This window comes from Sinohyriopsis cumingii, unplaced genomic scaffold, assembly GCF_028554795.1.
Source record: "Sinohyriopsis cumingii isolate HCF-2022 unplaced genomic scaffold, ASM2855479v2 utg000229l, whole genome shotgun sequence".
Classification (NCBI taxonomy): Eukaryota; Metazoa; Mollusca; class Bivalvia; order Unionida; family Unionidae; genus Sinohyriopsis; species Sinohyriopsis cumingii.
The window spans coordinates 4,114,084-4,186,172 of NW_028315879.1; the positions used below are offsets into that span (position 1 = coordinate 4,114,084).

A 72,089-nucleotide genomic window follows, 5' to 3' on the forward strand; every position below is an offset into this window, starting at 1 on the left:
GATACGCCGCCTTAGAACATTAAAACCAAGCGGTTTAAACCAAAAGACTAGATTTTTAAATAATTCTCTATATTTGCTTATTAGTCACCCAGTAACCTATCAATACTACTATAACAATGATGTATCCGAGATATAATTTGCGAGTACATATATTTACATACAATAACAGACGTCGCTATGGCTCATCTATTTCTAGGTCAATATAAAACATCTTCCAGCATCCGAAACAAATCAAAGTAATGTAAAGTTTTGCAAAGACGACGGTTTATCTGTTTTATTTGTTTGTCTTGTCTACGTTTTGTATTTGCCTTTGAAAAAGACTCATTAAGAGTCGAAAGCCCTCAAACAAGTTAGATATTAGTTTTGCACAGTTCATAGTCGGTGTATGCATGTATGTATGTATGCATGTATGTATGTATGTATGTATGTATGTATGTATGTATGTATGTATGTATGTATGTATGTATGTGTGTGTGTGTGTGTGTGTGTGAAAAGATAAATGTAACATGCATCAAGCAAAAGATTTTCATTGGTGCCAAGGTCATAGGGAGTTTTCTTATTCCAGGCCGATAGTATGGAATATGATCTTTTATAAAAATATAAATATGTTTTGGAAAGTTGGCTTAAATATCGCACACATTGATCTCTGAGTATCACTTGATCTGTTTCTTAGTCATCATCGATATTTCTGATATCATCATACAATCTAAAAATTCAAGGAAATTGATTTGAAATAATTATGTAATGTTAAGTTGAAGAGCCAAAGAAAGAAACCAAGAAAATTCAAAATGATTAAATAAGGGGTATTAAAAACGGATAAGCTTGGGAATACCTCTTTTACAGACACGAGGTTCTATTTGTGAATGGTATATGAAATTCAGTCATTTTTGGAAAACTTTCGAAAAATTTCGAACATAAAACAAAATCTTGCAAAGTATCGATGAAAAACTTAGAAACCAACTTGACGACTTTCGTACCTAACAACCTACCTACCTACTTTCCTAACTACCTACTTGAATAGCTAGCTAAATATTGACCTAACTAAGCAAGTATGTAAGCAAATTAATGACCATGTGCCTAGGTAACTAACTAAATGAACTGGTTATGTCTAAATAAAAGTTTAAAACTTAAGTACAAAGTTGCACGTGAATTTACGCATAAACACTGCTGCAGCCACTGAGTTTATTTGAAATAAATAATTGCAGTATGTGTATTGCAGTTTGTAAATGCCTTTTTTATATTTCAATCTAACAGCCATTCTACCTCGCACTTTTTGCGATGATTTAGATCTACATTTCATTTGTAAGGGACACTGTTTTATGCCGTTACATATGCAGGTGTATTTATATTTTTGAAGATATCTAGGTTTACGTGCCACAGATTGGATTTGGATTCTTGGGAAAACACAACAAATGTATAACGTTATGAAACACGTACATGAAATATGCTATTCAGACCGCTCCAGTTGCCTAGTGGTTAGAGCGTCCGCCTCGCATGCTAGAGGTTGCGGGTTCAAATCCCGGCCGTTCAATACCAAAGACGTATAAAAATGTTACTAACAGTTGCCTTGTTTGGCAGTATTAAGAGGTTAGTGTTAGGACTGGTATCAGGATAATGTGACTAGGTGGGACATCATGCTACAGTCTGCGGCATGATACCCGAGTGCTAGGCATCACACTGCAAACATTGAGTCAATATGACTGAAATATTGTCAAAGCTACATTAAAAATCCAAATCACACAATGCACATAATCTATTGAAAAAATGACAAACTGCTGTTATTTGTTCAAATCCAAATCAAGTAAAATATTCTAGATGACTTAGAAATGCTGCATGTGAACGTTATTATGTGCACTTCGACGTATACTGGTACAGGTTTTGCATTATAAACAATTTCGTACAAAAGAGCTTCTAATTTGCCATTGTCACACTTTGACAATCGATTCTCACTGTTCTTCACTACGCAAATAGCGCCATAAGAAGTTATATTTTTCAAGTTCAATTTCTGGATCAAGTCAAGCAAAACAAGCGCGTTTCACGACAAAAAGGCGTTAGAAAAGAGCACTTTTAACTCCAATACGTAAATAACGCATAACTTATTTTTCTTTCAACTTCCAAGTATACAAAACTATATCTGTTAAAATTAAGATTGAGATATATCACGCAAGGAATTTAGCTTTATCGAAACAAACAGATATCGAGATTAATATTCTTTTCTCTAATGTGCAGTTAGCAAATTGGCATTAAGAATCTCTGTAGATCATTTTCAAATTTAATGAGTATATTTACCATGTAAACTAAGTATAAAACCATATGATAAACAACTATATATATATATATATATATATATATATATATATATATATATATATATATATATATATATATATATATATATATATATCAGTCCGTGGGAAGCCAGTAATTTATTTTATTTGAAAAAGAATGGATATGTTTTGTTAGGAAACCTAAAGTTGTAATAACAATGACTAATTTCACTTTCCCCATTTTTTTTTTTTTTTTTGCATTTTCTTGGTTTCTTTATTTGGCTCGTCGCATTACATAATCATTTCAAACTAATTCTCTTGACCTTTTAGATTGTATGTTGATATCAGAAATATCGATGGTGAACCACGTCTTACGAAACACACCAAGTAATACTCAGGGGTCAATGCATGCGATATTTAAGCCAACTTTCCAAAACATGTTTATATTCGTTAAAATGGATCGTATACTATACTATCGGGTAAAAGAAAACTCTTTGTGACCTTTGCCCCAGTAAAAGGTTCCACCTGTAGGGAATAAACTTGTGTATATTTTATAAGAGAATTTCAAACCTAGAAAGGGGTCGGATTATTCATTGCTCCTCTGGACAAAAAGCCCCAGGCCGTCTATCAGAATTGACAAACCCCAGACCGTGTGCCTGAAGTAACAACGGCACTGACCGTTTGTCTGTATTAACAAAAGACCACAGGCCCTAAGTCTAAATTGACAAAAAGCTCCAGGCCGTGTGTGTGAATTGACAATAGCACTGTTCGTGTGTCTCAGTTGATACTGAAGCCCCAGGCCATGTGTCTGAATTGATATAAAGTCTCTGGCCGTGTGTCTGAACTGACATAAAATCTCTGGCCATGTGTCTAATTTGACATAAAGTCTATGGCCGTAATTTGGTTTGCAAATCATAAGACTGTAATATTCATACGAATTATAATAAAAATTCATACGCGCGAGCGCGCGCGCACGTGTGTGTGTATGTCTGTGATTCGTCCGTCTTCCTGGTAAGAAACATTTTGCCTCCTCGTACGATAAAAAGTAACATAATTACACAGGTAAACCATATTTCATTACTATTTTAGCAACTACACAAAATATGCACACAGTTTAGTCAAGTTTAAGTCCTCTCGATTAAAATGTGATAGCCGGTAATCTGTTTTCTATCAGCTTTTTTGCATGTATGTATGTATGTATGTATTTATGTTATGTTATGTTATGTTATGTCATGTATGTATGTATGTTATGTATGTATGTATGTATGTATGTATGTATGTATGGATGGATGGATGGATGGATGGATGTATGTATCAGACATTACAAAATGCATTTGTACAAGTAAGGTTTCCTCAGGTAATTTAGTAAATATGAGACTAATTATGTAAATAAATATTTTCAACAAGCAATCAGAAATGCAAAGTTTGACAATACTTTCTAATATGGCTTGGTATTTTTATCAACAATTTATTATCTTCCTTTGTCATTTTCAGTAAGTTGAACCTGGACAATGTTGATGATGGAAAAAAAGATACTTTCATCCAAAGCAAATCAACGTACTGATGACTGCTGTTGTTATCTACAAGATAAAAGCCTTGATTAATAAACACTTAGACTAAAAAGAACCAGCAAAACAATTGTCGTTGCATAATATATCAGCTCATAATGTTGATGTTACCTATGCCGATGATATGGAAGTGGCGCACCTCTCTTTTATGATGATGATGATGATGAAAATGACGATGATAATGATGGCAGTTTGGTCGCCATGGTGGTAGTAACTATGGTTGTGACGGTGTTTGTCAATGTAAAAAATATATGCTTGCATTGTTTATATTGGTAAAGAGACCCACAAGCAACAACAACAACAGCAATAATAATAAAAATTAATAATAATAATAATAATAATAATAATAATAATAATAATAACAATAATAGTAATAATAACAATAACCTATACTGATTCAATATCAGATATGCCGTTATCTCATAAGCAGTAATTGAAATTAAGTATATTGTTGATTTATTGATTTTTACAGGCACCGGTCATTTATAGTCTTCCCGCCACGTATGACCTTTCTGAAGATACGTCTGCCGAGACCTTGCTTCACACCATCAATGTGACTGATCCACAGGGGAACACCGTAACGTGTTCTTTGACAACAACAAGCGTTCCGTTTCTAGTAAAATATATATCAGGCACAACAAGTAAGGAAAGGAGAGAGAGAGAGAGAGAGGTGTAGGAACTATGGGAAATTGGGAGAAAGCTACTGTAATATAATTAATTTATCCAAATTCTGGGGGTCGGATAGCGCATACCAAGCAATGTTGCCGTACATTCAAATGCAATATCGATAGCTTCCTTCTAGGTTTCAAAGGATATTTGACACCGATATTGAGAATTCCAGACTTTGGTAAGTTATATATAAATCAGTCGACTCTAAAATAAATTAAATGTAAAAACACGATGTTCGTCAATTGTAAACTCTGGATGGCTATTGGCGTCATAGTCTGCTATATAACTGAATAGTTCTTTTATTGTTAAATCAATCAGCTCAGTCAATATTTGTTGATGCAATTTTCGAATTATTCTATTGATTGTGTCAATAAACTACTGCATAATTTTTAGATAAATAATATCTGTGTTTCAAAAAATCGCAAGCGGGAAAGAAAATATCCACCTACCAGGGTCATCAACTCAATAACCAAATGAATATTAGGATCATCACTGGATGTACGAACAGCCTGCCATGGAGAACGTTGCCTTATGCAGGTCATATGTCCATTAAAGGCTTATGAATGTCTTCGCTATGGTCGCATCATTTTAAGTAGTCATGGATGGCAATATAGCATCTTAAATGGCAACATAGCATCAAAGAGAACTTGACCGAGCACCTCCATATCGAAATATGGCATAATAGCGTTAAAGAGAAAATCAATTTTAGTCCATAGGTTCAACCCTTGTATGGCCATAGGACGTCATGATGAATTTAATATTAGTACCTAGCTTTAACATTAGGGAATCGGTATGGAAATAAGATGCAATATGAAAACTGTCCTTTGATTTAGCCATTTTTCCTTGACGCCATTTATTTATTTAATTTTTATTTTGGGTATAAAACTGACAATATGGCATTAAGGGGATATGCAATGTTAAAAACGTCAATGGGATTAACATTGATGTGACTATTTGTGGTGAAAGAGGATTGAAAATATATATGATTGATCAACACTGTTTATGTCTGATCACCAGCCACATTAACTGGTTAACACACAGTACTACGAACTAACACACACTTCTACTGACCAACACCAGTCAACACCCGCAGCTACTAACCAGCACTAAATGTGGAAGGAGAAGCTAAAAGGTAGCGTAAGAAATAAGAAACACCTACAGCAGACAAAATACAACTTCACAAACCAAAAATAAACTGTTGGAATGTAAGGAGACAAGATGATAATAAAGTTTGTCTGCAAGCATAATATCATACATATATACCATTAGAAATGAACAGGCCGGAAGATTGGAGGTAGAGGGGGTTTAAGCTTAGTAGACACAACAGTAGGCAAAATCAAAACAACAAGAACACAAAATATAAAACACAAAATTTGTTTTGGCAATGATTGGGTAGTACCTATGTTCTGAGAGATCAGCGTGATCATAGGAAGGACTGTTTCGGTTTGTTCCGGATCGTAAATCTTACTGATAGGCAGTGGCAACTCTGGTTGTAGTTTTCTGTGGTCCATCTCCTGTTGGGGACATAGGTCATATAATTGGAAGCATCATCATCCAACTTCCAATTGTATCCTTGAAGGATCAGCGACTGTTCTGGCTACATATATTGCTGTTACGAATATTCCAGTTCCATACCCAAGTGTTATTGCCCTCTTTCCCCTCAGCATTTGTTGGACTCTTAATTGGATTTGGCTGGCATTATCTAGGGGATAACCTCCCTCAATTTTATGACTCGGTGTAAGTGGATAGATAGAACATCAACAGAGAGCTGAGAAGGGATATTGGGAAGAAATAGTGCAACACGAGCCCCCTTAGACAAGAAAAATAACAAAATTTAATCAATAATTAATAGCGGCAACTCCAATTCAACCTAATGTATGTCAACAGAATTAAATATCAGTGTCTAATTTGGATTTATTTCATCATAATAACAAGTGGTGAAAAGAGCGCAATATCCACGACTGATTGCATTACCTTCCTCTCTTGACCCCGACACACGTCTACCTATTTTCTCTAGTCTTCCTATTCTGAACGCTTCATCTCTTTCTGGACTTCCTAGTCTTTTATTCTGAAAACAACATCTCTTTCCAGACTTCCGTCTTCGGATTGTCCCGTCTCTCCCAGAAAGCCGTTTATTAAACGACAAAATTACCCCTAATTCTCTATACGGATCACTTTCTATGCGTACATAAAATTTCCTCACTTACGTTACTCAGAAGCATAACTGTCTATCCAAACACTGCATAAATTCTGACCTAATTCGATAGATCATCACTCTGGCTTCACAGCGACCGACCTAAAATTAACACGTGTGTATCTAACATTACTGTATCTCTTTACCTACGCTACCACATGCTCGATTACTATTGCATAAAATTCACAAATTTCTAGCTCAAAGCAATCCGTAACCCACAAGATTATTTAAACATTAAAAAATCGGATATAAACATACGATTATCGTTAACTCACGATAATCAGTATCGTCCTAACAGACAAAGGAAATTATTTCACGTAACCCTATGAATCCTACACATATAAAAATTTGTATCGCATGCAGTCCGTCAATTCTATCAATGAACTAGTAACTGTAAAATTAAAGAGATAAACTGCATAACAACTCTAGCATCAACATATTTCCATGGAATTGAATAAATGATACATAATTTGGATCCTAGTCATATCAGACACATTTGCATAAAACAATAAAAAAATAGAAACTTGCGTGAAAAATTAAAATTGCGTATTACTGCTGTTCTCTTTCAGAAATTGTGCACCCAAGCACTAAACCCGGTCATTTCTTACAAGACAGCCACCTGGTCCCCGTTTCTTGTTTAACGAGGAAAGCACTATTCTTTTAGGCTTCCAAAGCGGCCAAACGTCTCCACTCTCAGGAATTTTCGGAGAAAAGAATTTCGACCAAGGTCGTCACTTTAAACTCTCATTACTTCCAAAGTGTACGCCTTAATTTACCAATCGTACGCAACGGTTCCTAAATTTTACCCAATATAATAATTTCTTTCGTCAGATTTTGGACAGCCTTGAATCTCTGAACTACGTTGCATATCAACTTCCCTTTGAAAATGACTACTTGACATGGGTTTCTATCAAGCGGTTATGGTTGGTAGCTCAAATGTTTACTTTCTCGGGACAACGTTGCAAAGCCCCCAGTCAAATCCCAATGAGTCGCAGATGCTTTTCTTTCAAGTTTAACACTGACATGGGGGGGGGGGGGGTGGGTAGAAGAAAGGTCGAAATGACCCGTCACGAAGAATTTTCTGGCTTAACTGTGATAAAATTTTAATGCTCAATGCACCCAACTTTAAGGTTCAATACTTTTTTCAAAATTTTACGCTTTACAAGATAATTGTGCTGTGAAACACCATAATGCATTATTGATAAACAACTTCATTCAGTCGTCACTAAATAATGTCAAATACTGTTTATTCTTCATATTTCGATAGTTGTTGTCTCAGATGGGTCACCCGTCAACAAAGGATGTTTGGTATCAAGTCTTCGATCAGCCACTAATTTATGCTGTAATAAAACGTTGTGTTTCACAATTTCAGATACGTCCCGCGTTTGTATAGAAAAAAAAATATTTTCTTCAGATCGTAATAAATAAGTCAATATTTTACAAAAACAAACAGTTAATTTTGATGTCTTGGTTTCGGTCCAGCAAGTCTTAGGCATAGCCAGTGACTTCTTTACAAGAGTCAAATCCAATACATTTTCTTGTCACGTACGTCCTTCATGTGGTAAATCTGTGTAAATCCCTACCCACAGAAAATAATTGGTAAGTATGATAGGTAGTTAAAAGGTGACGAGTCTCTCCTACACACTGTGGTAAATATGGGTTAAATATGAATCTTATAACTTTCAGAAAACGAGTTTCTCGTGCACATACATGTTTTAGATGTCACGTCTTTGCATGAAGCGCCCATACATTTAACAGAGAATCAGCCGGGAAAGGAAATCCAAGAAATTCAATCACCGGCCTAAGACACAGTGTCCAATATTCAAAGGAGACGTGTTGTCTTGCGTAATAAGTTAATCGAGAATGGTCTTTTAAACATTTTAAGACTTAATTACTTTTGTTCACTTCCTCCAAAATAATGTTATACGATACCGATTGCAGAAGTCGTATCATGACATGTTTAATAACCTGTCAACAGTTAATCATTACCTGGCCATTTTAATATTGTTTCAAACCAAACTGCCTTGTTATTGCATTCAGATACAAACGATTAAAACGTGCATGCCATCGAAAATGACATTGTATTTTACATAACACGTAGCTCTGTACAAAGTATTTTTAAAAGAATTCTCGTAACTCAGAAGGTAAACTAAGATCACTATTCTCCTCTAATGTATTAATGGGGATACAAATTTGGACCAACAGAGTTAAAACAAAGATAAACCAGAGACCATCTGGTATGTTTGAAGCACACCACAACTGAAACAATGCACTTGGTACCTTCGTCTCTTGTATTTAAATCCTGCCCTCGCTAGACATTGGTACCTTCCAGATATGTTATCTATTTCACCTTGAACGTGTTGAATCGACTGTCAGGATCACAATACCATAACCATTGCAAGCGACGGTAAAGGTGTATTCTTGTTTTATTCGTGGTCCTCGATGTACATGTGGTGCTAACAGTAACATGAGTGAATAGATTACATCCATAGAGTGGCTTACGGACGGCACTCCTTTCTATAGTTGAGCTAGATTGTACAGAATCACTCTGGACGCAGGATACAGCACTCTTGGTTATGTAAATATACTTGATTTCTAAACAGTGACCATTCTCCAGTACAAAGGTTTGATCAAATGTCAACATGATAGCATCCAGATCGATCCATGCACATACATTTATGTCGAAGTAAAGGACACGAATTTCTAAAGGTTCTAAGACCGAGTACGGTCGTTACCGTGCATTGGCTGTCATTTAAAGACCGATGATGACATTACCAAACTCGTTCGCTGAAACAAACTTCATGACGTGTTTGTCATTCATCAAATATTCCTGTACGATTTCAGTTTGTTCTCTTAGTATATTGTATCGTCGAAAAGATGAAAGTATTGAATTGAGCAACATTAGACTTTGAGCGAATTGTCCCTTTAAATGATCGATCATGGCTTTAGCAAACCCTCGTCTTTCTTTGTCGGGTTCCACGTATTCCGAGCAGATACATTCAAGAGCTTGATGCGGTTGCTTGTTTTTTTTTTTTTCTCGACCCTGACATCGCAGGAAGAACTATTTTCCTTAGACTAATCTATAACCTTTGGCAATGGCTGAATCTCCTTCAAGGGTCAACACTTACGTGTTCACCAAACAAATGTCAGACTTGTCCACGATAACGTCGTATATTGGACCGACGAGATTGTTACATTTCCTCTTGCAAATCAGCACTATCTGATGAGTGGGCTTGGTGCCCAGATGCATAAACTTACCGTTGTTCTTTTTGCATACCAATGAGGTTCTGTTAATAGATATTAGGCAAATGTGACAGATCAACGTGCTGATTTTCTTTGATATTGAAAGAGCGAGGAATATAGCCTTTAGCCATTTCGTTATTCCAAATGTTTTCAGCATTCTGCTCACAGCCATAACCATGGTAAAATGTGGAAATTAGATTCCTTGATCTAAAAAATATTTTTAATGAAATTGTCCGCCATATTCTGAACTCATGTAAGCAATGTATGTAATGTACTAATGACAACTCTCGTTGCGGTTCTAGTAATCTTCATTCCAGTCGTCGTCAGTCAGTTTTAGAACCCAATAAGGGAAATCAGAAAGGGTTTGCTACCCACTAAATAACTTTTTCACGTCTACCCAGTGATACAATAAAGTTTTCGAATTATATTAATGGCAAACGTAATGAGCAATGCACAAGTCGGGAACGTGAATCCCCGTATTTTGAAAATAGTTTTACTGTTTCTTTTTCCTTCTGTTGATTCAATAATTCGACTTGTCTCACGAAGACAAAATCGTTATTCCTGATCACTATATCAGTGGAAGCATTTGTCACAGTAGTAACTGTATCTGATTAATCGCTTGATACTGCGAATAGAATGGAAATTATTTGGGCAATTATAGGCTTGGACGTATATTTCGTACGAAGAAATTAGTCCAGACAACACGAGATATCCACCAACAACTTGAGTGCAAATTTTCAATGTATTGGGAGGGGATAGCACTTATTGAAATTTTGGTTTCACATGAAGTAAGCCTTTCCCCTCATAGATCTATAATATTGTACGATTGTCTAGTATTAGTCCATGATAGTTTTACAGTTTTCGCTTCATTGGCTAAAAACATACGTTCTTGGTCGTTTTCTTTCGTAATGATGCTTCTTTAGATACTCGGGAGTTGATCCACAGCTCATCAGGTATGCTAAGTTCGATGCAAAAAGAGGGTTTCAAACTGGAAAGAGTGATACAAAGTTGTAAAAGACCTTGAGCTTCAGTTCGGCACTGTAGTTTCAATCATCTAGCAGGGAGACTCTAATAAATCCACAATAAATGCAGCCGCTTCCTCTTTCCAGACATGGGACATGAATTCTTTAAATCTGACCATGTAAAAACGCAAGCAATAGCTCTGAAGTTTCGGCAAGTCACAGTGTTGGTGGGTTGACGGTGGAATAATCCTCAGGGGCTGCCGAACGATTGTCTTTTTTGGATGTTTCTGACTCTCTCAGTCTTGGGGAGGAAGAGAATGATACTTATAAAAATATGGAGCATTCCTTTCCCATTTCCTCTTCAACATTGCCAAGGTGAACTTGTGCCAAAACTTCTTGCAATGTCTGAAGTGGAACATCACGTCGTCATTGCTCTGGCGTTTTGAATTGTCCCGGGAAAAGTGTGATCTTTTCATGAGGGTGAAATTATATATATATATATATATATATATATATATATATATATATATATATATATATATATATATATATATATATATATATATATATATATAATCTACTAGTACTACGATATAACCCTTATCTTTTTTTCCATATTCAACCTGTTAACATGAAAGTGCCACGAAAGATCACTCTTCTGGTTAGATGGTCAGAGATTTACAGAGAGTGATTCGAAAATACACATTCTGCAAGACTAGTGGAGTGACTTAAGATTATCCTTTTGAGATAAAATTAAAATAAATATATGGTATGTATATCACAAACATGGATAATGGGCTACAGAATGTACACAGCAGCTTCAATTACCTTAAAATTTCTCTAAGTTTGGGTCCCATAGCTGCTGATATGGTAGTAGTAGTAGTTGCTACACCTTCTGGTGTCTCATTGGTAGTCGATGTGACAGCAAATTGTGACTCTTTTACATCACTACTGCAACGCTTGCTGGTGAGTAAATTAGGTGGTGTTGATCAATAACAGTGGTTGCCTTGTGTAGGTGTAGGTAAAGTAAAAGTAGGTCTTGGTCAGTAAGACTGTGTGTTGGCTAGTATGTGTGAGTTTGGTCAGCATTGGTACTTGTCAGTTACATCCGTGTTCAATCATCCCAATATAGTCCCATCGTGTTAGTCTGATGACGTTTCCCCCAACACGCCATACTGCAATTTGTGTAACCGAAACGAAGAAAAGCAAATAAAAATATGCATTACAGCATCTAAAGGATTTGTTTCAAACTATGTATATCTCGCATTAAATTTTCTCTTTGATCCAAAGCCGTCCTACTCAGCACCTCACCTCAATGTTTTTTAAATTTCTGTTAAATTCCCCTTTACGCCGTAATCATTTTTGACGCTATATCACCATTTATAGTTAATAGTGCAATTAAATCTTATATATATATATATATATATATATATATATATATATATATATATATATATATATATATATATATATATATATATATATATATATATATTGTGATGTGACTGATCCGGTGATCTAGCGGTTAGAGCGTCCGCCTCTGATGCGGGAGGTTGCGGGTTCGATTCCCAGTCGAGTCATACCAAAAACGTACAAAAAATGGTACTAATAGCTTGGCGCTCAGCATTAAGTGGTTAGTGTTATGACTGGTCGGCCTGGTGTCAGGATAATGTGACTACATTTTTGCGGCATAATGCCCAAGTGCTAGACATCACTTTAAAATGTCACACTGCAGACATCGTATCGATATGACTGAAAAATTGTTAAAGATACGATAAAAATCCAAATCCATCACACACATATTGTAACGGATCTTTGTTCAGCATCAAATCATAGAATTCAAATATTTCATATGAATGATTATCCAGTATGCTGAAAAAAGGCCTATTTTACAACAAATTTATAATTCTGTAGCGGTCAAGATAATTTTGGAACTTTGCAATGCAAAAAATAACAAAGTTTTGTTTGTATGTGTGTACGTACGTATGCGTGTTAAATTAGCATATACTATCCAAATGATTGGATTAGCGGTATACCAATTTTGGAGGATTTAATGCTAGCTACATACAAGGAGTTTAAACACCCCACTATCAACGATCCAGCTACGAAGACAATTCCCGTTCTCATTAGTAGAATTTCCACGAGCTCAGTTATTTAAGATAATGACATTTGTTTCTGCATAACCCGATCATTCAAATTCACGCAAAAATGCATTTACAATATTCCTTTTTTTGTAGAATATGGAATATACGTACAGAGCCTCCCAAACCTCAGTTATAACACGAGGAGCACTTATGCATTGACAATAACATGCACGGACGGAACCAACCCCACTTCAAAAATTTTTACAGTTTATTTAATCAAGAACTCTCCGCCTGTAATCACCAATCTTGCAAGTAAGTCAGTATTCTCCATAACTGCACTCCATGCCAGACAGACATGTATCGAAAAGGGAGGTAACACACGACATTATTGTATGATCCTTTAATGCAATATGATAGCGCATATATTTCAATAAAGATTTTGCGGACACAGTATTCTAAATTGACATGAGTTCCATATTATTTTATAGCTGCTATCATCGAAACACCTTTTAGAACTGATGTTGCGTAACATTTTTGTAACAATAGTTCGCTCGGTTACTAGAAATGAATGAATCACGATTATCTAACTAGAACAAATATAGATCCTGCAAATCTAAAGTGTGATTCAATTTATACATATCCGTTAACTACCTGGTCATCTTGCTCAAATTCTAAATGATGATAAATTTACAGAAACAAAAATACTTTAGCTTATCAGAAGCGAACGGTATAAACAATCAATCCGACTTATGAAGCAAAATAAAAGAATGGAACTTAAATTTTTGAGGAATATAAAGACAACTCAATCGGGCATGAAAGAAGAGAATCGATAATGCATTTTAAATATTGCGAAACATTTCAAATTAAATTACATTGGTGATCGTCACGATTAATGCGTAAAGAAAGATATTTTAACGTATGCATTTTTGAACGAATTGACACGTGTGTATTAATAACTATAAACCTCGTTCAGCACATTATTTTGATGCACCAGGACTAGTTCACGATGCCTGTTTGAACATAACTCGGGTCTAATAAGGATGTATTTTAATTACTGAATCTGGAACCAGAAACCAGCGGAGGAGTAAGTGTGACTTATTAGATTTACCAAACCAAACCCAGAGTATAATGTGGACATTGAATATTATTTACCTGACGGTCACATTCAAACAAGGAACGATGCAAAATATGATACACTATGATGAAGGCAGTAGGGTTTTATGTTTCAACCAATGCCTGTACGAAACATGGACATGGCTGACAAAGACCTTATACAACGAATCGAAGGACCTAAAGAAATTACGTCTTGGAGTGTCTACTACAGAAATTTTAGAGGTAGATTTAGACGTTCCGAAACATATGAGCGACTATTTTAAAGAATATGCTTCTGTATGAGATAAATTAATTCTTAATATATCACAAAAGTTGTGCAATACATTCAGTGGAACAATTGCCATGTAATTCTAGCTATTATTACCTAATTTATCGTCAATGTCTCTTAGATCTTCACCGTTCTCTCTTGCAAAACACGGACAGATGTAAGTCGTGTTGTAAACGATGGGTGGGAAGATAATGGCAATAAAATCAACAGAGACTTTTTGCATTCTGCTTCAACCAAATCTAGTCCAAACTTTGTCTTTGCGCAGTGTGCAACAATACATATAATGTAGGTTATTTAATGTGCATTTACTAGCTGGGACTCCAGACAATAATAGATTTTAACTGTTTGTGCATCAGAATAGAGACATAACTATACATTGCGTGCACATCAACATTTTCATTACTCTTTATCTCTAAATGCCTTCCTTGTTTAAGATTTGCAGATCTATTCCCTGTTCATTGTAGTCTAGTATCATGTGTAATTCTTAAGTCAAACAACAGTCAGTGTAAAAATTACTTACGCTAATAATGCTGATATGAACGAAGTTTTGTTGTACAAGTCAGAAAAATGTGCATACTTTTGTTAATTGTTGATCCACCATAGGCCCCAATGAACAAAACACGTTAGGTAGGTCTTTAAGAGTAATCATTAATTTTTCCTACTGCCGGATTGAAGTACGATCAAAGATCAGGCGAACGTACATTATTATGTAACATTTAAACTCCTTTTAGATTCGCACTTGGTGAATCAGGTATTACATTTGTTGATGCTGCATTAGCAGCAAAAGTAATAATTATCATTCTTGGTGGCGGAAGAACTTGGTATAACACCTGTGAGAATCACCGACCTGTTGCTGTTGTTTTTTGTTATTACCGTTATTATTATTATTACTATTATGTTTATTCAGGTTCTGTTAGTATTTCAACATCTTCTACTTCCGGAACCACCGTGTTCAACGTTATCTCAACCGATCCGGAAAACGACCAGCTTTCGTACAGCATGACGTGTAGCCCTTCCCCCTGCATTTTCATTATTTATGCTTGTAAGTACATTATGCCTTTTTAAAAACAATTATGTGATGAAACCTGATTTCAAATTCCGAATAAATATATAATTTTTTTTATCGCAATTCTCTACGAATGGAGTATAAACTAAATTAATATGTATGTATGTATGTATGTATGTATGTATGCATGCGTGCGTGCGTGCGTGTGTGTGCGTGCGTGCGTGCGTGCGTGTGTGTGTGTGTGTGTGTGTTGACTGTTGAATGACTGAATGGAAAAAGGTATTGACGGATAGGTTAATGTTAAGTTCCAAAGGATCTAATTTGTCAAGTTACATCCAATGTTTTATTTTATTTCTTTCTTTAGCGGGACTAATCCAACTTAATACAACCCTAACAGGGCACACAACCACCGGCTATGATCTCAGCATCACAGTTAGTGACGGGAAAAACACGGTTGGACCGAAGGTGTTAACAGTCACTATAACAGGTAATTTTGTAATGGAAGTAACCACCAACTCTTATCAGAGTGTTGTATATTCGTACGAGTTCCCTCATCTTGTTAGTAGTGTAGATCTTTTTGATTCAGGTATCAATCGGATAACGTTGAACAGCGAGACAATCCGACAACCAGAACATATATGTAGATTTCTAATGTAAATCCCCAAACGCTGAAAAAGAGCCAAAAGTAATCTTATGTTGCTTCCCAGATTTACAAGGAATTTGTTGTTGTGGTTTGTTGTTATTGTTGTTTTGTTTTTGTTTTTTTTGTTGTGCAAAAACTTATTCTGGTTAGATGTACAAAAATGGATCCTTATTAAAGGAATACGAGTTGAAAATAACGATCGACGACGTTTCAACTAGCAATTAAATACCTGCAATTGTATTGCCTTCGTTGCTATTAATCCTCAAATCTTGTTTAAATCAATGACGTAATAAAAACGACTGGATTGAGATATCTTGATATGGTCAAAGTTTACAATGAAGTCATTGTCTAGAACGCGACAGCAAAGGATGAGGATTGGCGGGGCGGATGACAGAGGCTCTCTTGTCTGTTGCCTGATGGATTTGTAATTTAGTTCTCTAATGCTTTGATAATAAGCACAAACTCTAAATTAAGGAACCAGATTTTATATCAGTACCACATGCACCATAAGAACCAAACTGCACTACTATAATATAGGTAAAGAATGCAAAGACCGTGCAACTATGGAACCAAAATCGTATTGAATTGTTGACTAAAACGGATGGAAGTGATCAGTACCGGTTAGTGTTACAGCATCATGTTACAAGCACAGAGCTTGTATTTTCTATAGTTTCCATTACTTTGTTGCGAAACCGATTTAAATAGCTGTAACAAAAAAAAAAGAATGCGTTTCTTCGAGAAAACGCATGAAATCAATTTTCGTCGCAATGTCGCTTCAAGTTAAATAGAACTGTCATCTGCAGAGCAGTCTGCATCTGAACTAACCAGTTCTCTTCGACTATTATCGCTATGCAACGGAAACACAAACTGCCAGGGTCTGGGGGAATAACATCGTTGGTACCCGGACTAAATTTGCAGGCTAATGTTATTGTGCGGAATCTAGAGATTACGTACTTTCACTAAGATGGATGGTCACAGTTATCTGTGGTCTCGGGAACACCACAAGTGTAACGCAGTTGTCAGCAATAGGGGGAAAAGTGGAAAATAAACGCGAAACTGAAATGAGGCACATCAAGTTTGTAAAGCTAGAAGACGCTGTGAACATTAACAATGCCCGATTACATTTATAATGAATAATAGAACACGACAACTCACATTTAAGATAAGCAAAAAAAACTTTAACTGTAAGCTCAATTTTATTTTTTAATTTGCATATTAAAAGAGCAATATAAATAAAAACAATAGACAAATCTGTCACTGCTCGAAATAGGAACAATTGATTTTGTTCGATTTCTCCATAGTGGCTACGTGAATAATGCAACATACCCAAAAATTATGTATAAAAATAATATCGGTACCTTTTTGAAATCTATTTATCAGCAGATTCAAATCGATAACGGTATTTTAGAAATGAAACTACGACGATTAGAAAAAAATTGTTCATGCGTTACTTTTTCAGGTATAAATAACAATCCGGTCATCAATAATCTTCCCCTGGGTTCACCTTTATCTGTAGCAGAAAACACAGCCCTGGGAAGTACAGTATATACCGTCAGCGTAACGGACCTTGATCCTGACACTCACACTTGGACGATGACGTCATCACCTGGAACAGGAATGTCTTATTTTACTCTTAACAGTGCAAGTACGTGCAGCAGTTGTTCACTTTGTGAACGTTTGTTTTACGTTTGGATCTTCATGTCTCTGTCTCGTATTTGTAAGTTACTTTCCGGACAAGGTTCTCATCACATGTGTGTGTGTGTGTATTTGTGTGTGTGTGTGTGTGTGTGTGTGTGTGTGTAAACTTCATTTAAACTTAATGTAAGTGCTTTCTTTAGTGGCTGATTTGGAATATCGCACGTTTTAGAGTCATTTCAAGATCAATGGACAAAGCGACACTATTCATCCTGGTCGCAATAAACTAGCGATAAGACGAGATCAAATATAGTTGCGAAACGATAACAGGAATCTGCCGCTATCTCGTTTCGTCTCCTTGATGTTGTCAGTTTGATATCTTGTCATTTTGTTTTATTGGGCGAGGCGACAACGCCAGATGCACAAGGCAGACACAAAAGTTTTTCGAAATGCCTTATCAACGACTGAGGTAAAATAATTACTTTAATTTGTACGTTGCCACTCTCATGTACAAAATAAATATATTAGCGACTTTATAGAAACCACTCAATATAAAGTAATCAGTATGATATTTATCAGGAATGTTTGCTGTTTCCTAAAGAAACATACAATCAATTTACGTTATTCATCTTGAACGTATATCCCTTATAACAACATATTAAACTCTTCTGGCTAAAAGGAACATGTTTTATATTGCAAATAACAAAACTTTATTATGATCATTGTTTATTTATTGGGTTATCTACATGGTTTAACCTTTTCGTTCATCTTTCTTTCCTTCAAATTTGTATTTACTGATTTAATTGTTTTTTATAGCCGGGGTTATAACAACGTCTGCAACCAATGCGATTAACTACGAAACGCTTGCCACATCCTCTTTCACGTTTACCATTACGGTTAGCGACGGAACCACCACAGATTCTGAAAGCCTGACGATTGCCATCTCCAATGTAAACGAAGCTCCAACCTTCAACCAACCCAGCTACAGCATATCCTATAACGAATCAGCGGTTAGTAAAGAAAAGAATATTGAATAACATTTCTTGGTTGCCCCTGTTTCATGATCTGACATTTATATTTTGTGTTTGTGTGCTTGCTTGCATGTGTAAATATGTATCGTCTTGTCTCGTATTTTGCTGCACTGTCATTAACTTACTGTTCTGGAAAGACCGCGTTTTTCAATTACGTCATGACCACACGATTCGGTTACATTTCTCAACATTGATTCAGATGAAGAGAACAACTGATGGAAACTTGTTACTGTTGTTTTTGGATTTAACGCCAATTTTTAGCGCTATATGTCAGGTTGTGGGGACAATTTGCTGATGCTTCATGGCTATATATATATATATATATATATATATATATATATATATATATATATATATATATATATATATATATATACATATATATATATATATTTCTTCTAATAGTTAATTCGTACGAAAGAGCACCTAGGATAATGACAATGAGTTATATGTAAGATTATGACTTTAAACTGATTCTGGATACAGAGAAACTGTATGTATGTTGTTAAACTATTACGCAACGACCCGTTTGTATTTAAATTGATACGATCAGGCAAAGACGCCTTTGTTTGTTTTGCACTCAGTCAGTGATGTCATGACCGGCTTGGAGCAAGTTCGAGCTTTTGGGGGATAGGAAACAGGTAAATGCTAAATTACTCAGTGGCAGTTTTCAAAGAGACCAGACCATGTCCAATCGAAACTGAGAGATTCGATTCTAGGGCGGAGTCTAAATAAGTAATTTGTCTGGACGACGTCCATTCTCACGTGATTACACGTTTGAATGTCGCCATCGGTAGATCATAGAGCAGTAAAGAGGCATTAGACTGTACTCCAAGTGACGAAGTTGAGGGTTCGTTAAAAGCCAGGAAGGAATTTTAGGGAAATTTCTAGTTTCGATTTGCGGACAAAGGCTTCTTGAAGAAGCTTTCCTAGTGGGTGTAGAGGTGACATTCGAGGATCCGATAGAGGGAATACACGTGGAGAGCACGTGGAAGGTCTATTGTGACGTAAACAATTTGTCTGGAGACGCAGTGCCGGAGGAAACGAGGAAAGAGTACCGGAAGTGTCGGAAGAACCGATCCGAAAGTGCAAGGAGTGCATGTAGTCAATGGCACCGGAAGTACGAGAAGAGTAACAACAGCCGGACAGATGAGTAACAGAGACAATACTGAAGGGAAACACTCTCACTTAAGAGTTTAATTTCATATGATGATAGTAACGGTTGCTACTGGTGGTGGTGTTGCGAGCTTGTAACTTCTTACAATGTGTCCGCTTTATTTGGCTATCGTCATGTAGAGGGTGATCGCCCTGGGTATTGTTGCTCTGATCGAGTAAATATTAAAATAAAGTGTGAAATTATAGATGGAATAAATATAGATCTGTGCAGATATATAGAACATAATCACACGAGCCCTCGTACATGAGAAAAAAATCAATTACATAAACAACTGGGATAATACGTTACATTAGGAAGATACCCTTAAAATATCCCTCACCGAATTTCAAAAACAAATATATTTCTTTAAATAGCCGATCTCTTTTAAATGATAGAATTAGCTCATCATATAATCGAGTGATCGATCGAAGTCATTGTCTTGTACAACTTCATAATATGCTTATTTCGGTCCACTCCAAGTTCAGTATGGTGGTTCTTCTCGGTCCTTTCGCTATTTTCCTTTTCCATCCTCCCTACACTCTCGCCTCTCAGACTCTGTGTGGGTAGGTGGATACGTAAATAAGTAGATCTTGGACATGTATGTACGTGGATATGTCAGTGGATACTTCAGCTGATACGTTCGTGGATACTTCCGTGGATACATACGTGGAGCTATTTACCCTTTCAAAATAAACAGAAGCAACCTAAATCTTCTGTCAGTTATTTTTCTAGGAGATCATTACTCCGCTCTCATTATGTCAGAGTGGGTCGAAGGTTCTTTCTGGGTTTTTTTCCGGGTTCTCCCTCCACCATTAATACCGGCCGCCATGTATGGCCTATCGTGTGCTGAAAAATGGCGTTAACAACAACAACAACAACAAAAACAACATTATGTCAGGTATTGCTCTACCGGAATTCAAACAAATATCAAAGTCTATCTGGTCACGCTAAATATGGCAGACAATAAAATAACCTAGTTTCACAAGCTTAATGTACTTCCTAATGGCTATTTCATCACTGATTCCCATTAAAAATACACGAGACATAACAGTTCCGTTCTCGTCTCAATTACACAAATGAATGAATTAAATTCATTACATGATTTAACTGCGTTATTTTCAGCGAATACACACATTTAAGTCGTTATCATACATGAAATCATCTAAGATCGGTGCATTCAAACGGATTCTTGTAATTCATATCAACTAAAGTAATGCATGAAATTCTTAAGATTCCTATAACAATCAAGACAATAAATTTAAACAATTCGTGAAACTTATATAAAGATCATTGTACAAATTCAGAAAGATGAACTCAGCACAGTTACACTGATATCAAGAGAATTGATCTAAGGATTTAAACAAATAAATTCGTGTAAATATATACAATTAAAATCAAGCAAATCATTATATTGGTATCAACGAATTACATGAAATCGATGCAAATACCTTGTGCTTTCAAGCTTTCTTTGCTTCTACCGCAAAATTCGTGTCCGTTGACCTTCCAGACATCCGGTCAAACACTAAAATGATGTTTTCAACTTTGACTTGTTTGCTAATTCTCTTTTGTTCACGAGAAAACTGCTAATCTCCTAATTCCGAAAACTTTGAAAATGTATGCTATTTTAAGATTCCTGGCGGAATATGTTATGGTTTATTGGGTTAATATGTAATATGAGAACCTGGTAGACCCAAGGAAGTTAATAAAATTCTCCTGAAAACTGTACATTTCAAAATGCTTTGAGCATATATATTGACAACATCAGGAATGTGATAAAGGATATTCTCCACCGGTGTTTTACACTAGAAAACTCAACCATACATATACAGCAATTTGACAAATTTCTATCTTACAGGCTGGAACTGTTTTGCCAAATCCTTCATTTGGCGTAAGCGACCCAGATTCTGGTGATACTAAAACCTACACTTTGAACTGTGGAAGTTCACCGGGCTTCACCATGAACAGTGCCACAGGTGTAGTCTCTCTTTCTATTGATTATGATGTAGACCCTGGTGTGCTGGCCACGAGCGTAATATGTACTGTCAAGGTCACAGATAGTGGAGGACTTACTGCGACAGCTTCTCTAACAATTACCATCAGTAAGTATCAGTGAGAACTCATGACGGATATAAAGGCGTGGAATATACACTGTAGTTTAATTGAAATGGAAATATAATTACTTACTGCAGCCAGCATAATTGAAACTGGTTTGCAATTATCACAAATTATTTGAATTTGTTCTGCCAAGCGATTATGATGACATGTAATAGGAAGTGTGGATCAAGAAACCTTAAAAGGTCCTCAATATTAAAATCGTTATTTTTTGGGGTAATAAGTAACTAGCGATACATTCAGTCATTTTATTATTTGTTAGCAAACAATTAAATGTATACGAGATTATGTTTCCGCGGGTTAATCACACTAAATTATAGTTAAATACGGCCTCAAAAGCCTGACAATATACCTGCATCTGTGGTAGTTGGTATGATATTTGGAAGAGAAGTTTGTGTGTTTACTGAAAATTCATATCGAACGGTTATGTTTATTTCTGAAAATCGTTTCTGTGGTTAGCAGTTGTCGCATGATGTTCTGATATAATTTTATCCAGAAAGAAAAGAAAAAAACTGTTAAAGAACAGTTTCATATCGACTTTCTGAAGTCATTCGTAATTTTAAAAAATGTCTTATACAGTGACTGCCAAAGAAGATATTGTAGAATAATTTGATCAATCGAGGCACGGCCTGAGAGAGAGAGAGAGAGAGAGAGAGAGAGAGAGCATTGTTGACTGTCATTGACTTTTCAACAGCAAATAAAGTTAAAAGAAAACGAGTTTGAAAACCGGTCAGTTGGACTAGAAGGAGTAGGTAAGATATTATAGCACATAACTTGAATTTGATCAATGATATGGCACTTAATTGCATATCGCATCAAACAGGCGTGAAATCCGAACATGTAGAACGGTGATCACATAGTTCACGGAGTTATATGTCTTACTGAGCCGGACCCGTAGTTAATCATTGTTAACCTGGTTTGGTGATTGACATCGTTAAAGTCATGGGACTGTTTCAGGTCTTTACCATTCCAGTCACCTCACCGGGTTAATATAATGAACAATTATGCTCAGTGAAAACTAAATTTAGACAAAGATTTCCCCGTATTTATTTTGTTGGGGGTGGGGGGTGGGCGAGTTACGGCCTTCAAATAAATAAACATTATTTCTTTTAAAAGTATGAATGATCACTGTTAAGAAATCAACCGACTATCTCTACAGTAGAGAATAACGATTCTGTAGCAAGTTATTTTCAATTTGCATTTATTTTTCCATTTATGAATCTTTGAGATAGATAATGATTCCTAGAAATCAGAATATTTACTGAAAAGTTCACGACAAGTGATTTTTAATCTTGTTATCAAGTGTTTCACGGACTTTAGTACTAAATGAAACAAATGTTAAGCATCGTACAATCGAAAAAGCGAAAATGTGTTCCGAGAAGAAATAACCACTCAACATAATACTTTGCCGAAGTCGAGTTTTGAAACATGTTTTGTAAAGATTGTGTTCATGGTCACAATTAACACGGAATAATTATGTACTTCTAGATAACATAAACGACAACAACCCAACCTTCACTGCCTCATCCTACAGTTTCTTCACGACTTACGACGTTGCCGTCGGCACGACTATTGGTACCGTCACTGCTACAGACGCCGATCTCGGGATTTACGGCACTATCACCTACTCCCTAGATCAAACCTCGTTGGGAAACGACTATTTCCAAATCAGTTCAGCGGGTGTTATTACAACTAAAGCATCGCTCAGCACTTTCGGCGCGGGAGTTACTGCAACAATAAAAGCAAAAGTTACTGATGGCGGTGGAAAAACTAGTTCAGCCACTGTGAATATTGTTACCGGAGAAACGACGACTACTTCGTCAACAACGACTCCAGAGTATAAAAGTATATTTAAAGATAACCGTAACATTGCTTGGGTCGTGTTGAGTGCTATAACCGGTGTCATTATCATCGGTTACTTATTCTGGTTGGGATTTAGTATTTACCGCACAGGGTGGCCAAAACTGAACTGGAGTAAAAGGTGAGAAGCTCTCCTTTATAAATTTAATCCTTCCTTTTTGTTTGGTTTGTATCTATTTTTTTTCATTCTTTTTTCTTACCATTCAGTCAGTCGTGTGGCAGCAGATATTTCGTGCTTCCTTTACGACCTTCCCTTTGAAAAAACAAAATGTGGTATATTTTAGGCTCTCTGTATCCCTCTCAGACTTGGCGACATTCAATGAAAGGTGCATTCTGCGTAAAGCTTCATTAGTCATATGTGGGCAGTTAATTGTCTTTGATCTCAACTAATGCAAGCTCAAAATAAAGGTGTACACTTAACAGTTTGATAATGATTTGGCAATAAGTGAAATCTCTCACTGTCTCTTTATATATATATATATATATATATATATATATATATATATATATATATATATATATATATATATACGTTCGTCTGTTTCTACACCTGTGCATCAATTCATTGTTTTAGCTGCGCAGAGTCAAACCCTTTTAAAAATCTTTGTGGTGACGAGGATGACGTAATATCAGTATATGAAGACGAGGATAATGATGTCAAGAGTGTCAAGAGTGAAAGAACCAATGAGGACAACGCATCAAGATATGACAGACAATACCGCAGTGAACCAGAACCGACCAATAGAAGTATCACGACAGGTACCCGTAGCTATTCTTACATTATCACTGGTAGGCGAACAATCCGAATCCGCATTTGTTTCTTTACTCACCTGTACCTTTAGAGAAAAACATTGCTGAGAGTTATTCTGGTAAGGTTTCTTGTTTCTCTGTTTTTGCGATAAATACTAGGCAGGCGTTTATTCATCAGAATGTTTGGAGATTAGGTTTTAGAAATTCAACCACGCAAACATTTGAGTGTTAAAGAAGGAAGCATGGTAACTCAACGATGTTTTCACCTGCGGTAGAAAGGCTCTCTAACACGGAATTAAAGCTATGACGTTCTTATAGGTTTAAATACACACACACACACACACACACAGAGAGAGAGAGAGAGAGAGAGAGAGAGAGAGAGAGGGTTCTTTGACTATGAAATCTTTTATTTCAAGTTTTAAAAATCCAGACAAAGTGAGAAGTATTCAGAGTCATGTCAAGATTCAAGACATAATCAGAAATGACGCACATTGGAAGCAAGCCTTTACTCCATGTTCACCGCCCCGGTGGCTTAGTGGTTAGAGAGTACGCAGTGGATGGGGGAGGTCGCGGGTTCGAATCCCTGGCGAGTCATACCGAAATTTTATAAATATGGTACTAGCAGCTGCCTCGCTTGGCGCTCAATACTAAGAGGGTAGTAATATGACTAGTTGGCTTAGTGTTAGGATATTGTGTCTGGGTGGGATATGATGCTACACGTCTGCGGCATGATGCCCCATTGCTCTACATCACTATAACTTTTCACACTGCAGATATCGTAGATATGTAACTGAAAAATTATTAAAGCTATGTTACAAATCCGCACACATTCCACAATATAAATCATCTAAAATACCAAACATAGATTAAATCCATTTCAGCTTGAACGTTTCAAAAAAATCTGGCGAATTATATTTTCTTAAATATCAAAATTATAGAGAAATCGAATTTGTTTAACAAATCCGAGGATAAAACTGGCATAACATTTGCCTTATAAAGGTACACGTATCGCATATAACAGGAGCTGTTTTTACTGTGAAGGACATTTAGAATAATTACATCAATACTGGGTCACACAGCTAACTGTAATCATTTACATTTTAGATTCTTGCAATTGTTTGAAATAGAAAATAAAAAAAAATAAAAGTAAAAAAAAACACTGTTGCAATATTGTTTAGAATTTACTTGATAATTATACCAAATGAATAATATAAAATCTAGTCCGCATGTCAGAAAGGGATTTCTTAAATCGATATGTTTCAAAATATATGCTTTAATTATCAGTTTAACTTTAATATACATCAAATTTTTTTAAAATTAAATTTAAACTAAAACGAATAGTGAGTCTGAATATAAAAACGTTAGCGTTCTGTATAAACTTGAATGTATTTAATAACTATTAGTCTGTAACAATTTACCCTACAATATGTTTGGAAGTGGAATGTCTGACTATTCAGTAAGTGGCGAGTAAGTAAAAGTGTTCTTACTTGTCAGAAACCTATGTTCCATTTGAGAAATAAGTTTTAAAAATATAAACTTGCCGGTGACCACAGATTCTATTCTTTCATATGTCCCGTACAAGATTTGTAACATTTCAAAGCTAATCTTTATATTTGCAATGCAGACAGACCGATGACGAAACTCCACTGTAGATTTTAGACCTAGCCATGGATACATACAAGGTTGTACAATATTTTTTTAAAACGAAAAATGCCTTATTATTTTTTTACTATATATTTTTTTTAAATGTGAAAATAAAAGGGGGATATGTAATAATTAAACAATATAAGTGTTTTGTACCAAGTCGGGGGAAAGGCTTCGTTTGTTACGACGTATATATATGTCTGGTGTATATTCATAAGTCTCTATAAATAATTCTATATACTTTGATTTCTTTCATAGGAATCCAGAATGACTGCGTAGATACATAAGAATTAATTACTAGGTCGTCATGCGAGTGTGTCTGCAACACACCAGTGCATATAACACCGACTGAGTAACATCATTTTTGGGTGATGGGTCTTTAACCTGAATGATAATATTGTCTGTATTGAAATATTAATTCTGACTACTGTTATCAAGCATTCTTCTAAAGAATCCAGGGATATCAATTTCCGTTATGTCTGGTGTATATTAATAATTCTCTCTCTCTCTCTCTCTCTCTCTCTCTCTCTCTCTCTCTCTCTCTCTAAATATATATATATATGTGAGTAGTAAGGTGTGGTACATTAGCGTCAATGGGAATTAGCATTACAGAGACCCTTGGGTCAGATTAGCGTCAAGGGAAATTTAACATGGAGAAAAATCGTGGGTCAGATTAGCGTCAAGGGAAATTAACATGGAGAAAAATCGTGGGACGGTTTAGCGTCAAAGGAATTTAAACAGGGTGGGGCTTTATAGCGTCAAGAGAAATTGAACATGGGATTTTTTTTTTTTTTTTTTTTTAAATTTTTTTAAAAAAGGGGTAGGCATTGGAAAGGCTATCTCTTTTCGAGAAATATGGCTGGCCCTGAAAAGGGCCTTTTGGTTTATGTTAATATTAATATTAACATAGATGGCATCTGTCACATCTTCTTCTTCTTCTTAAACTCCTTCTAACTGCCGGTCCATACACAAGTACCCTCTTGAGACATCCTTGTCTTTCTATGTAAACTCTCCTCATCCATTGACTAGTATCTGTCCTATCAACAACAGTCCACTTGGACCTGACATACATGAGCATGTCCGTCCGGAACATCATGGAAGACACAAGCGTAGAAGATTGCACATCGGTCCACATCTTGAAGCGACGAGAACAAGTGAATCAATGCACTGAACTGCGCTTATTTATAGGAAGAGGTAGGATTGAAACGGATTGAGTTCATTCACCAATCCGAACACGCGTTACAAAATTCAGTCAGCTCGCATCCAATCCGAAGAGAGCAGTCTGTGACGTCAGTTGGTCTATATAGATTCGCTAGCGCTTATGTGCAGTCAATCTATGCGACAGTGATTCAACATGACGGAAACTCAGAAAACGATCCATTGGGGTGCACCAGCAGGGGAGACCGCTCAAGGGAACTCGGACTTACTTTCAGAAGAGGTACATTGGGATTTTGTGGATTTTCTTACCTCGCAAGAATTTGTTCCGGAACCTTCGTTACCTTCTTCATTACCGCAAGTGGAGAATTTTAGACAGAGACAGAAAGAAGAATTGGAGAAATTTATGCAACGACAAAAGGAAGCGGAACAAGCTTTTCTCCTACAGCAACAGCAACAGCAACAAGAAGAGGTAAGAAAAAAACAACAGCAACAACAGCAAGAAGAAGTAGCAGCAAAGAAACAAGAGGGTGAAAATCAAACGGCTACGGTACTGTTGGACATTTTAGCGGAGTTAAGAAGTCTGAAACAAATGTATCAGACTTCTTTACTACGACCGAAGAGAATACGACCTTCCCGAGCTAAACACGCCAACCCTGTGACTAAGCCTGTCGTACCACCCTTAGTGATTTCAACCCAATCATCAGAAGTAGGACTTGGCCGTGGCAAAGGCTTAAGGCAGTTAAAGTTGATTGGTTAAACTCACCCCTACACCAAAATAAAAAGGCCCTTTTCAGGGCCACCCACATTTCTCGAAAAGAAATACAATTTCAATTTGCCAATAACTCAAAAAAGAACCCCACCCATTTTACCCTTATAGTACGTGTCTGTGTATGAGTGCGTGAGTGTAGCTTCTTATTTTAAAATCAAAACTCAAAGACACTTACCTTATATCATTCATGTATTCTTTTATCCATTTTTTACAATCCAATTCACAACACAACACTTTAATTAAAAGTTCATTGACTTCTTCTTTCTCCTTATTTAGTCTCTCTGTTTTTTGAATTTCTTCACCGTTTTTTCCTCATTTTCTTCCCTTCTTCTTTTCTTCTCCTGTTTCTTTGCTTCTTTTAAATAGAATTGTCTTCTTTCTTCCTCTGAAGAATCCCTCTCTTCTTTCGAAGAATCCCTCTCTTCTTCCGAAGAATCCCTCTCTTCTTCTGAAGAATCCTTCTTTTCTTCTGACTCCTCTTGTTTCTTTCTTGGGCAATCTGGAGACCAATGTCCTTTTTCTTTACAATAATAACAGGTATCTTGACTTTTGTCTTTTTTAGCCCCTGTTTTTTTTCTTTTTTGACGGTCTGGACACTCTGAAGACCAATGCCCTTTCTTCTGACAGATATAGCAAGTATCCTGACTCTTATCTCGAAAGGAAGGAGAGTAGTCCGTCGGCTGGTCTGAAGAGAATTTTCTAATGACCCCTCGCAAAGCTCTGACGAAACGTTCCATCTGGGTAGTCTCTTCCATCGTTCTCCTCGGTTTGAGAGTGAAATGAATAGTGAAAGGACAAGACACACCCTTTTTATATACGCTGGATTGCCAAGACTATAAATTAGTCTATGGTGTTTAAACTTGAGTCATTTGACGTTTTACACTCAAGATGAAACGATCCCATTCATTCGAGAAGAAAGAAGAAGAAGAAAGTAAGAGGCAGAAACGTGATCTATCGCCTCGTACCAGGGCTGAAATCTTGGCACAAATTCATGCCAGTGATTTTGAAGAGGACATGAGTGAACCAGAATCAGAACCCTCTAAACCAAGTTCACCACCCTTAGTCAACCCTGAAAAGTACTATTCCATTCGAGAGACGGAAAAGCGCTCCTCTAGAAAATTTAGAACCACGGCTTACACCTACACGGTGAAGTTTAAAGATTTCAAGGCCGACGTACCCTTGGAGAAAGCAGAAGGGTTTATCACCGAGATGTGGGATTCTTTGCTCACCGCACTCAAGCGACAATGTCAAGCCAAAGAAGACGATCGCTTGACACTATCCATAGATCACGACGGTTTGAAATCCCCTGTTTGGATCGAGTTTAGCAGACCCGCAGAACTGACCCCTTCCAAAGTCATGGACAAGATACAACAGGTGCAACAATCTAATGACCAGTTTGACATCACCGATGGTAAAGCCACACTGAAAATGGCCCACGTCTCTCCTCCTCAAGGAACTGGATGCAAAAAGATGTTATTGGTGGACGACCTTCGCAACACCAAAAAGAGTCTCGTCCGAATTAACAACCCTCAAGACCAGATGTGTTTAGCCCGTGCCATCGTGGTGGGACGAACCTATGCCAACAAGAACGACACGGTAGAATGGAAAAGAACCTGGAAAACTATTCAACAATCCGACCGAGCCAAACAACGAAATGAAGCAGAACTCCTGTTGCAACAAGCCGGACTGTCCAAAGACACACCCTGTGGCATTCCTGAGATGCAAAAATTGCAAGATGCCCTAGCTCCACGCTACACCTTGAAAGTGCACCCTCAAGAAATGCGTGGAACTCTGTTGTTTCGAGGCCAAGATTTTAAGGACGGAAAATACATTCATGTCTATCATCACGATGACCATTTCGATACCATTACCAGTATCACTGGATTCCTGGGATACAGTTATTATTGTCAGAAATGTGACTATGGTTATAACAATCGAGAGTAACACAAGCATTGTGGAATGAAATGCCCAGGATGTTTGGCCTCTCCACCCTGTCTGAGCGAAGGACCAGTGCCTTGTTCGACTTGTTTGCGCACGTTTGTCAGTCCTACCAGTTACCAACAACATTTGAAAACACAAGGTTCACAGAAGAAATGTGCTTGTCAACTCCTGAGATTGTGCCCTACCTGTGGACAAGGCATACTTACCAATAATGCCAAGGCACACGTATGTCGAGGAAAGAAAAAATGTCTAATTTGTCACCACATCGTGGACTTAGAACACCAATGCTACGTGCAAAAATACCAACCCCCACCAGAGAAAGAGGACGGTCACAAGAAGAAAGGCAATTTCATCTTTTTCGATTTCGAATGCATGCAAGAGACCGGCATTCACATTCCTAATTTCTGCGTGGCTCATCGAGCGTGCGAGAAGTGCATTCAAGAACCTTCAGTCATTGCCCTCACTGCAGCAAGATTCCTGGAGGACGTGAAAAAATCTTTCGGGGACCAAACACGTTAGCCGATTTTGCCCGATGGGTCTTAGACCCCATCGACAAGACGTGGAGCAAAGAGGACATCGAACGTTACGGAGATTGTCATCGTCATGCCACGGTGATGGCTCACAATTTCTCCGGATACGATGGACAGTTTCTTCTCAGATACTATACGGAACAAGGCACCGAACGTCCTAAAGTGACTTTGAACGGAGCCAAAATCATTTTCATGCAAGTGGGACAAGTACAGTTTAAAGATTCGATGAGTTACTTGGCCATGCCTTTGAGTCGAATGCCTAAAACGTTTGGAATGACAGAAATGGCTAAAGGGTACTTTCCACACTTTTTCAATACGGAACCAATCAACATGCCGTTCTACCCCATTTGCCTGAGGCTCACTATTACGACCCCGACAACATGCGTACCGAGCAACGAGAAGCTTTCTACGCTTGGTACCAGGCTCATGCCTCTGACCCCTTCGACTTTCAGGAAGAAATGTTAAAGTATTGTCGTTCCGACGTGGACATTTTACGGCGTTGCTGTGGAAAATTTCGAGAACTGTTCATGGAACACGGAGGGGTCGATCCTTTGAAAGAAGCTTGCACCATTGCCAAAGCGTGTTCCTTAGTGTACCGCCAACGATTCATGCCTGAAAACACCGTGGCTGTCATCAGTTCTCAAACGACCCACTATGTCAAGCGTCAATACTCGGTCAAAGCCCTACGTTGGTTAAATTACTTGTGCGACAAGGAAGACAAATGGATTCAGCATGCCCGCAACTGAGGATGGCGAAAAGACCATCGGAACGTATTCGGTCGATGGCTGGGACTTAGAAAACCCCAAGATCGTGTGCGAGTTTAACGGTTGCTTATTTCACGGATGTCCCGTCTGTTACCCTGACCGTGACACTAAAAATTAGTTTTTGCAACGAACCATGGAAGACTTGTACCAGGACACTTGTCAGCGACGCCTAAAGTTAGAACAGCAAGGATACCAAGTGGTGGAAATGTGGGAACACGAGTACGATCACCGTTTGAAAACCGATCCCGAGTTTAAACGCCTCGTGGAAAGTTACCAGTTCATGGACCCGCTAAACCCGAGGGATAGTTTGTACGGAGGAAGGACCAATGCCACCTGTTTGCTGTACCAAGCCGACGAAGAGAAAGGAGAAGAAATCAAATAGTTGGACGTGTGTTCGCTGTATCCCTACGTGTGCAAATATTGTCGCTTTCCTGTAGGGCACCCGCAATTGTTCACCGAACACATCGACCTGAAAAACATTCGACAATACGAAGGCTTGATCAAGTGTAAAGTTTTGCCTCCCACGAACCTATACCATCCCGTCTTACCTCACCATTGTCAAGGCAAACTGATGTTTCCATTGTGCCGTGCTTGTGCCGAAACGTGCAACCAGGACCAACCTTGCCATCACATCCAGGAAGAACGTGCCTTGACGGGAACCTGGGTCAGCGTGGAATTGTTCAAAGCTCTGGACATGGGATACCAACTGTTAGAAGTGTACGAAATTTGCCACTTTCCCAAGACACAACAGTACCACAAGGGTGACCCTACTCAGAAAGGCATTTTCGCCGACTACGTGGATGCCTTTTTGAAACTGAAACAAGAAGCCAGCGGCTATCCTTCCTGGTGTCACACTCCCGAAGACCAAATACAATTCAAAGAGAAATACTACGAACAAGAAGGCATCTCTTTAGACCACATCGAAGAAAACGAAGGCAGGCGATCGTTTGCCAAAGTGATGTTAAATTGCTTGTGGGGTAAAATGGCACAACGACCGTGTTTACCCAAGACGGAATATTTGACAGAACCTTCCCGCTACTTCCAGATGATTCACGACAAAACCAAATACATGAAACACGTGGACGTCGTTCGAGAGGATTTGATCTTGGTCAATTACGAAGAAGATCTGGACTTTGTACAAGACGACCCTTTTGGAAATGTCATCATTGCGGCTTACGTGACAGCTCATGCTCGCTTAAAATTGTACGAAGCTTTAGAACTGTTAGAAGAACGCGTCCTGTACTTTGACACGGACAGTTGCATTTACATCCATCACCCGATTCAACAGCACCCTGACATCGAAGGAGACCGTTTAAGAGCCTGGACAGACGAGCATCCCGACGACAAGATTCTAAGTTTCGTCAGGGGTGGTCCCAAAAATTACGGCTACGAATACCGGGACAAACAAGGAGAAGTGCACACGACGTGCAAAGTGAAAGGACTGACTCTGAATCATCGTACCAGTCGTGTGGTCAACTTTGGGGTATTGAAAGAAGCCTTGCAATCGGGAGAGGATGGAAACTTTAAAGTGACCACATATCAACCGAACAAGATTGTACGTTTACCCACTCACCACATCGTCAGTCGACCCTTGGAAAAAGTCTATCAAATTGTATACCAGAAGCGAGTGCGACTTCCCAATCACTTCACCTTACCGTACGGTCACGTCGGTATTGGTCTGTATATGAAAAGGAACCCTAGGCAACATCGATAGTTCATTGTTCATTGAAGTAACTTACCATGTCGTTGACGAAGAAGAAACCAGATTGGTTAGGAGTCAAATGTTGGACATCACCGAGACCAGTGTTTTGAGGCTTGGACACAAGAGGTGGTCCCAGTACGCACGAGAGTTATTCAAGGAAAAAAGTTACTTTTCAACCCGTGTTAGTGACGGTGCCAGAAGAACCCGTCACCCAGGACAGGACTGTCGTGGACAGGCCTGAAAGACCCTTTCGGGAGGACACTTGTGTGACCTTACCCCTTACTATAGAACTGGTTAGAACTTTACCCAAAACATGTGGTTGTTGTACAGACACTTGTGTTTATTCCACGTTCATGGTTATCATGTGCCTTTTATTCTTGTACTTAAGCCTTTGGCTTTTATGTATTTTTGTCTTTCGTATTCATGTTTGAAACATTCAATAAACGTGTTCTGAAAAAGTATATAAACTCTTGTCTTGTTTGTTTTTCGTGTCACAAGTGACATTCCTCACACTATGGCTACCTCTGCTGTCTCTGCTCCCTCTTCCTCTACTGTCAAAGTCATCGACGAACACTTAGATCGTGCAAGTTGGGAGGCTTTGTATCTTCGCCATCCCTTTAACATGCTCATTGCTGGACCTAGCGGATCTGGCAAAACCGAATTCGTCAAACGTTTGATCGAACATAAACATCATTTGATCGATCGACCCCCTCAACGAATCGTGTGGTGTTACAAAGAGTGGCAATCGGCGTACAGCCTCTTGCGAGAAAGTCAAGGCGATTCCATCGTGTTTGTGGAAGGCATTCCTAAAGAAGACGACGGCATCGTCTCTGACTCCTGTCAAACCCATTTGGTCATTTTCGACGACATGTTAGGAGAAGACGAAGAAGAAATTAAACTGTGGTTCACGCGCAAAGGGCATCACCGTAATGCCAGTGTCGTTTACATCACCCAAAATTTGTTTCAACAAAGTAAAGCCCATCGCACCATCAGTCTCAATGCGCATTATGTGGTCTTGTTTAAAAGCCCTCGAGATAAATCGCAAGTGCAAGTCTTAGCCAAACAGTTAGGAACGCCTTGGCTGACTCAGGCGTACGACGATGCCACTCAAACGCCACACGCCTATTTACTCGTCGATTTGAAACCTACCACCCCCGAGGATTTGCGATTTCGTACCCACTTGTTTCACCACTGGTGCCAAGACGGAGGGCCTGTCCTGTACACGTCTCCGTCCTCGACTTCATTTCACTCCCCATAAAAAAATCTATAAAAACCTCAGACCCTTTTTCGTCTGTCTCACTCTCAGTACGAACATGACGTCCCTTCAGTCGCATCTTCCCGTCAAATTGATTCGTGCCTTTTATGGCATCAGTCGAGAAAAAGATCCACAAACACGAGCTCGTGTCTTAGAAGCTAGTCTCAAAGAAGTCTTACGATGGTTCACGGTGACGGCACGTCAATTACTCCAAGGAATCATTCAGATTCCTCATCAAACCAAACGCTTTTTCGATCGAAACAAAGTCGCTTTGGTCCAACTGGCCGATCCCCGCATCGACACTCAAACCAAAAAACAAATCATTTTGAAACCTGGAGGGAGCGGTACTCTAGGAGGGGTCATCATTCGCTCACTCTTAAGATGGGATCCTAATGCCCCCAAAGTTATCCCCAAGACAAAAGTCCAACGAAGCCCCAAGAAGAAAAAGACCAGGTCCCCAAGGAGAACTTCTCCAGTGGCAGGACCCTCCTCTGACCAGACACCAACCCGGAAAAAGAAAAGAAGCCCCAAGAAAAAGAAAAGTCCACAGAAAACTAGTCGCAAGAGAGGCACTTCGGCCAGGACGCAACCTTACACACGCAAACCACGACCTGCCACAGTGGTGACTGCGTCTCCGGCAGCTTCACGTTTGTCCACTTCTCCGTTAATGACACCCAGAACTGAAGAGTACCTGGAGATGTTGATCACACCAAGAACTTCTCCGTTGATGACCCCCAAAAGAACTTCCCCAGTGGCAGGACCTTCCAATTTAGTGGCAGTGGCTGCTGCTCACAAAGTACCTTCTCCCAAAATCAAAGTTCAAGAAAGATCGGGCATGTTGCAAAGTTTACTGGATTTGTCCAAGCAAGAATTGGCTCGATTTAGTCCGTTACGTACCCCTGCACGACGTGTCATGCCTGTCCTCAAACTAATACGACGTAAAGACAATCAGTGGCGACGCGTTCTAGTATAAAAAGGCCTGTGACCAAGTCGGGTATCAGTGTTTTTTGGTGCTCCTGAAGACTCAAAGATGTCACCCTCCACAAAACCCCAAGGAAAGAAAAGGAAAGGACTGCCACCACGTTTCGCCAAACATGGGGACATGTTATCTGTCCTGTCCAAAGCTTCTCCACCTCTACGAAAAAAACTCATTCAAACAGCCTCCAAAGAGGTCATCGATACCGTGTGCGAATGTTGTTTGAACGTTTTGAAAGGCACGATCCCTTTGTCCAAACACCAGAAACAATGCTTAGGCAAACATCGTCACGTTCTTCGCCAAATGGTTCAAAAGAAAATTCCCATTCGTCAAAAAAAGATGTTAGTGCAACGTGGAGGTATTTTACCTCTCTTGTTAGGCCCCATACTGAAAGGAGTCTTGGGAACCATGTTGGGAGGACTGGTGGGAGCAAGATAAAAAGGCCTCGGAAGTTCCAAGATCTCAGAATCGACCCCTGACAACCCCATGGAAGGACGAAAACTAGCTTTAGTGCCTTACAAACGATGGATGGAATACCATCGGTGGCAAGAACAACACACCCCGCATTTACCTCCCAATCCCCATTTGAGCGAGATGTCCCAGTTACAACACGAATTGCAGTCCTTGATGGATCGCCAAGATTTGTCCGAAACAGAAAAATCGCAAAAGTACGGTCAACTCTTGCAACGACTGCAACTCTTTCACCAGAAAGCTTTAGACGAAACAGCTCTACCCACTCTGAAAGATTTTAAGACCTTGATGAAAAGTCCAGCACCATCACCAGTACCAGTATCAGTACCAGTACCACCAGTACCCGTGACCAAGACAGAAAAAGGAGAAGAAGAGGAAGGGTTTCAAACTCCACCAGAAAAAGTACGCAAGTTAACAACACCACCTACCTCCAGAATTGGATGGATTAAAAAGATGATGGCCACCCCTTCTTCCTCACAAGAGAAAAAGAAAGTGAAGACAGAAGTGAAGACAGAAGTGAAACAAGAACCGATATCCCCCGCTCAGACATCCTTCTCCTCTTCGACACCTATTGCTGGCCGCACACGCAAAGCATTGCAATCCAAGAAAATGCCCCAAGAGAAAAAGAGTAGCATCCTCCAAGAGTGGGTGTCTTATTAACACACCAACCAACACAAAAAAATGGAAAAAGTCTTAGCCAGCATTTACTACGATCCCTCCCATCCTGCAGGTTACGCAGGAGTTCAAAAATTGTATCGTGCTGCCAAAACGCGACTGAAAAGTCTCCGTTTACCTCAAGTGCAACGATGGTTACAAGAACAAGCTACCTACACTTTACACAAACCCATTCGACGCAAGTTTGCCAGAAGTCGCACCCGAGTGGAAGGCATCGATCATCAATGGCAAGCCAATTTAGCCGATGTCTCTCATTTGGCCAGCTACAATCGTGGCTACAAATATTTGTTTTGTGTCATCGACGTCTTTTCCAAATTTGCCTGGGTCGTGCCCTTGACTTCCAAATCGAGCAGCGAGTTAGTGTGAGCCCTGCAACGGGTGTTGAAACAAAGCGGTCGTCACCCTCTTCGATGGCAAACGGACAAAGGCACCGAATTTCTGAACCAAGCTTTCCAAAAAGAATTAAAGAAACGTGACATTCATTTTTTTACCACAGAGAATCCCGAAACCAAAGCCAGCATCGTGGAACGTTTTCAACGCACTTTGAAAGAACGCATGTGGAAATATTTTACGCATCACCACACTCTGAAGTACATCGACATCTTACCGCACCTGGTGCAAGCGTACAACCAATCTTACCATCGAAGCATCGGACGTGCCCCGCAAGACGTGACTCCCGACAACGAAGTGTTGGTGTTTGAGCGCCTGTTTGGTACGTCCCCGACGAGGGCTGTCCCCAAGAAAAGTGGAGACTTGGCCGTAGGAGATTGGGTGCGCATTGGCAAAACCAAACGCACTTTCGACAAAGGTTACTTACCTAACTGGACGACCGAATTGTTTCGTGTCACTGGACGAGTGCATAGCCGTCATCCTGCCGTCTATAAATTGGAAGACATGAACGGAGAAGTGCTCAAAGGAACGTTTTATTTGCCCGAGTTACAACGTGTCACCAAAAAAGAAGACGACGTGTACGACATCGAAAGCATTCTCGAACGCAGAACCCGTAAAGTGGGCAAACGACGTGTCAAAGAAGTCAAAATACGTTGGAAAGGATATCCACACAGTTTTGATTCTTGGATCGACGCTTTGCAAGTCATCGACTATAAAAAGAAGTGACCATCATGCCCTTTCACACAGCAGACGCAGCTACGTCGACCACTCCTTCTTCACCTAGTTGTTCTGTGCAAGATTTACAAAAACAACCCTTGTGGGTGTGGTGTGGAGAACGTGTGCCTAAAACGCAAATCGTCTTTTTCTGCCAAATCTTCGTGGTGTATTGTGTCATCGGGGCAGCCATCGCCAATTTGAGTTTGCAACAAGGAGACAAACAATTGTGGACCATTTTATTGAGCAGTTGCATCGGTTACCTGCTTCCTAATCCCTCCCTGAAATTCACCTCGAACGGGAACCCCGGGAACCTTGTGTCCAGTGCCAGTGCCAGTAACCACTCCAACCACAACCAGAACCCCATTTTGGGCGGAGGCACGCCTCTGACGTCCACTAACCCCTCGGACAGCCACAGAACTCTGGAATTATGAGTCACCATAACCAATTTTACTTAACCTTACCCAGTGACAGTTCCATGGAGGTGTTTCCCAAGAACACGTTGTGCTGTTACACGGCCAAATTACCTCAAGCCATCCCCTTAGATCACGAAGCCCATTGGGAAGTGGCTTTAGTAGAAATCATTCACCCGACCCAAGTCCTCAATGTCCTTCCCAATCAAAATTTTTTTGATGTGGAAGTTCATGACGAACAATTGCAACAGTGGATGGATAGCAATGTCAAATATGACAAGAAAACCCGTACACAAAAGTACACCACCTATCACTTGTTCATTTCCCCAGGCTATTATTTTAGTGGTCAACATCTGGTCAGCACCATAGCCTCCAGGTTTAATGCCGTGTTTCTGAAAGCTTTGGAGCATGTTAACAAAAGTGTCACCATGGAGTACCACAAAACAGCTCGTCGCTTCTTGATGAAATTTGAACGGAGTAAAATCCTGTCCATTTTATTTTGTCCTGAATTGTATGACATGTTGGGCGGAGACATGAACCTGAGAATGAGCATGATGAAGAAAAGCGAATTACCCATCGTTTACGACAACGAGTCTTTTAGCAAGTTATTTCGTGCCCCGGTAGAACTGAACCAAGGACTGAATTTGATGTTTGTGTACTCCGATGTGGTGGAGTATAACGTGGTGGGACACACCTCCGTACCGTTACTGCGTGTCATTCCTTACAAAGTGGATTCTGCCACGAACACTGACGAGGAAGGTGGAAACACTTACCACGTCCACCGCGAATTTGTACATCCTCACTATTTGCCTGTCAGTAAGCCGTATTTGGACACGGTCAACATTACTATAAAAGGAGATTTGGGACAAAATATTCCATTCACCAAAGGAAAAGTCACGGTGAAACTCCATTTTCGAAAACGGTTTTCTCACGATTCGTAAGTCATGTATCCAGTGTACCGAGGGGTTGCTCGACAGCGAGGACACGGCTTAGGAGAGATGTTAAAATCGGCCTTTCGTTCGGTGGCCCCGGTGTTGAAACCGATGGTGACACGCGGATTGCACGCCTTGAAAGATGCGGCACTGACACAAGGCAAAGAATTTCTCCAAAATGTCATCATCGACAAACAAAACCCTAAAGAAGCCTTCATGAGGGCAGGCAAAAATGTCTTGCTGCAAACGGGCAAAGACATTTTAGGCCAACGAGAAACACCTATAAATGCCCTGCACGCTACCGAGTCAGGCATTCAGCAAGGACAAGGCAGAAAGAGACGATGAAGAAAACACCCTTTCACCAGACTTCAAGCGAGAAAGGCCAAGAAAAGAAGAACCGTTCGAGACTTAGACGTTTTCGATTATTGAGAAAAGAGACAAAAAAATGATGCACCGAGAATCTTGCGCTTGTTCCAAGACGGAACTGGATCTTTTTGCCATGCCCCCCACGATGATGACGATGCAAGAATCCCAGTGGGTGGAATTTCACCCCGTCTCCTCACTGACCGATTCCGCTCCCATCAAGTTTGAAATCAAAGGACAGCCCGAAGATTACATCGATCTGAATAGCAGTTACTTGTACCTGAAAGTCAAAATTCTAGATAAGACTGGAGGTGCTATAGACGATGAAGCAGTAGCTCCCGTCAACAATTTCATGCATTCCTTGTTCAGTGGAGTGGACTTGTACTTGAATAACAAACTGGTCAGTAGCAGCATGGATACTTACCCTTATCGTGCCTACCTGGAAAATCTCTTGACGTACGGAATAGATGCCAAGAACACTCATCTCAATGCCTGTGTGGTATGGGAAGCTGACGAACCTACCAAGTTTGAAATATTGGAAACTGATGAAAAGAAAGACAACAGTGATGGATTTGTAGAACGAAGAAAGAGAATCACGGGAGCCGACACAAGTTTAGAACTGATGGATCGTTTGCATTTGGACATGTGGTTGCAAGAAAAGTATTTGCTGAACGGGGTGGATGTCCGCCTGAGACTGAATCGTAGCAGTGCCGCTTTCCATTTGATGGCTGATAGTGACGGTTACAAAACCAAAATCCTAGAAGCCAGACTCTACGTACGCCGTGTGGAAGTGTTACCTAAAGTGGGAAACGACATCAGTCAGACGTTGAGCAGAACGACTGCCAAGTATCCCATACGACGCGTGGAAGTGAAAACCTTCACCATTCCCAAGGGACAGCAATCCATGATCGAAGATCATCTGTTCCAAGGACAGTTACCCAAACGTTTGATCGTTGGTATCGTCGAGAATACAGCCTTCAACGGAGCTGCCGAAAAAAATTCTTTCTACTTTCAACACTTTGGCGTGTCCAAAATCGAAGTCAGTCACGATGGCAAGACCTTGTGTACCCGACCTTTCGAACCTGACTTTACCAAGAAGAATTACTTGATCGTACTTGTCCCTGTACGAAGCTACCGGACAGTTAGGAACCAATACCAGTCACGGTATTACGTACGAGGATTATGCAGGAGGCTACCCTTTGTGGGCTTTCGATTTCACTCCAGACCAAGGCAGCGACGAGGGACATTTCCACCCTATAAAATCCGGCCAGATTCGTTTGGAAATTCAGTTTAAAGACCGAGACCCTGATGAAACGGTGAACGTCATCCTGTATGCAGAATTCGATAATACCATAGAAATCAACAGTTTGAGAGAAGTCATCCTAGATTACTAGAAACCATGGAAGACTGTTATCCCTCTTTACCTAGTGGAGAAACTTTAAAGATGGAATGTGAGGAGACTGGAAAAAATGTTGTGTTTTGAAAAAAATTGTTTGATGTTATGATGTTGGATTATTGTTAAAAATGTTAGAGTTGTTGTTTAGTGTTAAGTGATTTTTGAATAAAAAATGTTGTGTTTTGAAAAAAATTGTTTGATGTTATCATGTTGGATTATTGTTAAAAATGTTAGAGTTGTTGTTTGTTAGTGTTAAGTGATTTTTGAATAAAAAATGTTGTGTTTTGAAAAAAAATGCCTTTGTGGTTTGTTTAGCTATAAGAATGTTGGATTGATGCTCTTTCATTTCTTACTATCCCTCGCATGACACTCACTGAACGTTGCGGCTCGAAAACCGTGTGGGGGATGTTTTCCTTCACGTCCGCGCTTTGACTTTAAGAACCGGGGTTGTTTCCAGTCTAACCATCCATTGTCGACTCATCCTCCTAAGAAGATGTGTTCCAAACTAGCTAAACTCAACGAAGCCTACGTGAATTTGCATAGGGTCAGATACAGTCTGATACCGAAGCCAGAAGAAATAGAGAATGTGAGAATGTTAAAAATCACTGAAGACCTGATAGAAGAGCTCTTCAGAGAAGAAATGAACAGGGAGAAAGAAGAATGGACGGAGAAGTACAGACTTCAGAGACAGCAGCAACAGCAGCAACAACAACAACAACAGCAGCAGCAACCTGAAGCTGACAGAGGCTTTGTCGATTGTTGGATCGACACCAAAGAATTCTTCTTCTCTTTTCGAAGAAGCAAACCTATCGCCAGAAAGTCTATCCTCAGAGGACATCGCATTCTTAGAAACTAAAAAAAGAATGCCATAGCAAACAAAAAAAAAACAGCCCTTTTCAGGGCTACCCAATACTCTAGAAAAGAAATAACGATCGATTTGCCAATGTGTGTAGGTAGAGTAGTGTGAAAATAAACACTAACTCTTTTTTAAAAATGTGAGGGTATGCGTTTGTGTGTTTGTGTTTGTAAGTGCTTAAGTAAGTTGGTATGGATAGTAGATTAACATGATGTCTTTTTTTTTGGTGTTTGAGGTGTAAATTTGGGGTTAGATTGGATTGATTTGAGTATGTGGATAGTCTATTGAAGTGATTTATAAAAAATTTAAAAATAGTGATGGGTAGCATAAAAAAGTGAGTGAGTGTTTCTTTTAGGTCCGCGCGTTGTTGTTTTTTGGTTATGATCTAGGTAAGATCAATTTTATGTTTTTAGGGGGATGTTTTCCATCACGTCCGCGCTTTCACTATAAATTGAAACTCGCTGGGCAGTCTAGTTACCCTTGTTGATTGTTCAACACAAGAATGAATAGCAGAATAAGCAAACTTCTTGAACTCCAGATACATCTGGAATATGTCAGGCGCCTGTTAAATGAACTGGCCGCGGAGGCTATAGTAGAAGAGGAAAGAATGAAGAACGAAGAGGAGGAGAGAAGACAGAGGGAAGAGGAGGAAAAGAAACTAGAAGAGAGGATGTCGTACAATATTCCCGAGACAGAGGATTGGGGTGTTGAAGCGAATCATCCTCCCTCTGCGCTCCCCAGAAGAAAGGTGAAAGGAGACTGGGGAAGAAGATGCGTGTGTGGCGCCAGGCCAGGAAGGTGCAACCATTAGATAGGTACATCTGGAGTTAAAAAAACAGCCCTTTTAAGGGCTACCCAATACTCTAGAAAAGAAATAACTATCGATTTGCCAATGTGTGTGTGTGTGTGTGTGTGTGTGTGTGTGTGTGTGTGTGTGTGTGTGTGTGTGTAGGTAGAGTAGTGTGATTATAAACACTAACTCTTTTTTCATAGTGCGAGGGTATGTGTTTGTGTGTTGGTGCATGTAAGAGCTAAGGTACGTTTGTGTGAATAGTAGATTATGGGTTTCTTTATTGTTTCTTAGCGTAGGTGAAGAGTATAGTTAGGGTTCTGTAAGCGCTCACGTACGATTGTGTGGATAGTAGATTATGGATTTTGTTTATTGTTTCTTAGCGTATGTGGAAAGTATAGTTAGGGTTTTGTAAGCGCTCACGTACGATTTTGTGGATAGTAGATTATGGATTTTGTTTATTGTTTCTTAGCGTATGTGGAGAGTATAGTTAGGGTTTTGTAAGCGCTCACGTACGATTGTGTGGATAGTAGATTATGGATTTTGTTTATTGTTTCTTAGCGTATGTGGAGAGTATAGTTAGGGTTTTGTAAGCGCTCACGTACGATTGTGTGGATAGTAGATTATGGATTTTGTTTATTGTTTCTTAGCGTATGTGGAGAGTATAGTTAGGGTTTTATTATATGAAATGAAAAAGTAGGGGGATGTTTTCCTTCACGTCCGCGCTTTTCGTATAAGAACCCACAGTATTCGTCGTTCAAACCATTCTGCAAAGAATAAAAAAAGAAGATGGCTTCTAACCAAATGGACAAAATGGAAAAATTGCAAAACGTCCTTGACAATTTAGGAATGATAGAGCAAATGTTGGTTAACCTAAACGAGGATCACTATTCTTATAGTCCCCATCGAGTGAAGATGGAGATAAACAATTTACGAAAAATGAAGGTAATCATCAGTGATCTGTTGAAAGAAATAAAGGAGGAGAAGGAGGATGAAGAGGAAAGGATAAGGATGAGAGCATGGAATGAAAAAATTGAAAAAGAAGAAGAAAATGAAAAGAGGAAGAAAGAAGAGGAGGAAGAGAAGAAGAAAGAAGAGCAGGAGAAAGAAAAGAAAGAAAAGAAGAGAAAGAGTGTTGGAGATAAAATAAGAACTTGGTGGAGAAAAAGAAGAAACTAGAAGCAGAAGAAGAAGAAGAAGAAAACACAAAGGCCCTTTTCAGGGCCAGCCATATTTCTCGAAAAGAGATAGCCTTTCCATTGCCTACCCCTTTTTTAAAAAAATTTTAAAAAAAAAAAAAAAAAAAAATCCCATGTTCAATTTCCCTTGACGCTATAAAGTCCCACCCTGTTTAAATTCCTTTGACGCTAAACCGTCCCACGATTTTTCTCCATGTTAATTTCCCTTGACGCTAATCTGACCCAGGGGTCTCTGTAATGCTAATTCCCATTGACGCTAATGTACCCCACCTTACTACTTGTGTGTGTGTGTGTGTGTGTGTGTGTGTGTGTGTGTGTGTGTGTGTGTGTTGGGAACGATGATAAGAAGGTTGAAGTGGTGACTTAATTAGATAGTATAGGAGAGACAAGAGTTTGCATATTGTTACCCCGCCGTAAAAAAAGATGTTAATATTTATGATGAAACAGATATTTTCTCATTCATATATGACATTCGTGGTATGTATATTTGATTTTCTTTTCTATGTTATAGTGTGGAACACTTTTGGTAAATTATTGGTTTGTTAAAATACATAAACACATGGTTACTATTACTAGCATATAGTTATGGAACTGTACATTCTTCTTTTCAGTTCGTCCGCATCCGCCTCCAATCGGTAAGAGAGATTTTCAATTACTTTGATTGTTATTTATCTCCAACTTTTGAAAGCCTTGTACATCCTTATATAGTTGATCATACTAACAGTACTGTACAATGTGGCTGAGTTTGACGGCAAGCAAGATTCTGTATGCTTAAAATATAAATGCGATGTTTTCTTGTCATATTATGACATCGTTCTTTCGTTGGCACTTTCGTAAGTGTTATACCGATACACAGAGATACACTGATACATCCATACACAGATACACCTATATACAAATTCACCGATACATAAATACACAGATACACAGATACAAATATTTACGCAGAAACATGGCATTTTCCGTATCGGTTTCAACCCGTAAATGATATCTCAGTGTTATAAACCAAACGATTAAAACGAAATATACCGTATTCTGTCTAGTCTATATATGTTGACTCTGCAGTCGTTTGAGCAAAATAAAAAAATTACATTATTTCAAAATGTTCCACACCCCCGCAATTGCGATCACATCAAATTTTGCCCTACCTTCCACGTCAAAATCAGACAGTTAACCATTCTTTTATTTACAAACATTTTCATATGGTAAAATTATCACGTCTATATAGCAAGCTATTCAAAAGTGACTAAAATAAAAAGTTTGATGACTATATAATAGAAATGAAAACTGTGCAGATTTAAATATATAGGTGTTAGTCGCCATTTAATAAAAGCCATTTTTAATCGAAATATTACCTACATCAGGGTAGATTCAGAGAGTGGAGATGAATTTCGGAGGTGGCAAATGAGAGGGTGTGTCGAGGGACCCCATTTTACAGTAAAATGTTTATACTTTTAAATGCTCACAATAGGGATAGGCAATCGTTTTAGGAAAAACGAACAGCTCCTTTCACGACTCGTATCCCTTTTGAAAAAATGCATTCATCTCATACATGCACAAAATAATATATGTGTTTTGCTTTTTGTGTTTCCTTCACTCGGCAGAAAGAAAGAGTTTGCCAGTCTTAAATGTTTGGCATTGCAGTATGACTACAGTTGAAAACGAATTGCAATTAATACAAGTTCCATTTACAACATCAAACAAATGTGAACGCGAGGATGTCATTGAAGACATAGAAGTAGTTCTAATCTGGTTGTGTGCTACGGAACTACGGATGTAACATCAGTATCGAACTCCATATCAAGTATATATGGTTAAATGGGTATATAATTATACAAATGTATAGTCGTGATTAGACAAAATTTAATATTAACATGTACAACGAGAATGAAAAAAAATATCAAGCCACATCCCCACCACCACCTCCAAAAAAAGAACTAACTACACACACACACACTCTCTCTGTCTGTCTGTCTGTCTGTCTGTCTCTCTCTCTCTCTCTCTCTCTCTCTCTCTCTCTCACACACACACACACACACACACACACACACACACACAATGGCAACAGTTACCCTTAGTGTTAGATGAAAGCAATTTATTTTTGTTGTATTGTTGCAAAGAAAATACAAAAGCCACTTCCTCACCACCACCTCAATAAGACAATAACCACACACACACACACACTCTCTCTCTCTCTCTCTCTCTCTCTCACACACACACACACACACACACACACATACACACAGATGCCTCAGTTACCCGAGGTGAGAGATGAAATATATTTATTGATATTGTTTTGTTGATTTTATTTGTAATCTTTCTTATTTGCTCACTTTGTAAGTTTCTCGTCAGTATGATAATATATAAGGGATATTTTCTTGACACGAGTGAATAACGGACATATTACATCAAATGAGACGAAATATGTCATTTATTCTCTCGAGGGAAGGACTTGTTTTTACTTTATGCTGAAACGTATTGGGTAGCGATATTATTTCTCCTGGAAAATCCAGCAAGTCATGTCTTGAGATAGAATATGAATGCAGTGTTTTTAATGTTTGTTTCCATAAAAGTGTAGTTTATGACAATATGTCTTTTATCAACACGATACATGACATCTATGAGTGGATACGACAGGCAGATATTTTAGGATAATTGCTGCAATGTGATGGTAACATCGTTATGAGTGGATACGACAGGCAGATATTTTAGGATAATTGCTGCAATGTGGAGGTAACATCGCTATGACGCTGCAATGTGCATACATTTTTTTAAAATTAAGTTTAATAAAGATTTTGTTTTCTTCATTGCAGAAAGTCAAGGCTGGCGAAGATTTTGATGAATCGAGGTAAATCGATGTATGCATCAGTTTTAAACCTCACATTTGGTTTAAAATTCCTCATTTGTATTTCCTTCTTATGGAACATAAATTGGTATGGTTGAGTTTATTCTGAAACATTCCAATGGTCCGTGAAAAGAATATGAGTGGTTATATGAGGCTCTCTTATACATGCGGAAAGTTACATTAGGTTCACTTTAGGGGGCATTCTGGGGACAAGGGGAATTCAACATGGCATGAGGCAGAACTGGAACAAATGGAATTTAACAGGATTTATCTTGTTCCCAGACTGCCCATGAAATTTAGCGTCAGATGAGGCAGTATGGGACCCATGGACATAATACTGATAAACACACATAGTATTCATCACCCAATACATAGTAACCAGATTGTCTGGGTTCATATGGGTTACATCCGCTGGATGACGACATCACGAAATCTATGAGAAGACATCCTTTAGGAAAAGATTGTGTTAGATCGTTTTATAGAAACTAAAATGATTCCTGTGGATGTGATCTTTTGCATTCTCTCTGACGGTCATTGAATGTTTTTCTGAGATGGATATTTTCCTTCAGGTACGCGCCTCCATTGAGTTTTCGTTAGTTATTAACTGTCGGGTGTTGGTCATTCAAAAGAGCATTAAGTTATTTTATACTTATCTGGGCATTCGAAACAGTGTGAAGTTTTATACTTATCTTTTACAGTTTGTAAAAGCGTATTAAATTTCTAAACTTTGTAAATTGTTCCGGACGTTCACAATCCTTGCTAAATCCAGTATTATTTGTTTATTCTTTATTTTGTGAAAATTATTTTGTCCATTTTTCACTTTTTAAGCTACATATTTATAATTTGTAAGGATTCTTTGTACATTTTTTTATTGCGGGATTCCTTTTGAATCTTTGAATATATGTCATATCAGTTTTTAAATATGAATAATACTTTTAATCTCGATTATATTTTTTTCCGTTTCCGCTAAAGTTCGTACGTGTTTCGGACATTTGTTGCTACTTTTAATGTCGGCCAACATTTGCTGATTGTTTACGAATTTGCTTTCAGTCTGCACTAAATTCCGTGACAGTTCGGAAGTTTAGTGCTATGTTTAGCCAAGGTCATTATAATCTAATATGTTGAATCTTTTTCTAGTCTCCGCTAAATATTGTGACACGGTCTCGGGAGCTTGGTACTACTTTTAGGTCCAATTTTGAATGTTATGGGTTGTTTTCCGTGATTAAAGCTACTTATTACATCAAATACAATATATGCAAATTTACTAACGTATCCAACATGATACACATCTCGGCCATATACATATAGCCACTGGACGGGAGGCCACTGGTGCGGTTTATTGATGGCATAATATGAGGTGTTGGATAGCAGAGAACGGGATATTGGTCACTCCACACGGCGTTTTATGGTACAGTGCAGAGTGTTGGATGGTTGAAAACGGGATGTTCATCACCAAATCCTGCGTGTTGATAACGTAAGGTTGGATGTTAGATGGTAGAGAATGAGAGATTGGTCACTATATATGGCGTGTTATTGGTATAATGAGGACTATTAGCTAACAGAGAACGGGATATTGGTCATTATAATACGGTGTGTTAATGGTATAGTGTGGAGTGTTAGATAATAGAAAACAAGGTATTGGCCACTACAAAGGGCGCATTGATGATAGAGTGTGGGGTGATGGATAGGACAGATCGGAGCATGGTCAATACACACAGTTGGCTTGATAGTTTATGTGTAATGTTCTTGATAGTAGAATACGGAGTATTGATCGATACACAAGGCATGTTGATTGTACATTGTGGAGTGTTGGATGCAGAAATCGGAGTATTATACACTACACAGGACATGATGGTATCATAATGTGGGGTGATGGAAAGCATAGATGGTGGTCATCAATACACGCCGCTTGGTTGAACGTGTTATTCGTCAGTACACATGGCGTGTTGATTGTATGGTGTATTATGTTGAATAGTACAGAACCGGGTACTGGTCATAACATAGGGTGTGTTGAGGGTATAATGTGGGGTGTAGAAAAGGAAATAACGGAATAATAGCCGCTGCCCACGATGTGCTGGATAGTATATGTTGGCTGTTGGGTAGTAAGTGACAGGGTATTGATCACTACACGGGATCCGTTGGACAGAGTATGTAGGGTGTTGGATAGGAGGTCGTCAGCGAATGTCGTGAAATATGTCTTACATTTCCTGCAGCTATAGCGGCGTTACTTATCTTAAAATTACTTATTTAAGGTCAGTGTTCCATTTTTTAGTCACATAGAGGGAAGTACCTCCGAAAATTCGTTAGTACTCGGCTTAAACTGGCTCAGACGATTATTTTGTTTGTTAACATGGGCACAGTACAAGATGGATCAAAGTAAGAAATGTTTATATTTTCTTCAAAGATGGCGGTTCGTAGATAAATGCGGTCTCAAGACCACTGGAAATTTGAAATGAGCTAAATGACGGATCACAGGAAAGACAGGGAACTATGTTGACCTTTAGATACTACATTACAAACTATCATGGCTCAAAATATCAATGAGTTGGATACTTATCATTAGTCCAATAATTAGCTCACTTCCAATGCAGAATATTATTATATCCCCAATATAGGAAAACTGGAATCTACAGAAAACTAGAAACAAACTTTTGGACAGCAGCGACTGTACTTTTTAAGTCCAACAGTTAAATAAAATAATGAATTAATTGAAATAATCATGAAATAATTTCAACAAATGTTTAATTGCTTATACCATGATATTGTACTGAAATTTACTGTCAGCTTTATTTTTATTTCAGGAACACCTCTTGATGGAACGAAACTGACACAAAAGCAAGAATTATCAAACGCAAGAAATGTACTTTTCTGGATACGAATTAGCTAGTCACTTACTTGCGTCAACATTCCTTAAGCACTTAAGTAGAAACAGATATATAGAATTTGCAAATAGTAAATATGGCACTTTCACTTTCAGTGAATCGACACTCGGCGTGTCCTTTGCTTTGCGCAATCTCTTGTTACAGCAACCCTTTTTTTACACTATTATATCCAATCATAAATTTGCAAAGCGACACGTTTTAGGACACACTACATGTACACTCTTATATTTTGGCCCAGTCATTCGGAACATCCTCGTCTGTTTCCAATGCGAATCGAATAACTTTGACTCAGATGGTGACTCGAAAGTATTTGTAGTGATAATTCCCAATCGAGTAAATTTGTGACTGACGGACATCAGGCTAAATGTACGAAGAACAGAGTCGTTTAAAATGATAGATCTGGTAAACAAATAAACACAAAGGACATTCATTAATCAGTGAAATACTTGCACTTTTTTACTTTTATTTCTGCAACTTCGTAATAAAAAAGAATTAAATAATCATTCGGTTTCAACACCCTGAAACAGCTACTTATTTTGATATTCGGGATAACACCTCAACAATTGATTGTGATGTAAACAAACGTATGACGTGGAGACAAACACAGGCTTGAGGGTCGTTCAAATGGCCATTATTTACATCCAATATTTTTTTCTAACACGTCAGGTAAAAGGACGAGGACTTTTCTGCTGGACATTGGACATAACGTCACGTACAAATGGTCAGCGCAAAAAGCATGCAAATAATATAATCTCGAAACAGGTATGCTTGTAGTATTTAAGTATAATAGGATGAAGTTGCAGAACTTTTTAATTTCTTTTAATATAGTACATAAACCACAGAAGATTCATTATTAATAGCTTGGAACATTAACAAGCAGGTTTCACATTTATAGTCACATTTCACTAGAATTTTTCATATCTATGATGTTTTGTATACTGAACCATGTTTTGTCATATCTGCTTTTGGTAGTTTAGTTCAGTTATCATTGACAAAAGTAGACGAAGGAAGAGAAACAGATAAAAATAGAGAAACAAATTCGTGTACATTTTATGCAAGTGGACCAAGAAAATTATGTAGTCGTTTTAATTTCTTCTTGGTATGTGGTGTTTGATAAAATGAAATAACTTTGCAGTCTACTTAAAATTTCATCCTATTCATGTACATGTGGTCAATAAAATTAGAAAAATTGCAGCTTCTTAATTTTATTTTTGTTATGCTTATATTAGTTTAAAAGCTTAATGTACTTCTTACCTACTTACAGACCAACAATGATCCACTAATTTGCTTACAAACTTACACGAGCTTTTACGTACAAACCTTCATAACTTCCTTCTTACCTACTTACAGACCAACAATGATCCACTAATTTGCTTACAAACTTACACGAGCTCGTACGTACATACCTTCATAACTTCCTTCTTACTTTCCTTCAAAATCCTTCCCTTCCTATCTGCCTGCTTTCCTAACAACTTACTAAGTTACGGACATAGAAGGGTTATTTCCTAATAACGTAGGGACATACGATACATATTTCCTAATAATTTAACGGACATATGAAAAGTATTTCCCAATAACTTATTGACATACGACATACGAGGGGCATTTCCCAATAGCTTATGGTCATATGAGAGGTATTTCCTAAAACTTTGCGGACATACGAGGGATATTCCCCAATATGATTGATTGATTGATTTATTTTTAACGGCGCATCGGCACTGTTAGGCTATTTAGCGCCAAACAAAGTGTTATTTCTATAATCTTTTAAAACTTATAAAAGGTCCTATATCGACCGGCGATATAAAAGAACAAATGGTTGAAATTAAAAAACGGTAAGATGATAACGGTGTAAAATAAAGCTTCCCGCTCAACGGGAGATGTAAAAATGATGAATAGGTATTAAAATGGGACGGTATATATATTGCATAAAACTGCACAAGGTGATAGCATAAAAGTCAGAGTTTAGAGTAAATATTTACGGCTTTCAAGAACTCTATAATACGAGTGATGTTTATATTATCAAAAAGTTCTTTCATGTCATGCACAATGTAATAACGATCGCGCGTAGGTTGTAGGTCAAAGCACTCTATCATAAAGTGCTTGACAGTGAATGGTTCATTGCAAGAAACGCACTCTGGTGGGTCTTCACCTTTTAGTATGTGGGTGTGGGTGATATAAGTATGACCAATTCGGATTCTTGCAATGACTACCTCCTCCCTACGAATGGTTCTGTAGGAAGGAGTCCATTCTCCTAGAGTCGGTTTGATTGCCTGAAGTTTGTTATTTACAGCATCATTCCATGATGCCAGCCACTTCTGACGTAAGAACTTTCTGATACAAGGTTTAAAATCAGTATATGGTATTTTAAAATCAGATGGTTCTTGAGAAAGGGCCATTTTAGCAGCGCGATCTGCTTTTTCGTTACCTTTAATACCAATGTGGCTAGGTAACCAACAGTATATTATATTGTGGGAGACACTCAGCTCGGTATTTTTTACAAGTATGTTTTTCAATAATGGGTTCTCCAGTTTTATATTGTGTAGTGACTGGAGTACTGATAGCGAGTCGGAGAAGATGATACTGTTTAAAATACGGTTCTTTTCTATATGTTGCAGAGCAAGGTCTATTGCTCTGATTTCGGCTGTAAAAATTGATGCTCCATTTGGTAAGCGAACTTGCGTTGTGTGATTTCCACAAACAAAGGCTGCAGCAGCCTTTTCCTCATCCTTTGATCCATCAGTGTAAATTCTGGTGTAGTTTTTAAATTCGGTGAGGAGTTCATGGTAAGAGTTGTGGAAGACAGAAGGGTTTGTTTCGGATTTTTTTCCATCGTGTAGCGTAAAACGTACTTTTGGTTGTTTAATTAGCCAGGGTGGTGTTTCGGAGATGGATGTTTTCTGAATTTTAGAAAGATCTATATTTGTAGTGTCAAGGCTGGATGATATTCTAATGCCAAAGGAAGGTATGGCGTTTGGTTTATTTTCGTATAAAGTTTTGTATTTGGGTTGAAAAACAGCCGAAAAAGCAGGATTCAGAGGGTTTGATTTTAATTTGAGAGCATACTGTGCGGAAAGCATTTCTCTACGATGCGATAACGGTGGTTCATTCGCCTCAGTTAGAAGGCTTTCACACGGGGATGTTTTAAATGCTCCCAGAGCCAGTCTTATTCCCTGATGATGAATTGGATCAAGCATTTTAAGATACGATTTTCTGGCTGAACCATACACAACGCAACCATAGTCTAGTTTGGAGCGAATAAACATTCTGTATAAATTTAGGATGACTTTTCTATCAGCACCCCAGTCAGTGTGCGCTACTACTTTAAATAGGTTAAGTGCTTTTAAGCATTTAGCTTTTAAGTTCTTTAGGTGTGGAATAAAGGTCAGTTTTCTGTCAAAGATTATACCTAAAAATTTGGTTTCCTCAACAACTGGAATAGGTGTTCCATCCAGCGTGAGGTTCGGTTCATCATGATGTTTTCGTAACTGACAGAAATGCATGCATACCGTTTTTGATTTCGAGAATTTGAAACCGTTTGCATTGGCCCAATTTTGAATTTTGTTTATATTTTGCTGCAGTTGTCTTTCAATTGTATGCATGTGCTTTGACCGATAACATATTAGAAAATCATCAACGTATAACGAGCAATCCACACCAGGAGTCAAACACTTGGTGATGCTATTAATTTTGATGTTAAAGAGCGTCACAGATAAAATACTGCCCTGGGGCACACCCATCTCTTGCTCGTGCAGATCTGAGAGGGTAGAGCCCACTCGTACTTAGAATTCTCTGTCGGAGAGAAAGTTGGATATGAAAGAGGGCAGACGGCCTTTTAGACCTAGATCGTGCAGGTCATTTAGTATCCCGTACTTCCATGTCGTGTCATAGGCCTTTTCTAAATCAAAGAAAACCGCTACTAAGTGTTCTTTCTTGATAAATGCATCTCGAATAAATGTTTCTAGTCTAACCAGATGATCGTTGGTGCTCCGGCCATATCGAAAGCCACTTTGGAAAGGAGATATTAAATTATTAGTTTCCAAGTACCAGACAAGCCGAGAATTGATCATTCGTTCCATTGTTTTGCACACACAGCTTGTGAGTGCAATTGGTCGATAGCTGTTAGGATCTGCGCTATCTTTACCGGGTTTGGGAACTGGTATTACTGTTGCCTCTTTCCAGATTTTAGGTACATTACCAGTAATCCATAAATTGTTGAAAATTTCTAGAAGGGCTGTTAATGAAGGTTCTGGGAGGTGCTTCAAAAACTGGTAATGTATTTCGTCAGGCCCAGTGGATGTATCGTGGGCCTTATTCAGAGATTCCTTCAGCTCATACATTGTAAACGGTTGATTATAACTTTCTGAGTTATTCGATGTGAATTTCAACCGTGTCTTTTCTTTGTGAGTTTTTAATCTTCTGAATGCTTCTGAGTAATTAGAGGATGAGGAATTTTTTGAGAAGCTATCAGCAAGTATGTTAACAATATCATGTTTGGAATTGATATTCTTGTTGTTTACTTTGAGATGTTGAAAGGAATTGTATTTCCTATTTGCATTGATTTTGCGGATCGTGTCCCAAACTTTCTTTATAGAGGAACGAGAGTTTAGAGTTGAAACATATTTTTTCCATGATGTTCTTTTACTTTGTTTAATCGTGCGGCGAGCATTGGCCCGAACAATACGGTACTTAGTTAAATTTTCGGGTGTTGGACGATTATTAAAATTTTTCAGTGCTTCTCGGCGTTGTCTAATGGCCTCTTTACATTCTTTTGTGAACCATGGTTTTGAGAGTTTTTACCGTTTGGTGAGGACTTGGGAATGGATTCTTCTGCATTGTCGATTAAAACAGAAGTAAAATATTGAAAAGGGTTATTGTCGTTTAAGACAGTATCCCTATTAAGTCTAGTTGTACAAAGTGTTTCAAATTTGGCCCAGTCGGCCTTCTTTAAATTCCAATGTGGAACTGCTTCGTCAATTGTAACGTTGGTATTGTTAAGAGAGATTGGAAAGTGATCACTGCTGTGAAGGTCATCAGCGACCTTCCATTCATAGTCCAAAAGCAGCGATGGGGTACAAATTGTCAAATCAATACACGTGTATGTACCAGTTCCTGGGTGTAAATATGTCGGTGATTTGGTATTATATAGACACAAATCGTGTTTGGAAATGAAGTCGTCTATTTTGTGACCTCTGTCACTTATGTGATTTGAACCCCATAAAATGTTATGGGCATTAAAATCACCGAGTAGAATAAAGGGTGCGGGGAGTTGTTGAACAAGGTCGTCTAATTCATTTGTTACTAAATTGGTGTTTGGTGGTATGTAGATAGAACAAAAGGTAATCACCCGATGCAGAGTGACGCTCACAGCAGTGGCTTGTAAATTTGTGTTTAGAGGGATGACGCTATGAGGGGCTCTGTTGTTCACAATAACAGATACTCCTCCTGAGGCTCTGTCAACATTATGAGAGTAGTTGTTAAACAGGGAGTAGTTTTTAAGTGTGATGTTATCTGTATCTTTCAAAAATGTTTCCTGAAGACATAGTACTGCAGGATCACGTTCGTTTAAGAGCAAAAGAATATCATTGTAGTTGGCTTTAAGTCCTCTACAGTTCCATTGTATGATGGTGTTCTTCATTACAAGTTTATATTGAAGATTCTGGAGCTAGGTTAAACCTTTCGCGGAGGAAATGTCTTTGGTTATTTATCTGGAGGAAGTATGGGTGTGAATTTTTTGTGTTAGGTCTGGAGCCACCTTGAGGACATGGAGCAGATTCTTCTGCATCCATATCCTCAAAGTCTCCAAACCTATTGTGCAGTTTTATTGGGTCATCAGACCCTTTTTGCTGCCTATTTGCTGTCGACTTTTTCTTACTGTTTGGTGATTTTGATGGTGGAGGATTGTTGAACGTTGTTTGCGTCGATGTTGAGGTTTTTGGGGGTTTGTAATGCGATATGTTCGAGACGGAAGGGGATTCAAGTGGGTCTGTTTGGGTTTGGGCGTCTTTCGTTGCTTTCTGATTGCTCTTTACTATGGTTGAGAAGGATGGGCCGGGGAGTGATGTTCTAGTTTGTACAAGCTTCCTGGCCTCTGGATACGGGATGTTGGATGTGTATTTGATCCTTTGGATTTCCTTCTCCTGTTTCCATATATCGCAATCTTTTGAATTTGCATGGTGTTCCTTGCCGCAGTTGACGCAATGCGGAGTGGCTTTGCACTCGGATTCCAGATGAGAAGGGTCTCCACATCGTCCACATACTTGGTTTCTGGAACAGCGGTCTTCATGATGACCGTATTTTTGACATTTGTAGCATCGGAGGGGATTTGGTATGTATACCTCAACCCTAACTTGTAAGAACCCAACTTTGACAACTTTAGGTACCGTTGGTCTGTTGAAGGTGAGTATAATGGTGTTGGTGTCTTGCAGATCGCTGTTTCGTTTGATACGAATCCTACGAACTGCAGTGACACCTTCACTTTTCATCCCCTCTACGATGTCTTTGTCGCTGACTCCACCCAAGTCACGGCAACGAATGACGCCTTTTGATGTATTTAGAGATGTGTGTGCGAAACAAGTCACTGGGATGTCATGAAATACCTTAATTTTTTGAATGTTCTCAGTGTGTGCTTTACGTTCGCACTCCACAAGCAGACCACCTGATTTAATCTTTTTAACGCTTTTTGGTTTGCCGACTAATCCAAGTATAGTCTTTTCGATTATAAATGGCGATAGTGCGGCTAGGGGTTTGGTTTCATCTTTTGATTTGATGACCATGAAGCGAGGAAACGATTCCACACTACATGGTTCATCATCTGAGTCAGTTCCCGTTTTGGTACGCTTATTTTGATTTTTTTGATTTTCCATTTTGGCTTGAATAAAAATTCAGCACCCGTGCTCCCCACCCACCAAGGAGCCCAACAAGGGGACACTTTTCAAGTGTCAGGGATACACAGATGCCATACTCAGTTGATAAAATTACCTTTGATTGACCCTGAAGTCGCCAGTTTCTAAGGTCAGTAAAATTACCCCCCGATTGACCCGTTAAGCCACCGCCTTCTGGGAAGTCTTCTAAGACTTGGAAAAGGGAAAGATAAAGGAAGAGAATTTAGGGGCAACGGTGGTATCAAGAGAGATACAAGGAGACAGATAAAGAAGGTGAGCGAGTAAATAAAGACCTCCTAGGGCTCGGCGTGACCAGCCGATTTGTCGGAACCGGGCCCATCCCGACCACCCGTCTAAGAGAAGTAGAGGCCAAAGTAGTGTGTTGCAGGGAAAGCCTCTGCTCAACTACCAGGATCCTTTCCTCCTCCGACACGGGACGCAACCCACGGCAAACAGGTTGCCTCTACTTAGTCGCCTTTTACGACACGTAGCGAGGCACGTCGGGCCAATTCTACAACCCCGGACCCGCAGGGGGAGATATTCCCCAATAACTATCGGACATATGAGAGGCATTTCCCAATAACTGATGGACATATGAGAGGTATTTCACACGAAGTTACTCACATACGAAAGACATTTCATAATAGCTTACTGACATACGAGAGGCATTTCCGAATCACTTACTGACATATGAAAGGCATTTCCCCATAAGTTACTGATATACGAGAGACATTTCCTAGTAGTGTTACTATATGGTTATTGAATGTATTACTGATATACGTAAAAGTCTTCTATACCTTATCGCTTTACCTTAAATCACACGCGAGTGTAATTTAAGCATCTGAAACCGCGGTGAGACTAGCGCCATTGTAACCCACGGAAAGCCTCAAGCAAAACTAGCACAGTGATGCCACAGTCGGGCCAAAACACTGTCAATCATCCCGGCATACTGACCAGTATAAACTGACTAATAAGTAGTCTTTCATGACGTCGATGGCCAAAACTAAGTTTTCTACTCTTATCCATCGAGCAGATATGTTTACTTCAGAAACTACTTTGTGTTGCCGCGAGATGTTCCAGATAGACACGTATTATTTAATGCAGACCATAAATCCGCCTAGTGTGCGTATAATAGCTTGATATGATCACAATTTCAGCAATACTAAGACCAACTGTGGTCGCGCGTTGATACAGCAAATAGCGTCTACAACCAAACACACGTGTTTTTATTTCAACAGCAACGCGGTTCTCTTGGTGATTTCACCTTGTTGCTGTTCCCCTTTCTTTATTTTGTTACGTTAGCAGCACGTAGGGTCTATCATATTTATTCTTTAATAATTTGATCGTACAGTACAGATAATCGACAGGCTTGCCTTGATCAGGTGCAACACACACGGGCACTTCTACTCAGTTACATTCTATTTTACTTGTACAACTGCCTTGGAATTATAAAAAATATATACTTGTAGAATATTTACAGCTCCTGCAATTGTGCCACCTGGGACTTCACCTTTACTTAGAATCATACAGATTGCTCACTAGGTTTGTGCATGACACTATTGTACTCGCCCTCACCCAAAAATTGTTACAAGGGCAAGTGCCTGCTTATCGAATATAAGTCTACTAGGTCTTTCTTTCCCTGTCATTTGGGGTTTAACATAATCGACGGAGAATGTAACCGTGGTGGTTTTATCGGTGAATACTACTTCATCGTTATAGAAACGATTCCTGAGTGATTTCTCTACTGGCTGTGCAGTCAACAACCGTTCTGTTGGAGTGCTAATGCAAGTATTCCATGCCAACTGCGAGTTAGTATTGGTGCGCTATAGTGGTCACGGGCGTTGATTTCTTATTGGCCCTAAAAAAATTATATTTTTGTGTAAACGAGAGTTTGTTAATACCTTTTTTATGCACGTATGTAATGACAAGTGGAAAAAAATCACTATCAATGTTGGCAACACTGGTAACCCGATCCAGTACTGCGTCGTCTAATTTCGCAACCTCATCACCGCAGTCAGAATCCATCACTTATAGGTAATGATACATTCAACCGTAAACATAAAAACGCCAAAAGTGGTTACGAACCCGTCCGGATGAACGCTGAGTCCTTCAAACTGAATTTCATCTCCAGCGACTAATGATATTGGTAATGTAAATGTAAAAAGGTCTGCAGCAACATCTTCCGTTCTGTCAGTACGTGACGTATGGTGCCATCAAACCAAGATGCCTCCGATCATTTCTCAGTAACATTATTCAACCCCACCAGCTTTTAATTCCACTTAAAACAAACAAGCATAATCCAGTCATGCGCAACTTTAAAATGTGAGGTATGGGTTTACTAAAAACCATTTGCATGCAATTGAAAAACATATCGGTCATTTGCTAAAGTTGATAAGGTTATGTTTCACCCTCCTTCTCTGGTTAATTTTCCTTGAATTCGGCTCCAAGAAATTCTCCAGAACAGTTATTCGGAAAAGTAAAAGTCAAGTTGACCCTAATTTTTGCGCATAGTTATAAAATGCGATAAAAATATTTCATGATGATTGGTTACGCTAATTAAGGGGCGTGGTTTCAAAACTAAATTTCCTAGCTGTAAATAGTCCCCCATCGAAAAATCTAATTAGTCTGCATTTTTCCTGCAAGAGTGAAACTATAAAAGACTCAGAGAGTAAATTTTGGAAAAAGTTCTCTCTTCAAATATTTTTCAAAGGGACCGGATGTCTGGAAAGTCAACGGGCACAACTATTGCGGTATAAGCGAACAAAGATTGAGGCCCGATGAATCTGCGTCAAGTTCATGTAATTCATTGATACAAATAAAATGTTTTGCTTGAATTTAATTGTTTATATTTGCATGAATTTATTTGTTTAAGCGCGTAGATCATTTATAATGATATAAGTGTAACTCTGTTTGAGTTAACCTATCTGAATTTGTATAATGATCTATTTTATATATGTTTGATGAATTGTTTGAATTTGTCGTCTTGTTTGTATAGGAAATGGGTATTCTAAGAGTTCATGCATTGCCTTCGTTAATATGAGTTACGCGAATCCGTTGAATTCACCGATCTTAGATGTATTCATGTATGATAAAGACTTGAATGTGCGTATTCGCTGGGAAAAAAAACGTAGTTAATCCATCTAATAGATTTCATTCATTCATTTGTGTAATTGAGATGAGAACGGAAATGTTAGGTCTCGTGTGATGTTGATGGGAATCAGTAATATAATAGCCGTTAGGAAGTATATTAATCTTATGAAACTAGGTTTGTTATGGTCTGCCATGTTTAGATGACCAGATAGCCTTGGTATCTGCTTGAATTCCGATAGAACGATATCTGACCATAGCGAGAGAGGATTAATGATCTAATCCCAGTAAAAAACAACTGACAGAACATTTAGGTTGCTTCCCAGTTTACTTTAAAAGGGGAAATAACTCCACTGACGTATACAGTGACATGTGCTCCGACGTATCTTGGTACCTACTGATACAAGTTTCTACGTATCTACATGCTTACGTATCCACCTACCCACACAAAATTTGAGGGACGGAAAGATGTGAGACAGAGGGAGGTTGGAGGAGAAAAACCAAAGAGCAGAAGGACCGAGAGAAATTACTACCGTGACGTTGCAGTGAACCAGAATGCACAGGTTATTAAGTTGTACAAGGCAATGACTTCAATCGTTCACTCGATTATATGATGAACTAATCCTATCATTTAAAATAGATCTTTTATTTAAATAAATATATTTGTGTTTGAAATTCGTTGAAAGATTTATTTAAAAAAAGTGTATCATCCTAATGTAATGTGCTATCAGAATTGTTGATGTAATTTATTAAATTTTTGTTTTCATATATGGGGGCTCGTGTCATTCCATTCTATATACCTGTTCAGATCTCTATTTATTCTACCTATAAGTTCCACTCTTTATATTAATATTTACTCGATCTGGGCAATAACACCGAGGACGATCATCTCCTAGAATTCGACTACCTAATAATACCTAACCATCATTAGCAAACCCCTGCAATTGTTTTGTTGCAGCATCAAGATCGTCAACATAGCCATTTTTAAACGAAATGGACATATCAGTCTGATGTTTTTCGCGATTTCGATGATTTTACCCAGATGTTTTGAGACAGCTCATCACAGCTTCAAGACATTATTTTGAATATGAGGGTTGGACGTCTGTAATTCTCCAGTTTGACCTTGAAATATCACATGCCAGCCAGGTTCAACGACAACAACGATACAGCTGGTAAGCTCGGTCATAACCGCTTTGGTGACAAACCTGGTAAGATCCACACGGGAGAACAGCGTATCCTGTCGCTGAGTCTTCACAGCTGTAATTATCAACATGCATGTTGTATCCTATTTATTCGACAATAATTTAAAATCAATTAGCGCGCCAGAGTTTGGTGAACGTTCGGTTGAACGCAACGTTTTAACATCAAGATGTCCACATATTGAGCTGTGTAGTATAGATTGCAACGTCAGGGTCGAAGAAAACAGTGGTTGAAGTCCACTTCCTCGGGTTAAATAATCAACAATTTCAAGTGGCGGTGAAAACCCGTACGAGTCAAAACACAAAAGATGTGAAGACTTCACCACGTATGTGAACGAATGATTTTCAAGACCTGTTGATCAATCCAGGTTAACAATACCAGTTCCCAGCCGTGGGGGAATATTCGCCTGCAAGCCTTGACTTCGAGGCACCTTGGAAATGTCTGACTGACTTTCAGATACATAAAAAACTAGTTGACGGGGAGGCCATTTGGCAGTCTTTGTGGTATGGAATGTTTTTTTCTATTTTTACTCCAATCGTGTTTTTTCAGAGCCATTCCGGATACAGTGCTGAGGTCCCCTATCGCGGAAGGTGCGGTTGCTACCAACTATAAAGTGGCTACGAGGATAGAAATATTCTGTCAGTCTATAGCTTTTGTGCCTCAACTGAATTTCACAACTTTGGTATCAATGTTGTGTCTTTAGTTTAGCCGCATTAAGTTAAGTCGCGTTTGTTCTAACCGTACGGGAACAATTCGAGTTAATTTTGTCTTAACATTCATCATTGTTACTTCGCAATCATTTCGTATTGCTCTTTTTTATTTTTGCAAGTTTATTTGGGCTAAGGCAAACGTTAACTTCGTAATAGGACATTATTATTTGAAAACAAAAGGTTCAGTGACTATGTTACAAGTTTTCCACTGGTCCGCCAATAATCTTCATTCGACCTGCGTCGTCCAACAACAGAATAATGTCGGAGAGTGTCACAGAAGAACATTTCTAATCGCTAGTGGTAATGGGCCCACCTACAGGTGCATGAAAGTGCGTGTTGACCAAATACTGCCTAAGAAACTCCAGGTGTCCAATGAAAAGTGATAAATCAGGTACAACGTAGACAAGTCGTGCTTGGAAACTGCTGACCCGTGTCTACATTTTGATGTCGGTCTAGGTAACATACCACAGCCATTGATGCACGTTCGACTTGTTTGTCTGCAGTTGGTCCAAATTTCTTAAGAGTGTCAGAGAGTTACTCATAACTGGTTAAGCATAATTTTTATGCTCTTGTTTATTGTCTTGATTTACACTTTGAAATGCCATGAAAACGTCTTTGGGTCTGATAATATCATGAAGGGTAATAATTTGCCATAGAATCTGTAGATGAATAAGCGTTACTTGAAGCGGGTCTGTATCGCACAAACCGACAGCACTGATGCAGTTCTAGACATCATAAACGACAACAAGTGGTCTATTTTGGTCATCGAAGGGGTTAGTATGGCCATCCATAATGTTGACAGTACAATTCTTCCAACAGTACTTCATGTACGCCAAATTACATCGTTTACGTTTCCCTTACGGAAAAATCTGTGTGTTTGCTTCCTAAAATAACTTTGTTGACATTTATGCTAAACTCGTAAATGTGACTGAGAGGAATTGCACTAGAAAACGTACATAACCTCCATGAAGCTGTGCTTGACTGTGCTCGAAACCACTGTTGAAATTGTTGGATCCCATGACTATGTCTTCCACATTTGCTGTAATGGCAGCATTGCTGTGTAGTTGAGGTCACGGATGCTTATCTGCATTATTTGATGTATCCTTTATCTATATAATAATTGGGACGGGGTAATAACCAATGTATCTGGCGAGTCCGAGAATCATCCTGACAATTTCTACATTGTCGAGAATTGCTTTGCTTTCCTTTCCATCCATGGAATACGGTGCACTGTCGAAAAACGCCAAGATGGTTTTGCATACATTGGCACATGCGGCATGATCATTAGTACCGTTCTTTATACGTTTTCCCTCGATATCTATGAAGGTCTCACGCGGATGAGGATACATAGACATGTCCTGCACTTGGAGTTTTCGTTAATTGGGGTACTTAGCTTTTACGAGAATACAGAGAATTTATTTTCTTCCAATCTACCAACACAGGCGCGTCATGCCAAACAAGGGATTGGACGTATTCGGTTTCGTCTAATACTGTAATCCGCTTCCCACTGAAATATCTGCAGTCACCAAATCAGACAGATGGTGAATAGCGGTCTCATATATGATTTTACTGACCAGAGTTGGCATCGCGTCTGTTGATGTAAGTGTAATCGGCTCTGGTTCAATCTTTGATGGTGTTCGAGTCACTAATTGCTGTAGTCGATCTCTATTATGACATGGAAGATACACAGGTGCAGTTGGAATAATCGAGATCAAAGTATTTAGGTGAATATCAGGCAGAACATGAACAATGTATAACCCTGGGAGGCAATGCCTCCCGATGCTACGAGTGTGGAAACTCCGCTTTCATAACTACTCCTGATAATGTGACTGGTCAGATAACCATGAATAACTGAGGAATTCATTACAAAGGCCAGCATGGTATGGTATTCAGACGTTATGTGCCCTGCATGTAAGACTGTTTTGTCTTCAGAAATTTTAATAGATATTTAGGCCAACCAAGAACCGAACTCATCGACCGCGTACTGTTGTGATTCAATCAAGACCAAGCTGAGTATGCGTTCGTTGGTTTTGTTTATATAGATTTTAGAGTATGTGTCATTGACGACAAAACTCCTCCGTAGAATAACTTCATTGCTTGAGATTATGTCATGCGCTCCAGTGGCAAGTTCAACAACATTCGTGGTTACGACACCGTCGCAGGAAAACCCACGAATCGCTACGATCGAAAATTAGGCCAACTGCAATACACGAGCAGTGATGCTAGTACGATCTCGAGTGTGCGACCTTCCGCGGCTGTGATAGTTGTAAAGAAGGTTACATCAAATGCTGGTTTTGTTGATGAGATTGTGCTCATAAAGGTGACGCTTAGGGTTGTGTTTGCAACAGCTAGCTGCATCGTTGAACTGATTGCGCGAGTCTTGCCTGAGAATTCGTCATCGATGATGTATAAATCATCGACGTCTTCATTAGTTTCATACATCAACGCTTGAATCCTCCACAAGTCTATGTCGTCGCTGGAGAGCAGCCGCTGACAAATCGATGCAGCCACATCAATGACTTTATGTGTGTTGTTATCGCACGAACCTATCCCAGTGTTTCCACCCGATCCACTAGTTTTTTTTATCTGTCATTGGTCCACAGGCATTCAGTTGAACTTTACCGATAAACTTATCGTTGAAATAACATCGTTTGTTGTCTTTCTTTTGAGTGTACGATCACCAGGACCTCTTTCCAAGTGGAAAGAGGTTTTGGAGAAGATCCTCCTCCTCCAGTTGGGAGAGGTGTCTTTACTTCGAGAGCCACATCCCCAGTTTGATGATTCTCCCGAAAACTAGACCCACCGATATTTGGTAACTCTGTCTTAAATGCAATGGGAAACAATAATACAAATAAAACGAACCGTAGGACCCAATCTTTTTGAATCTAGGCTTTGACATATTTCAAGATGCTGCCCTAATTCAGCCTACTTAGGATGATTTTTGTTTGAGTAAATCCATGCCATCCACCGAAAACATATTTGGACCAGTTTTCATTGATGTAACTCGGTAGCATGTCTTCTGGTACTTGAAATTCCAACATACAGTCTTTTAATTCCTTGGCATCAGCTACGTTAGCGGCAAACGCGGTGGCATTGTTAAAGATTATCTGCCGTGCAGGTTGATTCAATTTTTGAACTAGCTTGCTAAATTATGATATATAGTTGGGTGATTGCTCTTGTGGAACACGGGCAAGTGCCTCTTGAACTTACCCTTCTGTTATGTATATTTAATTTGTATTGTGTTATCTTTTGTCCGAGATTATATTCTCTGTACGTTTTATTTGCCTATTTGACCTTTGTCCATAACTGAGAGTAGAAGTTGGGCCTATCTGACTAATGTCTTCGTTTTTATAAACAATATATTCCAAAGCTAATTCTTCTCTACGATGTTAGATTATATATCAAAATCATTATAAGTTGGAGATAAACATGTTTATGTGGCCTTTTGTCCTTGAACGTTTCTAAAAGGAATCTTGTTTATGAAGTGGATGAGAAAATGACCGTCATATTGGTTCTGTTATTGTATCGTACCTTTTAAAAACAAATGTTGTTTACATCAGAATTACTCACTCCGTATCTTAACATCAGTCTTAGTTGAATCAGTTTAAGTTGTGTTTCAGTTAATATTTGACAGGATGCATTTTTTCAAATTAAGCACTCGAATTAAAAAGTGCTCGTTATTAATTTCCGACTAAATCACTATTTTGGGACTATTGTGAATTTGTTTAGAGTAGTTTTTGACAATGGCCTAAAAAGTGTCAGTCTACATCTATAGTTCAACTAGTAGCTGCAATCTGGGCTTTTCTAAATCTAGTGTAGGTTCGAGGATTAGAATGGTAGTTTTTTGTTCATATTTTACTTTGAAGTGTTTCCAAATCAGAGAACAATAGCTGTCAAATATCCTGATCATACTGATTAGTTACATTTCGGCCGTCTCGTATGAGGGAGGTCGTGTGTTTGAACCCCAGCCAAGTCAAACCAAAGACTTATCAAAATGGTGTATATAGCTGTCTCGCTTGATGCTCAGCATTGAAAGGTTAGTGCTATGGCTGGTCGGCCTGGTTTCAGGATTATGAGACTGGATGGGACATGTCTGCAGCATGATGCCCCAGTACTAGACCTCACCATAAACTGCCACACTGCAGATATCGTAATGATAGGTCTGAAAAATTGTTAAAGCTACGTTAAAAATCCAAGTCAAACACACACACACACACACACGCAGACACACACCGGAAAGCTATGTTAAAGTACTAAATTGTCGGGATTGGCAGCGCCACTGAAAATACACATGTGCTAAAACTCCCCATCGTCACTAATTAAGCAACGCACCTATCGAGCAGAACTCACCTAGTCGTTGATAGGTCAGTAACCCTGGTGTCATATGCACAATTAAGGTTTATGAACATTCAACGCCTATGACGCGAGAATACTAAATGTCATAAAAACGTATTAAGTTTTTATTTGAATTTTAAAAAGGTGGACGAAATAAGACAATAACATGGGTTTCATTTGTAATTGAAATTTGTGACAATTCAAACGATACAATATGGCACCTACAAAACACACTTAATGCAACGTTTATTGATGTTACCGAGTCCTGAAAATTTTGTAAAGGTGACACTGATATGAACGTTAAATTCATTTCACAGATGAGATGATATATACGGAGCAAATATAAACATGCAAAACTTATATTCTGGAAAGGTAAATTATCATTGTCCCAAACTGGAGTTAAATTTCGATATTAAATGCAAGTCGGTTGCCTGCAAAGCGATTATTTTAATTTACCCAGTGTGTTTATTCAATTTCATTTGGTGCATATCCAATAATATTTCGAAAATATTCCTATGGATTACTTGGATATCAATTAACGCAAGCACAGTCACGTTAAATACAAAGATTTAATTGACCAGAAGGTTATATTTGTGAGAAAGATGTTCCTCAACGGAAAATGAACAATTTTAACGATGCAAAATTTTCACCGAGTACTGTTTCTAGTAAGTTTACCTTAGTGTACGCGCTCCTAGACAAGACTGAACATTATTCTGTAAAAATGTCACTTTTCTAGCATCTTCAGAACTGCTGACATTTTAAAGTGTTTAAAAAATTGCAATACTGTTTTTAAATGCACTCTGCATAAAAGAGTATTGAACATAATGGGTTATTTTGTGAATAATGGCACAAAAGTAGGAGAATAATTAGTCTTTCCCGAGTTAGTCAAGTACACTGTTATCAATAGAATTATATGGTTATTTATTTTTAGGTCAACAAAGTTATGACATGAACAAAATTGCAAAAGGATTTTAACAATATATTTCTGCTTAAAAATTACGTCAACTTTGTGCAGTTGATGTGAAGATGTATTATTGAAACCCAGTGGGTATAAACCATAACCATGACAACCGATCTGCAGGCTGCTCTGAGTGGGATTCAACACCGGCAACCTGCAGATTGGGAATCTCACACAAAACAAGTCTCCACAAAAGTCCTTGAATATACTTATCTAACCATACTCTAACTCCGCTCTCTAATCTTATATAATTACTGCAAGGCTAAATAAACACATACATACATACATGCATACATACATACATACATACTTGCATACTTGCATACATATATTTTGGGCTTGGGTGGTTATCCATCAGAGAAATTAACTCAGTAGTATTTCAGTATTTGCGGTTTCATGGCCACCTCGCCTGTTCTATTTAGCTTTAACTGGTTAACCATTTTTCATTTACTTTAAACTGCATTTCAATACATTTTGAAACTGATATATGACTTTCAACTACCTTGTTAAAAAAAAAAAAAAACCTTGGCACCAGTTTCCTATTTATGCAAAATTCTAGGCTACATCCCCCCCCCCCACCTCAAAAAAAATGTTATTAGGACCAAAGAATCTAGGCCACGTATAACACTGACCTTCTACTATAGTGTGCTATAACAAGAGAAAACCTAACCTTCAAACTTGCACGAATTCTGGGTCACTATATTTTTGGCGAATTTTGATTTGTCGGACCTTTGACCTAGGCCTCCGACATTTAAAAGTGAGTTGCTACAACAAAATAAATCTGGGTCTGCTAGGCCAATGAACTTCAAACTAAATGTTATATATATATAAAAAATAATAAAAAAAAAACATTCCTCTCACACTAACAGCCTTCAGATGGTCTTCTTATAAGAATAAAATCACCGAGCCATTGACCTTCAAACGTGTACAACTCAGGCCCATTTAACCTGGACACTCTGCAGACCACATTTATATTTGTTGAGTAATTCGGCCACCTACAATTAACATAATTGTTATGATAACAAAACATAGACGAAGTGAAACACTGACGTACAAGTTAGCTGTTAAAACAACAAAAGAAATTGGTCACATGTCTTCAATATAGATTTCATTAGAACCAAAAGCCTTAGGCCACTGACTAATAAACATAATTGTTAAACAACAAACTCTGGACAATCTAGGCCGCTGACATACATGTTAGTTCTTATAGCAACGGAACAACAGGTTAAGGTCCACCCAAGCACCAAAAATATTATAGTAATTAGGACAGCGATTATATTTCACTTTCCTTGGTTTCAATTTCAGTAAATATGAATAAACTATGAAAACTTTAATCACATTTAGTACAGCTTTTATATAAAAAAAAGTAGCAAGTAGCGCACTTCACCTGTGTCTTACAACGAGTGTAATACGCCGGATGATTACAGAATATGAAATGTATTTCACAAGATAACACTGTTATAGGAAAATCAAGATGGGGGATATTTTAGTGGTATCTATGAGATAACAGTATACCAGAACACTCAGTGTCATAATCATACAATGAAGCATTTAATCCAATAAATGACAACATAGATCTATAACTATTTGACATTTATTAATATTCCAGCTTATCCTGATTATAGATATAGTCATGGAAAAATAAATATATTATTGATAATTGACCTATGCAACGTGAAACAATACGTCAAGGAATTGCAAATCCTTCAACAGTTACTGATTTGGCAGCTTTCGAATGCTTTAATTACAGAGCTGAAACAGTAAATTACTGAAGAAAAGTGTTTTGTTGAAGACCAGTGTGAAAGCAACCGAATAAAATATAGGATCGAGTACTTTCCATCTACATGATAGTAATGACAGAGTAACATCTCTGAGTCAGAGTATTACAGCATATATTGTTTATATTTGAGATGTTGAAGGACAAAACGGAACAAGTGTTTCACAATTGGTTTTGTTTCTGTTCAAGACAGAGTAAACACACACACACACACACATAATCTGAGTATCTGATTTAAGACAAATAAATGTTTGACACAGATGAAAACATTGTAAAACTGTATCTGCAATATATTTCTAATTCCAAAGTTACTCTTTTCTTTGCTTTTGGTGTAGGTATATTGCTAGTGCTATGGCAATATATATGGCTACAATAGCAAACAACAAAAAGTCATCAGGTTCAATTATAGTGGACTGATTTTACAATAAATACCGAACAGGAGTCATTGTTATGTATATATAATTTATTTTTCGTGTTTGACCTTTCTTCACGATTGAGAATATCGTTTTGGTGCGTACTGTTTTTTATCTTTCTTGTAAGTTATAAAAAGGTTTATACTTCGGTTTGAGTTCAAGAACAAGCATTGATTATGACCTTAGAAGATTCTAGAAATGTACATGTTTACAGCTTGGTGTAAGTTTCCATTAAAATGATTGAGTTTTTGGCAGAAAGTGTTATTGCTTCATATAGGTCAGGTGGGATGTATTTACCTTTGAGATCAGCAAGATGTTTCATTACTCCGCTAATTTCAGTCTGCAAAAGTAGTTACTGTTGTGTATCTTTTTGTAACTCTATTAATTAGAATTACAATGTGCTCATTGCTATTTTCACTAAAATACTACAATGGGATTAGTGTGGACACATTCAACGACATTCTGGATTATATCACTGTGAGACATCAAGACTATTGGTACATCGGCACCTGAAGACTAATGGAACATCAACACGTTCAAAATTGGAATTCATTTGGAACACTACTGGAATTGATTCAGATTAAAACTATATTTTTGGACATGTGATACAACTTTTAGGATTTGAGTCATAACATTCAGGATACGCGTGAAAACTCAGTTTAATTGCAACGATTCGCACTTAGGTGTGAGACATTCCTTTCTTAGTCGGTACCAACGAAAACACAAGATTCTTAGTTGTTTAGCTATTCCAACCAGCTACCTTGTCATACCAATAGGTCACTGAATTAGTCTTTGAAAACTTTGACTTTGGTTTTGAGAGTGCAGATGAAGATTGATTTCAATAGAGGAAATGTCTTAGGCTCCTTAAAACAAATTACACTCGTCAGTCTGTGCTTATTAACCTTCCATCTGCATTATCGGAGAAATACCAGCATAAAAAGTTCAATATTAAGATCATGCGAAAGTTGTCTTTGCTTCATTTAAAGAAGTACAGTCTTTAACATCCAATTTCGACATACCAGCAGCAATATCGGAGAAAAAATAGTCTAAAAAAAGAAGTAAAATAACTGCACTTTGATCAGATAGGGAACTTTTTATGATAACACATAGGGTGGCCAGGAATGCAAATAACGGGAACATATATACGCAATAAAAAAGTATGCCCACGTCTTGTACGTTCATGCGTGAAATACCTTAACTGTAAATACCTAATTTGAATACGAAATTGATTGTAACAGACCATTGAAACAAAATACTTCTTTGTAGATTTAAAAAAATATTCTGGGTGATGTTTCGTTTATTGTAATCCAGAGAAGGGCCATGAAACGATAGTCTGTAATTATTTTATCCAACCCTGCTACCTTACGTACTATTCTGATCAAGAAGTTAAAATCTTATCATGATTTTTACATTTTTACCTCATGAAACGACAATAAACGGCGATGGGAACAACTTCTTGAAGCCCCCGTGCTTATAAAAGAAAACCAAGAAAAACAAAGTTGTAAAGAAAATTATATTCTAGGGAACGTCTGTTCAGCCCAATACCACGTATGCGATCGTAGATAACCTTGGATTGTTTTGCTGCAATGTCAAGGACGATTTTTAATTCTGAATACTGAACACAAATGTATCTTATTAATATTTATGAGTATGTTGACAGTCTATACATTATCCTATGTGTTTCATATTATTTGTCAACTACCAGGAAATACGCTAGCCTCTATAACCACTGATGTACGTGCGTATACGTTGGCTATGCAATCCGCATTCTATTTGGGTTGTAATATGCAGTTTGGAAGAGACGACAATGGCATAGGATATAAACAAGGAAACTTGAGTTTTCATCTACTTTATGCACTATTTTGGTGCTTAATGTACTAAGCTCCTAATCTTAATAGTTTTGTATCATTTCTAAATCTCATTCTCATTATGCAAAATCAATTTGCATTCTCTGACAAACACATACAAGGAGATTAGAATGATCTTTCACAAATAAACACGTGTGTGTGTGTGTGTGTGTGTGTGTGTGTGTGTGTGTGTAATAGGGAGCATAGAACAAACTATCACATATACACACGTATCACATATACATCCCCATAAAGAAGACCGAAACATTCGAAAACTCATGCACATCTTGGTATGGAAAACTGGACCACTCTCTCACAATCACACACATACACACTCCATTTATTAAAAAAGAAACACTTTCTCACATGCTCACACATATACATAACGCTAAAGGAGGCTCGAACATTCTCTAGTAAACACACACATACACATGCCGGAAAGGGAGACTGAAACACTCCCTCACAAACACTCAAATGTACATCCCAGAAAAAGGAGACTTTTACACTCTCTAGCAAACACTAAAAATATAAAACTCGAGACTGGAACACTCTCTCATAAAAACATTGCTATACATCCCGATAAAGGAGACTCGAGTACATCTCTCACAAAAAAAATAGATATGCATCCCTGTAAAAGAGACTGAAAAGTTTCTCACACACACATCATGGTAAAAGACATTGGAACACTTTCTGATACAAATACGCATACACATCCCAGTGACAGAAACATAAACACTGTCTCACAAACACAAATATGTACATTCCTGTTACGCAGACTGGAACACTCTCTTGCCAGAGAACATACAGCAAAGGAGATAGGAACCCTCTTTCAAAACATTTATACATACATATCCCGACATGGTATACCTGAACAATCTCAGAAAGAGACACTTACACATCTCGGTTAGGGAGACTGTAAGAATAAAATAAAGTGAACATAGGCAAGAGTTCTCTTATTCACAACTATATCGAAGGAAAAAATGTGTACAATGCAGAAAAATCCGTATACATGTCCTGCCTGCTAATTTATGAAGCTCATTAATGTAATTGCAATGTATTTCGCGAGTCACGTGTAACGAGTCTGAGCTAAAAAAAGTGTCTTACAAAAAATAAACAAAATCAGAAAATTGGAGCGAGTCACGTGTAACGAGTCTGAGCTAAAAAAAAGTGTCTTACAAAAAATAAACAAAATCAGAAAATTGGAGAATGACACACATATCCGTATTATCGTTATTTTTGAGACAATTATCATACTACAAAACATTTTTAAAATTTTAGACACACATTTACAAAGTTTATGATTTGTGTCCAATATGTCAATTTTGTATGATTTGTGTCCAATATATCGTGTTTGTACGACTTACGCAACACACTTATTTAAGCAACACACTTATCGAGCGGAACTCACCTAGTCGTTTGATCGGTAAGCAGCCTTGGAATCATACGCACAATTAAAGTTTATGAACATTCAATGCAATGATGTGAGACTACTAAATATCATAAATTCGCGTTAAGTTTTATTTAAATTTTAAGTTGGTGGCAGAAATAAGGCAATAGCACGGAATTCGTTTGTAAATATAATTTTAAAGTTTATGAACATTCAATGCAATGACGTGAGACTACTAAATATCATAAATTCGCATTAAGTTTTATTT

At 38.3% G+C, this 72,089-nt stretch overlaps 1 protein-coding gene across 2 annotated transcripts; it reads left to right on the forward strand.

The window, feature by feature from the left end:
• The first annotated feature begins 4,271 nt into the window (after positions 1–4,271).
• LOC149774463 (cadherin EGF LAG seven-pass G-type receptor 2-like) lies at positions 4,272–50,417 on the forward strand. Of its 2 annotated transcripts, none has more exons than XM_089945183.1 (12): positions 4,272–4,476; positions 13,141–13,299; positions 15,276–15,410; positions 15,739–15,861; positions 17,477–17,662; positions 18,469–18,662; positions 21,695–21,938; positions 23,440–23,932; positions 24,386–24,570; positions 44,111–44,134; positions 46,313–46,357; positions 49,146–50,417. In XM_089945183.1, exons 3-11 carry the CDS (start codon positions 15,368–15,370, stop codon positions 46,336–46,338), a joined length of 1,518 nt encoding a protein of 505 aa, XP_089801309.1. In that variant the 5' UTR covers positions 4,272–4,476; positions 13,141–13,299; positions 15,276–15,367; the 3' UTR covers positions 46,339–46,357; positions 49,146–50,417. The 2 variants fall into 2 exon arrangements, with proteins under 2 accessions (XP_089801309.1, XP_089801308.1); XM_089945182.1 differs by having other exon boundaries at positions 46,313–46,347.
• The last annotated feature ends 21,672 nt before the right edge of the window (positions 50,418–72,089 follow it).

Bases quoted from the DNA above. Each gene is read 5' to 3' on its own strand.
- LOC149774463 (XM_089945183.1), top strand. From the start codon at position 15,368: ATGACGTGTAGCCCTTCCCCCTGCATTTTCATTATTTATGCTT. The intron at 18,663-21,694 runs GTTAGTAAAGAA...TCTATCTTACAG, and splicing joins TATCCTATAACGAATCAGCG to GCTGGAACTGTTTTGCCAAA. The intron at 21,939-23,439 runs GTAAGTATCAGT...ATGTACTTCTAG, and splicing joins TTCTCTAACAATTACCATCA to ATAACATAAACGACAACAAC.